This window comes from Ictalurus furcatus, chromosome 29 (genome assembly GCF_023375685.1).
Source record: "Ictalurus furcatus strain D&B chromosome 29, Billie_1.0, whole genome shotgun sequence".
NCBI classification, from domain to species: Eukaryota; Metazoa; Chordata; class Actinopteri; order Siluriformes; family Ictaluridae; genus Ictalurus; species Ictalurus furcatus.
The window spans coordinates 5,289,233-5,361,321 of record NC_071283.1 but is presented as its reverse complement, the minus strand read 5'-3'; the positions used below and the strand labels follow the sequence as shown (position 1 = coordinate 5,361,321).

The window sequence follows — 72,089 nt, the reverse complement described above, 5'->3', positions numbered from 1 at the left end:
TATTGGAAAGGGTTTAAATTATGTTTTTCATGCATGTTCAATGAACCATAAACAATTATTGCACAGGCACCTGTGGAACAGTCCTTAAGGCACTAACAGTTTACACGCGGTAACAGTTAAGGTACAGGTACAGGTAAGGTCACAGTTACAATAAGTTAGGACACTAAAGAGACCTTTCTACTGACTCTGAAAAACACCAGAAGAAAGATGTCTAGGATTCCTGCTCACCTGCGTGAACATGCCATAGACCTGCTGCAAGGAGGCATGAGGACTGCAGATGTGTTCAGAGCAATAAACTGCAATGTCTGTAATGTAAGACGACTAAGACAGTGCTACAGGGAGACAGGAAAGACAGCTGATTGTCCTCGCAGTGGAAAGTTACATGTAACCATGTGTCCCCAGATGTGATCAAGAACTTGCAAATGTCTTGGTGGAAGAGTGGAGTAATATCTCACGGCAAGAACTGACAAATATGATGCAGTCCATGAGGATGAGATGCACTGTAGTACTTAAAGCAGCTGGAGGAGACACCACATACTGACTGTTCCTTTTAATATTGACCCCCCCTTTGTTCAGGGACTCATTATTCCATTTCTGTTCGTCAACTGTCTGTGAAACTTGTTCAGTTTATATCTCAGATGTTGAATGTTTTTATGTTAATACAAATATTTCCACACATTAAGAAATTTGCTGGAAATAAAATCAGTTGAATGTGAGAGGACGTTTCTCTTTTTGCTGAGTGTATTTCTGGTGCAGTCCTTTTTCATATAGTGGATCCCATATTTTTATTTTCTAATTACAAAAGCTTGTGCATCTTCATTAGTGTTATTAATCCTTGTCTAATAAAAGTGCACATTGCTGGTCATTCACATTTGTGGTTGAGCATCTGGTTTCCTGCTTGTAAAAGGAGAAGACTGAATGTTCCAATGCATTACCATAATTACATTGAGTTGGGTGCTGCTATCTTTGCCTTAATGGGTTTTTATAATGCTCTGGAGCATAAAATTGTATAATCACAAAGTGATGTGTATGTTGGCTGTACATTTACTCTTATTGTAAATGTTTTTAATTTAAGTTAATTAGCTGTGCATACATTTTTAGCATAACGCTTCAAGGAAAGTGTTTGGTCAGTAATTTATTGGTGCTCTAAAGTACAAATTGTTTTAAATGATTAATTATATATATATATATATAATTTAATATTTGACTTTTTCTAGAATGTCAAGTTGTCATGGTTCTGTATTGTGAAAAACTTTTTTTTGTTTTATGACAATGCTATACAATATGTAATTAACGTTGTGTTTTTGTTTGTTTGTTTTGTTGTTGTTGTTTTTGTCCCCCCTCACTCAACTCAGGTTGTGTTTGGACCCACGTTCCTGGGAGGTGTGCCATTTCTTTCCAAGCTGCATGGTAACATAGGCTCTGGTATTGTGGGCTGCATCATGGAGCTTCAGGTCAACTCTAGAGAATTGCATATAATGGAAGAGGCTCATCGAGGCCAAAACATCCACAACTGTGATACACCAGTGTGTCAGCACCAACCATGCCAAAATGGTGGCAGATGCATCAGGTATGCATCCACTGTTCATCTGCTCCTTCGAATTGTCCCTGACCCTTCTTTAGACAATTAAACAGTGCAATTTGCACCATATGACAAAGTAGTGTCTCCACCTCACGCTCAAGCATCCTTTACTGCTAATTAATTGATAAAGGATCCAAAACTGTCAGGTGGTCATGAGGGTAAAAAAGATATGGCAGCAATGTGTACAAGCCCCAGCGGTAGCTGCTGCCTCTGTACTATTGAGCTGAATATATCCTAGGTTTGCCTCTTTGGAGGAGAGTTTTGTATATTTCATCAGAGCAATGACCTTCATGTTTAATTCATAATTCATGCCACATACATGAACCGTGCAAACTCTGTTTAAATGTAAGATATTCAGTAGCACATACTTAATTGAATAATGCTGTAAATAGTACTGGCTCATCAGCCGGCATATGAAAATAGATTTAAGGCTAAGGAGAATAAATGGCAGGAACATGGCTTTATCCAGTATCTCATATTTTTAAAGCAGAATAGCTGACTTTGGAAACATCTGTGCATTAGTCTTCTTCTTTTTGTAGATACATTAGTACATTAGTTTCTGACTCACTATTCCCATTAATCACTTTATAAAGAATCAAATGGCATCAGATTACTATTTCCGTTAAAAGCTTAATGCCCATGTACCTTCTCTGGAATAACAAAAGGGGGTGTGTGTGTGTGTGTGTGTGTGTGTGTGTGTGTGTGTGTGTGTGTGTGTGTGTATGTATGCGCATGATGTTAGCAGACAGACACGTGCTTGAGTAGAAAATGACTGTAATCACAGGCTTGATTGCATTACTGATGTATGCTAACAAAGGTGTGGATGTGTGACCGTGCTAACCTCAAGCAATCATTTGATTGTGGCCAATTTTTTGCGAATGCTTATAATTTTGTTCACTTTTGTAAAAAGCAAGTCTTTTTTGATGAACACATTATCAGATTTTAGTTGATACAAAAAGAGGATTTCAACATTTTATGATTTGGTGGGTTTTGCATCAGTACCAGATCCATTCAACATCACACAGACAGAGTAGATGATTAAAAACTATTATTAGATTCAATACAGTTGAGTTCAAACTGACATTAACGGTATAATTACTATAGAGGATGCTCTCTTTTAAACCCTTGAGGCTTTCAAAAGTGTTCTTTTTTTTTCTAAATAATGGCCAGTTCAAAGTGTTTTGGATGTTGTTGTTTTTGACAGCATGTATTTTCTTCACACATACTTGTTTCTATTTTATATTTTACTAGTGAACCTTCACTAATACAGTTCTGATGTGAATCACTTAAACTTGTAAGTTTTTCCCTATATGATGATGGGATTTTTAAAGGCTCTAAATGTAGACTATTTGACCAAATGTAGTCTGTTACAGTGTATCCTTTTGTGCTTTAACATGCCTTGGAGAGTTTTTTGTCAAAGCCAACAGTTCTTGGCTTATATGTTGCCTTCTAGCCTCACATCTAATAGCCCATTGAGAGACACCTGAAAAAGAGGGTCAAGCTCAAACGGAGAAGTCTGGCCTGCTGGGTTTGCATTTAAATAGTCTCATTTACATCCTACTCGCTCCCTCATTTTCCCAGCTTACTTCCAGTAGATTTGCTTTTTTTTTTTTTGTACCAACAGTTTTCTTAATACTTCCCTTTGATCCCATGTCTGTGCGCTTGCTTCATTTTGGTCAACTATCATGTATTCATCCCTCGGTCCAAATTGCAGCCTGGATTCACTGCATGAATTTACAACAGTATCTTTGTGAAAGAATTCTCAGTCTCCATTCAAAATCAGCCAATGAAGCAAAGGCTTTTGTACTTTGACTCATGTGTACAGCGCCTTCAGTAACACAGCTCCAAGACATTAAGACAGGTCTCCACGCATTGGCTTTAAAAGCAGAAAACTAGCTGTAAGGCTTATTTCTGACAGCAGATAACTGCCTTTGCATTCTGCTGCCCTAACTGTAATCCAAATAGCGCCAACCCACCAGTGAGTAGGAGGAACAATTTTCCTCCAAGCTCACAGCTGATGTTTGCAGCCTGCCATTTTTCAACAGATGGTTTGCAAATACTCTCCACCTCCCCTTCCCCCCCCCTCCCCCCGCCTTATCTCTTGTACCTCCTTCTAGACGCCCCATCCTCGTTTTGTCTCGCTCTTACAGTGGCATTGTTGTTATGCCCCCATAGCCGTACATCCCCCCCACACACACACACACACACACACACACATACAAGTACTAAAACCCTTCACATTCATCCATGCTCGGCAGTACTGCTGAATGATGACATTTTTATTGCCATGCCCGAGCTGCGCCTTTTTAATTCCTCCCACCAACATACAAGCCTGGCATTGATTCATGGACATGACTTCTTTGTGTGACGATGGTAAGACAGATCCATTTGCCGGTTAAGAAGAAGGGGAAGATGGGCCAAATGTGAACAGCTGTACATTATCCACTCAGTTCCTCTTTGTAGAGTAACACATCGGTCATCTTCACTGTCAGTTACAGCCCTAAAGTCTTTGGCCGATTTAACAGAGCAGGGAACCAAGTGCAGGATTCTGCCAAAGCAGGGAGTCTGTTAGTCAGCCATGTCCTTGGCCAGGGATAGGAAATATGTATTTGAGTAATAAGTAATATTAAATGTAAATGTGTCCAAATAAGCAACATAACAGTGTACCTAAAATGCATTAAAATAAAATAGTATATTTTGTATTCACAGAAAAATGTTTTGTAAAGGGGGCATGAGATCAGTATTTCAGTTTTAGCCAGTCCTTGTGTCAGTTTGCTAAACGTGAGATAGAGATAAGAGATAAAGCTTAAGATGGTAAGAACACACAGGAGAGATACAGGAAAAAGCAGATGAAAAATAAAATGCACAGCAAAAACAAGTAGTCCCGTTTCAATATTATTCAATTATGTACCTAGCAACAGTGAGGATATGAACACCCTGAGTAGCTCAGCAACACCTCTGCAATAAAGTTTAACACCTTCAGATAAGGAATGTAGATAACTGACTGTATTTGAAAGCAGTTTTTGAGCTTAGCCTCAGCCTGAAGTTTTCCTACTGTAGCAAGGTACCTTACATATTGGGTTTGGGCGCCAGAGAGTCTAAATAACCGTCACTTATAATTTGGACATCACTCAGCGGAAAAAAAAACTGTAGGCTACTCAAAATTCTAAAAAAGGAAGATTATTATTTCCAGTTCATGCAATAAACATAAGAAAATACAGATCTCTTTTTCATTCACAGCAACCGAAATAACCAAAATAAAAAGTTCCCATATGTGGGATTAATATGCGAAACAATAAGGAAATAAGCCTCTATTCATAAAAGAAAAATTGCACACACACAAAAGACAGTAAAAAAAGGTTAACCCCAAAATAATTCTTCTCCAAAACAAAAAAAGTTGTATACTTTAATAGCAGTGCTTCCATACTCCACTGATACTCCTGTGTCATGCTTGTGTATGGTGTATGCACCTCTCTACTGTATGCACACTCTTTATTTTTTGTTTTAGCTTGGCTGAATGCTGTTTAGTTTTAAACCACTGCATCTTGCTCTAAATCTCTACATTGGGAATTATGGATCTTTTAAGACAGTGACACTGGGGATTTTTGTGCCAATTATGGTATAATTTTTGTTGTTTGTTTCAGCCTCAAATTTGGTTTCACTACTCACTGGTGGTTACCGTAAACAGCTAATATCATCCAGGAAATCCTTAGAGACATTTAATGGAAAACAAAACACACAAGATCAAATTTATAACTGAAAAATAAAAAGCTCTACTACAATGATATATGAATAAGAAGATGGAAAGCAAAAGCATTGAAATAATAAAACACTAAAATTTTAATTTAATAGTAGTCATATTACCAATATACACTTGTTGAACACTTTATTAGGAACACCTGTACACCTACTCATTAATGCAGTCATCTAATCAACCAGTCATGTGGCAGTACATCAAGTCATGCAGATACTGGCCAGCAGCTTCAGTTAATGTTCACATCAACCATCAGAATGGCGAGAAATGTGATCTCAGTGATTTTGACTCTTACATGATTGTTGGTGGAGGATGGGCCGATTTTGCATATTTCTATAACTGCTGATCTCCTGGGATTTTCACACAGTCTCCATAGTTTACTCAGAATGGTGCAGTAAAGAAAAAATGTCCAGAAAGTAGCAGTTCTGCAATCAGAAACGCCTTGTTGTTGAGTGAGAATGGCCGGATATGCCAAAAATAATTTTCCCAATAAGTCATGGTTTGTCCATAGCTGTATCCCAAAGTCTTCTCAGTAGCACTGTACTGCAAAAGCTTGTCAGTATTTGATCACATAAAATTACATCATCTAACAAGACCACTGGTGAATTAACTACAGCAAATTATATTTTACACTAACAAAAGTTACTAGCTAAAATATATTTTACACTAGCTAAAGGGGAGAAAGGGATGGGCATCCAGGGGCAAAAGTTTGTGGACTGACCCTGACTGACCATCACACCCACATGTGCTTGTTCAACATCCATTTTTGCTGTCATAATAACCTCCACTCTTCTGGAAAGTATTTCCACTAGATTTTGGAGAATGTCTGTGGGGATTTGCCCATTCAGCCACAAGAGCATTAGTGAAGTCAGGTACTGAGTGTTGGGTAAGTATTCCTGGGGTGCAGTCGGTGTTCCACGTCTTTAAGGACCTCTCTTTGTGCACAGGGCATTGTCATGCTAGAATATGTTTGGGCCTCTTAGTTCCAGTGAAATGAAATCTTAATGCTACTGCATGCAAAGCCATTATACAGTTGTGTGATTCCACCTTTGTAGCAACAGTTTGGGGAAGAACCACATATGGGTGTGATGGTCAGGAGTCCATATACTTTTGGTCTGTGTTTGACCACCTGTTAATCCTACAGCAGCTACAGAATCTCATATCTCATCACATATCGTATAGTTTTATTTCTGCACTCAGAAACATTCTCCTATAAACAGTGTCAAAATGATCATCAAGAGGGTTGGGAGAATTCACTAGGGGGAGGTAACATTTCAGGCTGATTGCTGTAAGGTAATAAGATTGCATTTATGAAAGTGCCTTGCTGCAGCTGGCCCTCACTGCCTCTTGCATATAAACACAAACACACTCACAAAATATAAATGTTATAAACAAGTGTAGATTTGTGGTAAACCAGTCTCCCCTACGCGAATGGTACAGCCCTGGTTTGCCTTGAATCGCAATAAAGTTGCTAATGAGTCTCATAAAGTGGGAAGAGATTATTAAATTCTGTGCCAGGTGGTATTTTCTTTTGGGAAGCATTTGGTAGGAGAGATACAGGTTGGACAAAAAAAGTGTTGCTGAGAAGGCAAAAGATTTAAATAAAAAAAATTTAAAATGTAATAAAATAAAAAAAAAGATAATAAAAAAAAGTTACCTATGACCATTTCTGCGTTAATATATGTATGCTTGGGGTGAACTAAACTGTGATTTTTTGGTGTTCCCAGTGGTGATGAATGGGGATTTTGCAGTCTCATATTTATCAGTGCAAAAAGGAAATGGCAGCAGTGTATTTGCATGAGACTGAAATGATGTAAAAATGAATAAATGTAAAAAAATGTATTAATGTAAATTAATATTTCATGATGTATATTTCATGGGTGCCATTAATTTTGCTATACAAGTATGTGGGATTAAATATTATTTTTTTAAGGGGTCCTTCAATTTGTAAGGGGTCATGATATTTTAAGTCAGCTTCACTCACACATCCGTAACACATCATCCCAGTGATAAAGAAAGGGCATGCGAATGTAATGAATGTGAGAGTTATCTTATCTTTTGTCCCAAAAAAAAAAATGCCTCTCAGCCCTAATAATTTTATTGTGCAGTTATATTGAGCTGTTGATGGATATTAAAAAGATTTCAGCCCTCCCATCTAATATGATGACCAGTCATCACTGCCAACTTGGTAGTAATGAAGAGAACATGTGTAGAGGCATAGATTTATTCATTTATTTATTTAGTTAGTTATTTATTGGTAAGCTTTCTTTCAGTTGATATCCACTGCTGATTTATTCATGCAAATTCTATTTCTTTTCTTCCACTCCAAGAGCATAATAACTATTAGTTATGGCAGCTCATCATTTCTTCTTAGAAAGGTACATCTTGAGAAAGCATTTGACTCAATTAAGTGGTGACTCCAGGCACCATGTTTTTAAATTGTCACACATTATCAAGAAATAATAAACCTTGCCTCAAACCCAGAATCAAATGTTAAAGTGAAATTCCAGCTCTGTTGTACAGGCCCTGACGGCCTGTAATGCTTGTAATCGTTATAGGTTATTTTTCCAACTGGCATTCCTGGGTTAAAGTTCAATTTTATAAATATTTCAAAATTTACAGTGGGAAACATTTAAGCAAAGTTTAATAATTTAATGAATGGCTGTACAAAAATACTATACAGAGCCCTCCACCAATATTGGCACCCTTGGTAAATATGAGCAAGGAAAGCTGTGAAAAATTGTCTATATTGTTTAACCTTTTGATCTTTTGTTCAAAGAATTCACAAAAATTCTCTGCTTTCATGGATTATGAACAATTGCAAACACAACACAGGTTTATCCAAAAAAAAAAGTATTTGTTAAATATTGGTGTGCAGCAATTATTGGTACCCTTTTAGTCAATACTTTATACTACCTCCCTTTGTCAAGACAACAGCTCCACAATGATTGGCACCCCGTGAATTCATATGAGAAAAATATATTTGAAGTATATTCCCATTGATATTTAACTTTTCTTTAGTGCACCTGGGTGACTAAGGACAGAAATTGTTCAATCATGACTTCCTGTTTCACAGGGGTGTAAATATGAGGTAATTACATATAGGCCAAATTCCCTAGGGCATTCATAACAATGGGTAAGAGCAAGGAATATAGCTGTGATGTGCGGCAAAAGGTTGTTAACCTTCACAAAATGGGAAGTGGCTATAAGAATGTAGCAAAAGCATGATATAGAAAATGCCCATTACCACTATCAGGGCAATAATTAAGAAGTTCCAGTCAACTGGAAATATTATGAATCAACCTGGAATTGGGTGTGTGTCTATACTGTCTCAATGCACTGTGAAGAGGATGGTTCGAGTGGTAAGCATGCTAATTAAAACTGATCAAAATATAAGAGACAGAGTGGAAACAAGTACAGGTGTTCAGCTGCTTACATTTCTAATAAATTCCATGAAGTGAGAGGTACTGATGTGTTCATTCCATTCTTAGCACTTTGTCATTGTTTTGTTCTTTTTAAACCTCAGGAACATACCATGGATTTTTCTGAATATTTGGCTAGCAAAGAATTTCCTTTATGTTAATAATGAACCTTTTATTAACACCTGTAAACTCAGAAATGCTTCTGTGGTCAGATATTCTTTTTGCCTGCATGATGTTTTCTGACAGATGATGTTTTGCAGTATGCAGGATTTGGTTGATTGTGGGAAAGACGTAGCTATCCAGCATGGACTGTTTTTTTTCTTATACTTCTTGAGTGTTCATTGACTATCACTACTAATCCCTGTGGAATTGAATACATCAATACAAAACATTCTTCCACATGTTGCTTACATTGTACTGCTGTACATCATATAACAATATAACTGTATAACTTGTGTGAACAAACAAAATGACACAATGAGATCTGGGTATGATCTCATCATCATGATTTTCCCACAAGGAACAAGCAAATGAGAAAGACACACATAGACTAAACACTAGCCTCAAGCAAAGGTTAAATAAATAATAATAAAAAAAATCTAAATAATATATTCATAAGGGCTATTCCAGTGATAACAGTGTGAAACACTGATTTGCAAAGTGGCTCACTGCCTGCACAGCATGAACAAGATAGTATGAATATTTGGTCATGTGAACTTTTAGGGGGAATAGAGACCAATATTCAGAAGTAACAATTATTTAAATATTAGCACTTTGTCAGTATCATAGACATGAACTCAAATAGGCAGTGTATTGGGTGATATTAAACATTTCCAAAAAAAATACTCAATATGTTTTATATATCATTTTTATGCACTGGAGGATGATGGGACTGTCTGTAACAAAATGCTTTTATGATCAGTATCAGGCAAACTGATCAAATAATTTGTAGTTTTATTATTTTAACCCCAGTGGTATTCATTTTGAAAGTCAAGAACATGCAGGACTCTGAAACTAGCAATTATTTTTTAATATGTGCCATTTTTCATGTTGATGTTTGCTTGTGGTGGGAGTCTGAGAGGGAGGAAAAAAGACAGCAAGCTGTTGATGTTTATGAGCCTTGAAAGGGTCAGAGAGTATTTTCATGCTCAGCCAAACCATAGTCAGTGTCACTGCAGTCCAAAAAGGAAACATTTTGGACAGCCGGGTGTGCTGCGATGGCTGGCCATATTGTGGACATCTCTTGTATTAAAAACCCTGTGATAAATGTCCATTTCAAAAACCTTGTAGACATAGGGTATTCTTTTTTTATTATTGTTTTTAAAAATAATAATAATAATGATAATAGCATTTATTATCAAACAATTTACCAAATTATTCACACTTGTAAATATAATTAAAAATAAGTGCAAATAAATTGTCATCCTTGGCTCATATGCCCAGGAATACATGTAGAATACAAATGTCATCCATCAACATAGATCAGCAGTTAAAAATACCATTAAGCACAATCAGGGCCATAATAACAGAAATTACCAACATATTTTAGACCTCCTCTAAAATTACTGGACATCAGTGGATCTTTCAACAAGATAATGACCCTGACCATGCATCCACAACAATAAAGATAATTTCAGAAGACAAAATCAGTGTTTTGCAATGGCCCTCTTAGTCTCAGAATTTGATCTATGTGAAAAACCCAGGATAAGAATTGAAGAAAGAGGACCACATGCGCAAACCTACAGTAGCAATATAAAGAACCTTGAAATGTTCTGCATGGAAGAGTGGTCCAAGATTCTCTACTAGACTTATTTACAAGAAGAGGCGAGGTGCTTTATGAAGTATATATTGAATTGAAATGAATTGAATTCTTACAGACTTAAACAGATGCTATAAACACTCCGCTGAACATTTAGAAAATTCAACAGAACAGAACATCAGAATTAAACCGTATAACAGAATTAAGGCCACATTTAAAGAACCACTTGGTCGAAGTGAGCAGAGATACGACCGTTTTAGATTCTGTATGGTGGAGTGAACTGAGGAGTGGCTGAGCACTTAAATAGGTTGTTTATTGCCACAAAAAAGTGGCACCAGTTGTAGTTGAACAAAGGCTTTCTTTTTATACTAGGAAAAAGGGGCATCTCTAGGTGTTGGATGAAGTGGTTATGATCTGTATTAAAGCCTCTACACTACATGTACAATCCATCAAGCTCTTATCAAAAGTAAGAGCTTGGTGGCTAAAGTACTTAGAGTAGCTAACAGTGCTGACAAAATTACTTTTTAGTTAATCTGAGCTGTATGCGAGTTTTGTAGCCCCTAGCAAGGTACTGTTAGCTTGTTAGAGAGTGAGAAATGTTAATCTATGTACTGAAAGTAAATTTACATAGGAATATCATTAAATAATACACAGCAGATCATCCACTGCAAGAGCTGTGAAACGCACATCTTGATTATTGGTTAATTTCAAGCTGCTTGAAAGAAGAAAATTAGGCAAATATAAATAGTACTATTATTGATGTGATGAATATGGAATACATTAGCAAAGTGGCTACAACATTTGCAACAGTGCATCCATAACCAAGATAAAGTTGTCTCCTAATCAGTACTGATAATCATAGTCATTAAAAGATTGTTGTGGGTTTGCAGTAGGGTCCAGTAGACACAATTATCCCATCCTTCTGCAGCAATGTTTTGGCTAATTCTGCACTGTATGGTGCATTGTACTGTCTGGTAGGAAATGTTTAACAAACTGTTGGACTCAAACTTCAGCCTCTAATGTCTGAATTCTTTATAAGGTTATGCAAATAAATATTTGCTGTTCCTCTGGCAGGCACAGCATAACATTTAGCTGTTTTCTGTTCCACATTATCTGCTCTGTTACTCCTGAAGATCAGAATTTCAGCTTTAATTTCCTGATATTTACATATATACTGCCCTCCATTAATACTGGCACCCTTGGTAAATATGAGCAAAGACGGCTGTGAAAAATTGTCTTTATTGTTTAACCTTTTGATATTTTGTTTAAAAATTACACAAAAATTTTCTTTGTTAAATATAGGTGTGCAACAATTATCGGCACCCCTATGAATTCATATAAGTAAAATATATTTGAAGTACAATTTTTAGTACACCTGGGTGACAAGGAAATTGTTCAATCATGACTTCCTGTTTCACGGAGAATAAATATGAGGTAACACATAGGCCAAATTCCCTTAGTCATTCATAACAATGGGTAAGAACAAGGAATATAGCTGTGATGTGCGGCAAAAGGTTGTTGAGCTTCACAAAATGGGAAGTGGCTATAAGAAAATAGCACAAGCACTTCACTAATGCTCTTGTGGCTGAATGGATGAATTCTCACAGCCACTCTCTGAAATTTAGTGGAAAGCCTTCCCAGAAGACTGGAGATTATTATAAAAGTAAAGCGGGACTAAATCTGGATTCGGATGTTCAAAAAGCACATATGAGCGTTATGGTCAGACTTTTGCCACATAGTGTATGTAAATGTATACTTTAATATGTAATGCTGTTAGTGCTAATGAAGCCACAAGCACAAAAAAATTAAAATGTCCTGTCTTATATGTGGACTATATAGACTGGTATGTATTTTACTCAAGTCCAACAGTTAACTAGACCGTGTTGTCATAGTACGTTGAACACTTCCATTTACAAAAGTCAAAGATTACTCAGTGCGCAGAGATATTGGCCCTTTAACTATTCTTAAATCTGATATTTTCTACCTACATAATTCCATTAGTTTCAGATTTTGACATATTCAATATAAATAATGTAAACAAAGGTATCAAAAACCCAGAACATTTTATTTTGCATTTCATCTTCCAAGAAAACATTTGCCTTCATTCAGTAGGTCATTTAGCAGCAGACACCTGAGATTTTCTCCCCTTCTATCTGCATACATTTGAGCTAGGTGTGTGCTGTAGGGCAATCACTCAGAGTGACAGATGTGTTTGCATGTTGCCCATAATGCAGGGCACTAATCTCACAGTCTGCTGTGGCATTACCCCCTGCTGTTCCAAACGGCAGTGACAAACCGTGCACAGACCTTCCCTGGGAATATCCTAAAGAGCTCCTGTGTAGAAACTGTCATGAACCAGGTCACCCAATGAGTTACCGACAGCAAGGGAAAATTATCGACTATCTTGGCTGCTGTGAGCTGCAGGATCACTGTAAATCAGTGTGTGTGACTGATGTTTTCATGTGCCATGGTAATTTGGTGTGAATGCGTAGATGCAAATCAGTTTTGCTGAATCTTTTTCTGGACAAATTTCAGGCCAGGTTGAGAGGTTAAATGGTTTTACACTTGAGCAGGTGCCTCATTATTCAGCTTGTTATCGACGGCAGTAATATCGGGTCTAACCCAGACATTCTAATATTTTCTTATTCTTACTCTTTATTTTGCTTCATGTTAAAGCAATCACTTCGATTTTTTTGGGATTTGAAAACCAGTGAGAATATATAAATATTTCATTTCTTGAATTATGCTCTGGAGTGGCAAAATGTACCCTGCTACATTGCAGCTCAAAGCACATTATTAATTTATAGATTAAAAAATTCTCAAATGCTTCCTGTATCAGATATCATCTTGGAGCAGCATCTTGGACTCCAAGTCAGAATATTGCTTATCTTGTTAGCCCACCTTCCCCTTCTTGCCCAGATATGAAGCACAGGAATATTAATAGAGCCAGGCTGAGCCTGGGAGAAAAATCAGACCACTGTTAGTTTTCCAATCACTCAGTAACAGTGAATAAGATCTGGATCAACACCATACAACATTTTGTGTTGTATCTGAGATGAGCTTCTTTCTCTGGGGCTGTGCTGGTTATTTTAAATCTGTTCTATTTAATTTGTCTTACATTGCACAATCAATCTAGCAGCTTAAATCTCTGGCCAGATGTTTGGTAGCACATTCAATGAGAGCTGACGGGATTATCGAAGTACACATCAGTCTCATCTATTGATTGCAAAGCAGAGCCATGACGTAGCACATTGTGGTGGTTTTGTATTCTGTGCATCTTCATGCTTTTTTCTCTCTGTCTGTCCTCCTTCTATCTATTGCACTCCCTCCTACTTTTCTGTATTTTCTACACAAGCTACACTGAGCTGAATTAATGATGCAGCAAGAGAACATTTCGTTTGGATCCTAATGATCTCTTCCTGTTTCCTTCTTTTTTTGGTCTCTGTCTGTGTAGTGATGCAGAGACCTGGTTCTGTGTGTGTCCCCCACTCTACTCAGGCAAGCTATGTCAGTTCAGTGCCTGTGAACGCAACCCATGTGCCCACGGCGCCACCTGCGTTCCCAAGAGCCCGTTGGAGACAGTGTGTCTGTGCCCATATGGAAGGCAAGGCGTCCTGTGTGACAAGGGTAAGTTCTGAATCTGCTGGGGTAATGCTTGGATCTGGAGCTAACCCTAGTTTTTATGCCTCAGCCACTAGATAGTGGAGGAATTATGTTTTCGCGTTTGTCCATCTGAGATTCTCATTAACATGATATCTCAAGACCGAGTAGTTGTTTGTAGTATTTATATGGAATTATTATTGTAACCAGCATTTGAACTGATTAGATTTTGGAATTGATCTAAACTTACACATTCATGTTATGTTCATGAAGTCAAGATTAGATCTTTACAATCAGTCCATGCATCCATTCATTCATCCATTCAAGGTTCTCGATATCTTGATTCACAGTGTCTCAAGAACAAGTGGTTAAATATTTGGTTAAAAATTATAACCAGCATTGTAACCAGCAGATGAACTTATTAGTTTTTGGAATTGATACAAACAGGGTCAAGGTTACAGCAAGGTCAAATAAAATAAAATAGTTTTTCTTTGATAGCTTCCTTATTGTTTAAAGTATATTTTAAGGGTATCTGAGGCAAACAAATGTGTAACAAGAAGGACTATGCTTGCTGGCATCTTCAAAAGAGGTGGGAAGGTGGGAATACACCTGAGGTGGGAATACACCCTGGAGAGGGAAGCCAGTCCATCACAGGGCACTATATACACTATATAAACTCTTACACTACCTACCAGTCAACCTACTGCCATGTTTTTGGGAGGTGGAAGGATAATGGAGATCCTGGATGAACCCCATGAGGACATGGGAAGAACATACAGAGAAATGCCACACTTAACCTGAGCTCAGGATAGACCTGGAGAAATTGTTTCTGTGAGCAACATTGCCCACTGCACCACTGTGCCACCCTTCCAGTTATATTTCATTTTTGTAAATCAGAATGGAATGAGCAATTTTAACCAGGCTCGATGAGAAATTCTTTTCCTATATGAATTTGATTGCATCTTGTAAATCTGCCCACAGTTACCAACCAGTGTAAATTTTCTATTATCAATTATATTGATTGTCTTGTACAGATACCTCATGTTTTCACAGTTTCCTTTTTGTTCTTTCACCAATCAAGCTGGCAATTACAGAATGTGTTTGCTAGTATACAGATTCTATTCACCAATAGAAAACATATGGTCAATTTTTTTTTTTGTAAAAGTTACATCTAAGTCCATATTTAAACTTTTAGTTCACAATGGCTGATTTCTTCCTAAAATAAGACTAGACATCAGAGCACATAATACTATACACATTAATAGGACAATATTGTACAGGCTCTCTCCATCTATTAGATCTCTCTTGCAAGATGTAAAAGCTCTTATTTTGCTATAACTTAATTGGGAAGCAAGATTTAAAAGACGCTTTGGCACAGCACACCTAGCCACCATGCCAGACACCTCTCTCCATTAGACAGCATAATGCCTATGCCAGCTGGAGCGCAGTAATCTTCTTGTGTTACAAGGAGTGTGGGTGACATTTCAATTTAAAGCCCGGTACCATCAGTTAACATCAAAGTCTATATTGATCAGTAGCAGAGGCTGCTCAAGCTCTCATTGGTCCTCAAGCTTTCTTTGTTTTGCATTTACATGTTATTGCTTTACAGAAATACAACTTGAGACAGCCCAGAAGTTTAAGATACCTGCTTTTAATACTTTTTAGCATTTTAATAGATACAGTGGGGGAAATAGGTATTGGACGCGTCAACATTTTTTTCAGTAAATATATTTCCAATGAGGTTATTCACATGAAATTTTCACCAGACATCAGTATTAACTCAAGAAATCTGGAAATATAAAGAATTCACAACATTAAAGTCCATAAATAAAGCTATGTGTAATAAAGTGGAATGACACAGGAAAAAAGTATTGAACACGCTAAGAAAAATCAGTTCTCCAAGGCAAAGTAAGGCAAGGGACCAGCTGAAATCCGTAATTATAAGTAATTAAACCCCCCTATCTGTGCAAATTAACATCAGCTAGGTTTGTAAATTGATGGTCTATAAAAAGGCTTTTCATTACCAAGGTGTTACACAAGAAACATCTCATGATGGGTAAAAGCAAAGAGCTCTCCCAAGACCTTTGCAACCTTATTGTTGCAAAACATGTTGATGGAATCGGATACAGACGTCAAAACTTCTGAATCCTCCAGTAAGCACCATTGGGGCCATTATCCACAAGTGGATATCAGTCTGTCATCAACCGGCCATGCTCAGGAGCTCCTCGCAAGATTTCTGACCAGGGACTCAGAAGAATAGTCAGAAGAGTAGCCCAAGAGCCAAGGACGACTCGGAAAGAGCTCCAGAAACACTTGGAGGCAGCAAGTACCATCGTCACAGAGAAAACAATAGACAATGCACTCCACTGCTCACGCTCACCCCGCAAAACTCCATTACCAAAGAAAAGTCATGCCAAAGCTTGTTTAAAGTTTGCTATAACTCATTTGGACAAGCCTATGAAATACTGGGAGAGTATTTAACTTTTTGGCTGTCATACTACACACCATGTTTGGAGAAGAAATGACACTGCACATCACCCTTAAAACACTGTACCAACAGTGAAGTGTGGAGGTGGAAGCATCATGGTGTGAGGCTGTTTTTCATCACATGGTACTAAAAGACTTCATATAATTGAAGGAACGATGAATGGAGCCCTTTAGTGGGAGATGCTTGAAAAGAATCTGCTGCCATCCACCAGGATGATGAACATGAGACGGCAAAAAAAATCAAGGTGTTATAATGTCCCAGTCAATCACCTGACTTGAATCCAATTGACCAAGCTTTAAAGACAGTATGTTTAGAAGAATGGGCCAAAATCACACCTGAATAGTGTGGCCGATTAATTTCTTTCAATTTTCTTTCAATTTGTCATTGCAAACAAAGGCTTCTCTTATTAAATAAATTTCAGTTAGCGCGTTCAATACTTTTTTCCTGTGTCATTCTGCTTTATTACACATAACTTCATTTATGGACTTTAATGTTGTGAATTCTTTATATTTCCAGATTTCTTGAGTGAATACTGATGTCTGGTGAACATTTCATGTGAACTGTATGTGTGTGTATATATATATATATATATATATATATATATATATATATATATATATATATATATATATATATAAACTGTATATTTGGTGTTTCTGCTATCCAGTGCCATTTAATTGGTCAAGAATCATTTGCTGTAACAAATGATTCCAACATGTACATTCCAACATGTAAAATAAAAACAACCACAACCTTTATTATGCAATTTAAATTAATTAAAACATAAGGTAATGGTGGCAATTATGCAGTCCTATTATTAATTTCAGATATAACGTGTTATGAAATCTGTTTTATAATATTTTACATTCCATTTTATTTTCTCTTTTCCCCTCTCTCTTTCTCGCTCTTTAGTTCCTATAGCATTATAGCAGTTGTAAACAGTTGCTACCTCACCAGACTTTCATTTTTTATCTCTTGAAGTTAATAAGACAAAAAAATTTAGCTTGTCATGTTACCAAGAAACTGGAAATCTTTTGTCCTGAAGACGTGAAAACATACTGTTACTTTAAATAAATGTCTCATTACAGAAAGCTCCACCAAATCATAAAGTTGACATTTTTTCTTTGTTTAATTTAACAGCACATTTTAAAATCTGTTCATTATTAGATTATGGGGAGAGTCTGCAATACAAGTCCCTGTGAATGAGATGTTACTATAGAGACAGCAACATATTAGAAGAAGTGCATTAGTATGATCTGTAATTTGAATTGCATCTGGAATTACTGTCAGAGCCAGGCTGAGAATTAATAAACACATTTTGGCCAATTATATTTGAGAATTCAACAATGATCTGTTATAAAATCATGTAGCAGTCATAAATGTTTTTGATAGGACGTTTAAAGAGCATTTTAAATGTCAGCAATTTATTGGCATGATTACCAACAATGTCAATACATCTGTGGAACATTCATACCAACCAGTTTTATTTGTGAATCAATATATCGATTTGACATTAGTATAAATAAGTAAATACATGACAGAATTTCAGCTTGCTTAAAGAACAAATGTGAATATGGGTGGTATAAGAAACAAAACACTCAAAATATATAGTTATTTTTTGTAATTTGTAATGATCTCTCACAAATCTCTAACAAAGTTTATATCTGAAATAAAATTTTATGTCTCTGTAATTCCATCATGATTATTTTAGCAAATTATAAATGCAATGCAGTCATTGACTGAGCTGCACTAAAATGGTTGATTGTGGTATATTAAGAAAGAGCAGCAGGGGAGGCCACTATTTATGTACATTATGAAGTCTAGCTATAATGGTCATCTTTGCAGCTATCGGTGTTGCTCCATATCTTCTGGGCTTATATGGCCTCTGTCCATATGACCCTTTAATAAACTTGTCCATCCAGTTTAAAGGTCTACAGCTTCCCAGCCAGGATAAGTCATGTTTGTAGGTTAAACAAATCCCAAAACTCAGAGAGTCACTGGCAGAAATTCTCCCTTTCACATTAAAAAGTCAGTTAATCCAACAACATGTGCCAAGAACAGTTCCATTTGCCCAAAGCTTTGCTGGCTGGAAGCTATCTGCAATCATGCGACATCTGTTCAGGTTGTCCTTAGGTCAATGTAAAAAAAAAAAAAAAAAAGCAACCCAGCCACAAACATAATGGGCCATTTGCTTATTTGTTTTGCCATTCAAAATGTTAATAGATAAAGTGTCAGGCATTTTTTTCAGGTTTAAAAAGACATCTCAACAGATTTAATGATGAGCTTTTAATAAAACTAAAGCTAAAAGCTATGTATACCTGATGATGCTGCTTGGCTCATGAGTTAATCATGTAGAGAAAGATGTCCTAAAAAATGCACATCTGTTTTGTCTGAACACTGCGTATGCTGCAGTACATTTTCCCACACTGAAGAGACACTCTGCTGTATGTAAAAAATAATAATAAAAAAGCCTATAAGGATTCTTTTTGAAAGCAGGACAAATGTGGTAGAACTGGCATAGAGACCACCTTTTTTTTGCAGGGAGCTGGAATAAACTGGCGGTGTGTCGCTTGCAGAGCATGAGCAGAATTTTAATAGGCTCTTACTTCCTCATCGGCCCAGTCACTATCACTTGTTACCAGCATCCTTGTGAAGAGGAACATAACTGTGCCTGTGGCAGTATAGTGTGGGGTGATCATATGCACTGCTCATGTAGAGCTGCAGGGTTTGGTTTATTTTTCTCTGCATTTTTTTTTTTTTGACATACATGTTAAAACCCTTACATAAGGCAAAAAATGAACCAAGGTTCCTTTACTTGGTTTGTATATTATATCAAATTAGTGACGTGAGACATTGCAAGAGGTAGAAAGTAACAAACTACATACCCTCTTGTTACAGTACTTGGGTACATGTTTCACTATAATGGTACATTTTTTAAAAGTATAATTTATTCCATACATATTTATTAAATAAAATTTTCAACATTGCTACATTTATTTCTGATCACTGTTACAGAGCAATAAAATACATTTAACCCTGGAAGACCATTAAAAAGCAGTATGTGCAACTGTTAAATAATTTCAATTCTAGGTGCTTTAGTCAGCAGCAGCAATGTCTAAGACAGTGGAGCAACCCTGGCCCAATTTATCCAATATTTCAGTTTTAAATGCTTCAAAATGGAACCATGTGATGATGACTTGCAAATTATGTGAGCCAAACCACATTGGCTCTTTTGAAGTTTTAAAGTATGAAAAAGCTATATTATACTTAAGATGTGACGTTGATGTTCTGTACTGATAGCTTGTTGTTTTAAATATATCTAATGGTTAAATATATCTGAGAGCTTCTTCAGCATATAGGTAATGCTCAGGATAATGGGTAAGGTGTATCTTTGCTAGATAGCTAACTATGTTGCTAGAAACATGTATTAATTAACATAAGCTAACCCCAGTAGCATTTGGCTAAATTACCTAGCCAGCTACTGTAACTATACCTTTACTTATATACTGATAATCGAGGTGGTGTTCACTTCAGCACACCTCACTTGATTTGTACTCTTTCCACCACTGAAACTTTTATCTGCAGCCCTGAAGAGAAAATAAAGCATAAACTGAAACGTGTCTATCTTATATAACTCCAGTTACCTCTGTAGCAACTGCTCCATCCTACAGCTTTGTTAATATATGTGCTGAGTTTCCTCTGTCAGTTTGATACATAAAAGAACTGATGTTAATTGCCTATAGTGCATGAACCAGCCAGAGCTTTTCCCAACGGCTTAATTTGCTATAAATCACACCACAATTATGGCACTGTTCTTGTTCAATTCTTCAGAGATTTCCCTATGAAGGCCAGCTTTCTTTTAATTTCTAAATGGGAGCCCATTCTGCCACACCATGACAGTTTAGACATTTTTCTTGACACATTTTTATATTTTTTTATATTTTATAGTCGAGCTGTAGTTCTGTGGGTGGTTAGTGTGTTTCTTAAGGGATGTTTTTTTAATCAATCAGTTTTCTTATTTGCCATTGAGAATGTCAAATCTCGAATGTCCTTCAGCACATTTCTGCCTATTTCGAAGCTGGCACAGGACTTGAGTTTCACCTGAAGTAATTTAACACATGGTCTCATTAAGGACTTGTTTGAGCAGAAGAAAGCACAAATGAGCAGATGTGTGTGAGCCAGCGGGGGAGCAGCACACAGCACACACACCAAGGGTTTTTTTGGTGGGGGTTTTTTGTTTTGTTTTTTTAAACGGCAGCACCGCATCCACTCCTCCTCTTGATAGTGTCTTGGGCAATCATTAGACGCTGTGCAAATATAAAGCAATGATCTTCTATATGTGCAATTTCCAAAAGCATAAATAATTGAGAACAAAAAATAGAATGCCTGCATGCAGTCACTGTTAGGCAGAGTCTCATGCGTGCAAGGCATTAGGGGAGGGGGACTGGATGGAAAGAAAACACTCACTGATGGGAGAATTGCAGGCAAATGCAGATAACTTGAAGATGCAGCAAAACCACAAAGCTGTATGTTCAGACATAAATGAAATCACTTGAGAGCTTGCTTAGAATATGAAATGGATCTTTTCTCTCTTTTTTGGAGCATTTTTGACAGATTATTTAAAGACGTGGGATTATACTACATTTATTCGTGTTTCCTCACGTTTCAAAATAAAAAGGTTGTGAAACATCTGCTTGTATCCAAACACATGCCAATAATAAAAAAAGGGGGAAAATACAAATGTAAGGAGAAAAGCATAGCAATCTTTAACTAACAGCCATTCCTCTGTGGTGTTGGATAAAAACCCAAGTGCATGGTTAAAAATGCAGTGTGTGGATCAAGAGCATCATCTGGTGGCTCTTCTAGAGGCTGCGCTATACTGTGAAGTGTCAGATACATGTCTTTGATGGTATCCTAGAGAACTAGATAGATTTTAGATTGACTACTAATAAACTTGAGTTTATCACTGATTTGTTTTTACCCTCTCCACAGACATCAGAATTACTCGACCCAGATTTAGTGGTCTTGATGAGTTTGGATACTCGTCCTACATGGCGTACCCGCCTATTTCCAGAATGAGCTACTTCTATGAGTTCCGGCTGAAACTGACATTTTCCAATAACAGCACCGCTGTAAAGAATAACCTTATTCTCTTCTCTGGACAGAAAGGACAAGGTGAGAGAGGTTGTAGAACATATAAGAACACACATGGGAAATTAATATCTGCGCGTGTTTAGAAATTATTTCTGTCATGTATGTAATGCATCTGGGAATTGCTTATGCGTTTGGAAGTGTAGATACAGGCCTTAGAGGGAAGTTTGTTTCTTTTTTTTTTCAAACAAGTTTTCTATTAAGATTCTTTCTTCAAAACTAATACAATCCATTCAAGTCTACTCAGAGAGTAACACTGATATAAACTCTTCTCGTCTGTTCTCTTATTAGATCAGTTCAGTTTCAGAGAGATGATGTAGGTTAGGGTCTCAAGTAACTGTCATGCCTTTCCCAATTATTCCTGAGGTCAGCCACACCGACTGCTGAGTGACACGTCACCACTGGCGGGCCATTTAATCAAAAGGCAGACAGTCGAAGAGGAACGCGAGGAGGTCGTGAATCTTCCGTACTTTTGGCACCGCTTTCTCTGTATTACAGTTTAGGGTGATGCATCAGGGGAAAAGCAGAATAAGACAGCTGTATGAATAATGAAGCAATTGTCAGGGGAATGGCATGGTACAGTGGAGGACAGAAATCACAAAAGTGAGAGAGAAAGAGAGAGAGAGAGAGAGAGGGAGAGAAGATAAGACAGCAGCCATTCATCTGATAATTGGCATGATATATTGGCATGTTTGCTGCATGAGTTCTGCACAAAATGTAAAGGTGTGACTCTGTATCTGTTCAAAAGGTATCACTGGAGATGACTTCTTTGCCTTGGGGGTGAGAAGCAGACGAATCATCCATAAGTTCAACCTCGGTTCAGGGGTGGCTACCATCGTTAGTGACCCCTTAAACCAGAGGATCAAAATACACACTGTGCACTTTGGACGATCTCTTAGGACTGGATGGATAAAGGTGCTTTTACATTTTCTCAGTCACAGGCAGTGTACATGTCTATGCACACTGCATCACCGTTCCACTAAAATACACTGAACCATGGTGACTTCAAACATAATCTCATTCCTTTACATGCCCATAGTAAGTGGGTCTGAAATGTTAGGTAGGCTCATTTAGACTAAGCATTACATTTTACGTTTGAAGACATTATGTATGACTCACCCAAACCCAAATTTTTGCACTAATGATAAGTAGCAGACCATTTGTATTTTAGCCAGAGTAGACAGTTGTATTCTACAAAATCAAAGAGCTGACCTGGGTCAATGGCACCTCCATTAAGTATTGAAAAGAAAAATATACATTTCAGTCTCCGATAACCTTTTAGTGGTGTGTATGCAGGTTGATGGGCAAAGGAACAAGACTGGGTTGAGTCCTGGTAATCTGGCAGCTTTGACCACCTTTAGTCCACTCTACATGGGCGGCTACAGCGAACACATCCCTGAGATGCTTCCTTTAGGCACCAGATTCAATAATAGCTTTCAAGGTAAGGTAATTGGCTATACAGCTTCTTCTTAATTAAGCTAATTGATGTTCCAGTGTCTCTTTGTTTATTGAATCTGAGAAATCACAGCATAGAGTAATTCTTAAAGACATTTTATACTATTGAATGTTATAGGCTTGTAATGAACCTCATTTCAGTTTCATGATGCAGCTCAGGGGGTGAATTCAATTTGCAAAAATCTGCATAGGAATTTTGTTACTGAATATCAACCAAGCAGTTTTGTATTCCATTTAGGCTCCTTAATTGACCGAATGGAATAGAGCCCTATGTAAATTCACAAAGGGAATTACCTCTTCTTTTCCACGGTTTTAAAGAGGACTGAAGTGAAATAGGGTTTTAAGAGGAGGACTGATGAGTAGAAATACTTTAATGTATTGGTTATGACTGCAAAGCAGACTGAATATCAGTTGTGTTGTATTTCGGTTTAGTTTTAGAAGGTAAAATGAACATACATTCAACGGCTACTTCAATAGGAACATCTATATACCTGCTCGTTCATGGAAGTATTCATTCAGCCAATCATGTGGCAGCAGCTCAGTGCATAAAATCATTCAGATACAGGTCAAGAGCTTCAGTTAATCTTCACTGTTCACAGTAAACATTAGAATGGGGGAAGTGTGATCTCAATGACTTTCACTGTGACATGGTTGTTGGTGCCAGAGGGGCTGGTTTCACTACTGCTGAAACTGCTGGGATTTTCTCAAATTTTCACAAATAACAGTCTCTAGGGTTTACACTGATTGGGGGGGATTGTTCAGAATAGTTTGAGCTGGCAGGAAGGCTATGGTAACTCTAAGCACTCTTTACCACTGATGAGCAGAAAAGCATCTCAGAATGCACAACACATAGAACTTTGTGGCAGATGGGCTACAACAGCAGAAGACCACATCAGGTTCCACTCCTATCAACCAAGAATAGGAATGTGAGACTAAAGTGGGCAGAGGCTCAGTGAAACTGGGCAGGTGAAAATGGAAAAAATATCACCTGAACTGAAGCTCTTGATCTATAGCTTTATAATTTTATGCATTGTGCTGCTGCCACTTGATTGGCTGATTTGGATGACTGCATGAATGAGCAGGTGTCCAGGTGTTCCTAATAAAGTGGGCAGTGGGCACATTTATGTGGAGGATTAAAAATTAGGTTAGATTTGTTGCTTAAATGATAACTACATGGTTATAGAATTCTGGCTTTGGTGAGGTTTTTTTTTCTGAAGCAGTCTCACTTCTAGCAATCATTCATTATTCAGTGTGAAACACTGCGAAGTGCAGAGTGTGAGTCATCATATTAAAATGACTTTGATTCACTGGGTGCCTGAATTTCAATAAAATGCTTGTCACCTATTTAGATCTGCTAGCTTACTTGGCAGCTTAATATATTTCCTGTGCATGCAGGCACATTACAGATAACAAATCTCAAAAAGTCAACTGCCTTCTCCAGGCAATCCAGTTATATAAGTCCCTCTGTCTTAACCGGTCTCTAATTGCGATGGCTAGAGGTAAATTTGCAGCTAATGGACTCCTTGGACAGTTATTAGTGAGCGACGGTCCCCAAGGAAATGTCAACAAACACAATGCAACACTAATGAAGTGCCATCAGTATCTTCGGGGAAGTAAGTGTGAGTTGTGCGTGTCTGTTACATGTAGGGAATCAGCATATGTAATTAACAGCCAAGGTCTGACGCACAGACATCTATTAATAGGTTGAACAAATGAAGTACTAAAAGCTCATTTGTAATGATGTTCACTGCTGCATGCTCTTATGCAGTGGATGTTTCAGTGGAGGACAATGTTTATGTGTGTAGAGGTCTTTTTCTCTCTTTGTTCATCTCTCTAACCTACCTCTAACACAATGTCTCTCTAACACAAAAACAATCACTCGTTTAAACCATCTGCCTCTTGTCAAGTGCAAATATTTGCTGTTTTGCTACAGAGACCCAAGTTCATGGAAATGAATATTCATGAATGAAAGCAGCATTTTGTGAATTTCTCGAGCACAGGGATTATTAATTCAGTAGTCTTACTGTAGGTGCTGCTCACAGGCACGTATCTGACTGAGAGTTGATGCTGGCTCCCACCATAATCATTTTAACTATCAAAAGGAAGCACAACAACAACATTTTTAGACTATATGTTACATAAAATTTACATAAAAGAGACCTTATAAAAATGACTTTGGTGTGCATTTTGGGTTCATTTATTCACTCAGATAAAGGGAAATGCCAGTTTAGTGTTATAGATACAAACGTTTATAGAGTTATAGTTTGTGAACATTTGTACATGAGTTTTCTTTTGAATTTTCTCGCGTGATATCAGATTGAATTTTAAGTCCAGTAGGTGCACCTGAAATTCTTGTTTTCGGCATTGTAAATACATTCAGGAAAACTATGGAATGTTCAATGTCCAATGGAATGGCCAATACTAAATACATACAGGTACATACATGTATGTATGATGTGAATTAATCATGTCCCCTTATTAAGTCCTCAGAAAGATCGGAGGAGACAAATCTTAATCGGAGACGTCTCAAGGATCGCATATTATGTAGATAAAATTATGAACTACACTTATCAGCTTATCCTTTAAACCTTGTCCAGTTGCTTCAGTAAATATGTCATTGCATATATATTACAAATATAACCATTAACAAAAGGTAGGATAGTGGTGTGGCAGGTAGCATTGCTACCTTAACTCCCAGGAGCCTGGAGCCTGTAAAGATCTGTACAAATTCTCCATTCAAAAAGAGCAAGTGAGCTAAATACAAGGCAGTGATGCTAACAAGGTAATGAATGAATGCTAATTGATTCATGGCTAAAGGACACTACAGAGCCCTGTAGCATTCTGTGAAGAAGAAAGTTGAAACTCTACTATTCGTTAAAGTAGAAAGGACTATGAGGAGCTTATCCTCAGCTTTGGATGGCACAACACCTATGACCGTGGTTTAGCTACAACAAGAAATTAAAAAGTCATGATTGCTGTATGATGGCAGTATTTATCTCAACTACTGTGTCATACACCACAATGTGACCATGCTGGAAGATCTTGGTATGTGTGTCCACGTGCAGTAGGTGACATTCAGTTGTTTCACATTGCCTCTGGTGATTAAGAGGGGTGAAATAGAATTTTCATACAGGGAATTTCAATAAACTGAATGGGTCGTCCGGATATCGGGTTAAGCATCTACTGTACATAGTACAAGTATGAATACTGCCATGTATTGTATACGGCAATCATTTATTTTTATTTTTTAAATTTTTTAGTTTTCCTCATCAACCTGACTGCTTGTTTGTAAATATACTTCACAACAAACAAACAAGCAAATAACTTGGATATAATAAATAACTCCAATTACATTTTTGCACCAATTTTAAGTATACTAAAATGAGGCACAGTCACAGACCTACAATTAACATAAATTCTACATTGCAAACCCGAATATTTCATTTAACTCAAAAATTTTGATGAACCTAATTACCTCAAAAATTTTAAGTTGGTGAATCAATTTCTTTAAGCCAAATACACTTAAATATAACAAAAATTTAGCTCAAACTTGTAATATTTAAGTGTATTTGGCTTAAAGAAATTGATTTATCAACTTAAAATTTTTGAGGTAATTAGTTTCCTAAAATTTTTTGAGTTAAATGAACTTATCCAGTTTTACAGTGTATTTTGTTCAGTATTAAAGGTATTTTGTGTCCTGTAATATCTCTCAGGAGGGGAGGGTCTCTCTATGCCAACATTAGAGCTTAACACAACATAAGGTGCACTGTGAATAATAGCTGATTAGCTAGATTTGTGGTCTTCAACAGCTGGTGACCCAGAATGCTGAGTTTGCTGAATCTTCAGTTCGCTACTTTAATGATCATGGTGAATATGTTCTCAGGCTGGGATTCTGTTAGCTAACTGTAGGCCATTGTGTGTGTTTTCAGAACTACTAAAGCCTGCATGAACTGGGGCAATTAAGATCTACTCAATCTACAAGATAGAATTGACTCATATATGAATCGCACAAGTTCATGTCAGTTTTTTTTCAGTAGATGATTTTAACTGGGGTAAGCATTGCTGGTGTAGCATGTAAAACTTTAAGTTTGTTTCACTGGGTGAAAAAAATGTACATCAATATATTTAATAGAAATATGCTTCTTCTTCTCCTTCTTTATTTCTTCTTTACACGTGTAAAGATAGAAAAATCAAATATAGTCATGCGTAATGTGTTTTGTTTGAAAAGGTTGCATTTTTAATGTGCAATTCCGGACCAGGCATGATGGGAAGTTTCACACACTGGACAGGCCTGGAACTCAGCCTATATCTGCCCGCAGTGTGGGTCAGTGTGGGGTCTCTCCATGTAGTCTGCTTTCTTGTCACAACGGTGGCACCTGTATCGACTCTGGATCCTCCGTGTAGTAAGACTTCACTTCCACCAAAATACAAATCATATTTTGAGGATTTGCATTTGGCTCTCATGTTAGTGATTTGCCATCATTCAGCCAAAATGGACTGAATGTTGGGTATTGTGCAAAAGCCTTAGCCACACTATATCTTTTTAATATACAGTTTATGTTAAATGTGACAACAGAAGAGATTTCCAAACATTAATTTTCTAACTATTCTGAAGAACAAGTAGTTCTGCAACAGATGGTATGGCCTCCACAGGGCCCTGATGTCAACATAATTGAAGCTGTCTGGGAGCAAAGACAGCCAAAGTCTGTTTAAAAAAAAAAAAAAGAAAGACGGAAAAAAAACTGGCAGTTTCTCCAAGATGTTAAAAACAACCTAGCAGCTGATTTCCTTATAAAACATACAAGGCTTGATGCAGTTTTAAATGCTGCATCAATATTCAGGACATTTATTGATTAAATCTGACTGCTCATTTCACCCCTACAAATTTTCCTTCTTACATTTTTATTAAATATTTAAATAATCTATGTAAGTTCTGTATTTTGCACAGTACTGTATTTCTCCAGATTATTTTTTATTGGCTTCACTCTGTCTCTTTGGGTTTTTTTTTTTAAACATATTATGTTAATATTAAATGCGTTGTAAATTTGCTTTTTAAACCCTTTTTTAATTTATTCTCCTGGCACTTCAGTTGCCAATGCAGGTCTGGATGGAAAGGTGCTCTCTGCTCTGAGAGGGTGTCCTTCTGTGATTTGGAACATGTCCCACCTCCCTCATGTACCCGTGGTTCTACATGTGTTCCGCTTCCTGAAGGCTACAGCTGTCAGTGCCCCCTGGGCACCTACGGCGAGTTCTGCCAGGAAGGTTAGCTGCTGAAGTACATTGGGGAATGAACCTTTGTTATAACAGTTAATTACTGTGAAATTAATGTTCCTTCCGATCACTACAGAGAACAGCAATTATGAGACTTAGTTGTAAAGCTTGGGCTTATGCAAAAGCAGTAATGCATGCTAAATTTCAAAGTAGGTAATTTCTCTAGAACAAGTATTCAATCAAATAACCCTCTAATTTGTCAAGATGTGGTTTGACATTTTTAGTTTCAAAGGGAAAAGAAAGCCTATAAGATCACTGAGACAGACATACAAATTCATTCATTCATTCAATATTTACGTGTCACTGTGAAATCTGGAGCCTATCCCAGGAACCTTTTGATTATTACTGCTGATGAGTGGTTTCCATCTTGTGGTATAGCTGCTATATTTCTGCTCTGGAAATCTTCGTCGAACTGTGACACCATGATACCTTCACCCCTGCCATGTGGAGGTTGTTGGTCTTCAGTGTATAGCAAAAACAACAAATTCGGCCTTGCTGTTCCAATACTTTCAGAGAGGACTTTATATTGATTTTATGGAATGGGAAGCATTTTGATAAATGTCATAAACATAATGTTGATAGTAGAGATGCACCGATACTAAATTTCTCAGTCGATACCGATCATTCAGAGTGATATCGGCCGATAACGATAGTTCTGCCTTTTATACCTTCTTTTAAATGAATAATAATTAATTCCACAATTCTGAAGGAAATGCAAATAAAAACTTTATTCTCTCCATTTCAACAAGTTGTTTCACAGTAACTGGTCTCATAAACAGAAAACAATTACTCTAATTAACATTAACACATCAACTAAATTCTGAAGATTAAAGTAAGATTTGTTAACTTATTGAATGTTTTAATTCATATTAACATTGATTGAATTCTAAAAAAAAAAAACCTCCTGTTAGTCTCACATTCACTCACCACAAACAAAAGCATTTTTACTTCATCACTGAACATCAAACTGGTAATATATAATATAAACTTTTATATATATATATATATTAACATTAACTGGATATGAAATATACTACTCTACAAATATATTTTTCTGTGCAATATATACTACTTGTCATATATCAAGGCGGTAACTCTGGACTTCAGTTCCCATCAGACAATGCACTGTACTACAATATGTCACATGACCACCTGCACCTGAATCACGTTTCTGTTAACGAGCACACTTATATATAGCCATTGTTTGCACTGCTTCCCTGTCTTACGTTTGTCTTAGACTACCGTTGTCCATGTTACCGTGTTTTGGTCCTGTTAGTTTATGTTTAGTCCTTGCCACAGTGTTTTGCATTAGTCATAGTATGTTTTGTATTTTGTTGGTTTATATAATAAAAAGTTTAAAATCTGCGATTGCTTCCGCATCTACCTTTGAAACGTGACACTACTTTTTTGTCAACTCATCTTATTTAAATCTTTCAACGGTGTACTGGTGCTTTAATTCAGCGCGAGCAGCTTGAGCAGCAGGGGAAAATAAAATAACTCTACACCGAAACTCCCGCTTCACCTCTGCTCACTTCTGGTGTAAAATTTTAGCAGTGCGGAGCTTTTTATGCCCTCTTTTTATGGACAGGATATAATTTGGCCCTGATCATCAGATGTTATCGATGGCCAATAGTGTGAAAAATAGCCTTTATCGGTACCTCTCTAGATGTATCTCTAGATACATCGGTGCATCTCTAGTTGATAGCAAAATGTCCTATATATTGTAAAATTTCTGATTACTACTATTTTCCCTAAAGCTTTGTCCATCAGCGACCCATTCTTTGAAGCTAACCGGTCCTCCTGGATGGCTTTTCCCCTCATACATATGAGACACAGAACACACCTTCTGCTGCAGTTCAAGACGATTTCACTGGAGGGCATCCTGTTCTACACAGCACAGTATCTAAGTGCCCAAGCTGGTATGAAAAACTCTCTCCAGCTTGAGTCTTTTCAAATTAATAATGTGTTTATTCCTAAGTAAAATAATGCACAATATATTATTAACTACATTAGAGTTCTCCAGCTACAGGCCTAGACAGACACATTGTCAGTTTTTAGCCCCATCCTCTAAGACTCTGTCAAAAAAAAAAAAACGATTACAATGATAATTAGCCTTGATAATTAGCTGAAAGATTTGCTCAGCAGGGCACAGCTAAAAATGTAAAACAGTGTGTCTTTCTGGAACTAAACTAGAGATTCCTAGGAGGTGATACATGCAGGGCACAGATGATGGAAATGATGATACTGTACAATTGTTTCTCATGAAAACAAAGCAAATACAGAAATGTATGGTAGAGCACACAAACTTTTTCAATCAATAGATTTCACAGAATAGATTTATATTAGTGAAGAAAGATGTAATCAGGCTTGTGAAATGAAACCACAATATTGTTTTAGATTTTAATTATGAAGTTCTTGGTTGGTGATTTAAAACCAGAATAGGCAAATAGAACCTGTCACATAATTTACGTAATGGAGGTTTGGACGGATGCAAGTGCAGTTAAAGACGTTTATTAGAGAGAGAGGCAGGCAGACAAATCCAAAACGGTAATCAAAAGTTTGGTCTAATAACAGGCAAAAGGTCAGGCGATTGGCCTTATATACTGTGGTTGTGAGTGTGTGTGAGATTGGATGTAGGTGTGTGTGATTAGAATGAGTGTTCTGTGTGTGTGTGTGTGTGTGTGTGTGAGGTGAGTGTTCTGGGAATTACAGTCCATGGTGGCCATGTCTGTAGGCCGCCGTGCAGTATGAGTAATGTCACTGGGGGATGAGGTTGCCACATTGACCTCTGGCTGGAGCTCGGCAGGTGAGACCACCTCATAGGTCTCGAAACCCCCCCTCATGGAAGGTCACATCGTCAATCTCAGACTGGAATTTGGCGTGGAAGATCACTTCGTCGATCTCAGACTGGAACTTGGTGTGGAAGGTCACATCGTCGATCTCAGACTGGAACGTGGTGTGTGAGGTCGCTTCGTCGACCTCAGACAGGAACTTGGCATGGGAGGTCGTCTCTTCGACCTCGGGCAGGAACTTGGCTTGAGAGGTTGTCTCTTCCACCTCGGACAGGAACTTGACTTGAGAGGTCGTCTCTTTGACCTCGGAGAGGAACTTGGCTTGAAAGGTCGCCTCTTCGATCTTGGACTTGAATATGGCTTGGGAGGTCACCTCGTTGACCTCTAACTTGACTTTATGCTGTAGATCTGGGGGTGAGACCACTTCGTGGGTCTCAGATTGGAGCCCTGGAGGTGAGGTCACCTTGTTGACCTCCGACTGGGGCTCTGCAGTGGAAACTACCTCTTGGATCTCAGGCTGTAGCTCGGGACCAGAGGTCGCCACGTTGACCTCTGGCTGGAGCTCTGTATATGAGACCACCTCATGGGTCTCAAGCTGGAGCTCTGGGGAAGAGGTTGCTACATTGACCTCCAGCTGGAGCTCGGCAGGTGAGACCACCTCATGGGTCTCAGGTTCGAGTGCTGGAGATGAGACATCCTCATGGGTCTCATGCTGAGGCTCTGGGGAGGAGGTTGCCACATGGACCTCCAACTGGTGCTCTGGAGCTGAGACTACCTAGTGGGTTTCAGGTTGGAGCTCTGGAGCGGAGGTCGCCACGTTGACCTCCGGCAGAGGCTCTGGAGCTGAGACTACCTCGTGGGTCTCAGGTTGGAGCTCTGGAGATGAGGTTGCCACGTTGACCTCCAGCTAGAGCTCCGTAGGTGCTCTCTTGTGGAGCCATTTGTGAGCACGCCAGCTGCTCTTGAAACATCCCTGAGAGCAGAAATATGATCCATGGATCCCAAGTTTCCTGCATGTGGGACATTGTAGCTGGGCTTCTTTACAGCAGCCTCGGTCTTGCAGGTCTGTGTCACCACCACAACTGCCCTGTTGCCCGGGGGCCGAAGCTGAGCTGTAGAGACCCTCCTGTCGGCCAGCTCCCTCTCGTAATATGAGGTGAAAGTCTGAGAGGGTTCATCCGTTACACTGGGCCTTCCTAACATTTTTTCAAGATCAAGTTTGTGCTCTGAACACCTAAAAGTTTAACCAACTGGCTTACATGGCTAAGCTCACCGGCCCCCCTAGAAATCAGGAACTCTGCCCAACTTCAAGCTGGGCCAGTGAGTCGAGACAGCATGAATCCCAGCCACTGCTCCTCTCTGGGCTTGGGGTCCTCCAGGCTTATAAAATAAAACTGGCTTTGGAGTATATAACCTTCAGGACATACCTCAAAGCCATCGAAGGAAGCTGGTACTCCCAGGGGGTACCACTGGGGAAAATGCACAGAATCAAAGGCTGGTATAGAGATCCCAGCGTAATGCTCTCCTGCTGCTTCCATGTTGTAGGCAAAGTATTTTGTCACGTAATAAACGTAAAGGACACTAGGATGGATGCAAGTGCAGATATGAGCTTTACTTAAAGACAGGGGCAGGCAGACAAATCTAAAACGGTAATCAAAAGAGTGGTCTTATAACAGGCAAAAGGTCAGGCGATCGGCAGACGGGCATAAACAGGGCAAGGCTAGAATCAGAATCGAGAACTGAGAAACAAGGTCAGTGAACATGAAACAAAACGAGAAACAAGGAATAACCACTTGGTAAGGAGATAAACTCATGTAATACTTTGCAAAGTCATAGTTTTAGCACAGTCTCTTATATACTGTGGTTGTGAGTGTGTGTGAGATTGGATGCAGATGTATGTGATTAGAATGAGTGTTTTGTGTGTGTGTGTATGGGAAATGTTTTCACTGGATTGCTGTGATATCACAGAACCAAAATAAGCTAGGGTCTGAATAACTGTTACTTATAATAATTGTTACTACTTGACTGGTTTTTACCAGATTTGTTTTAAAAAATCACTATTTTGAACTGTTTTAATTGTACAGCAATGAACGTGTCAAACTGCACTTGCAACATCCAACATCCATACAAAGCCCACAAATTACATGTCAGCTTCAGTGCATTTTCACTGTTACACTGTTAATTAAGAAAGTGAATCAATTGGTGCAATAACTTTGCTAAATAATAAACCTGTGCAGATCATATTACACCATTTAATGACATACCAGTTCTTAAAATGCACTCGTGTGGATGAGCTGGCAGATCAGATGAAATCCCTGGAAGTGAAACTGAGACTGTGCAGCGTTGAGCTCCTTTTAGCTTAATTGAAGTGTAGAGGATGTGATGTCTACAACAGAATCTGGGAACCTTTTCTGCTATGCTCTCACCTCACTAGTGTCCGAAACTCAGTCTTGACCGGCCTCTTCAGGCAACCATTTTCTGCTGATCTGTCTGAAGTGTCCGCTGAAGTGTCAACAGTCCATTAAAGCAAATAAAGAAAAAAAGGCTTTTCTCTGAGGAGTCTTGTGCGGCTAACTAGAATTGGCTTTATCTAGTTTTAAATATTTTCAGATTAACAAAGTACATTTAGCTGCTTTCTTTACTTACGTAAGTTGGTTGACAGTATGGGGTCAGGTTTATCTCAGACTAGGAAAAGACAAAGAAAACACACCCTCAAATGGGAATTCCTTCTCAGGATGGTCTCCTTAACCCCAGGTTCAGCAACTGATGTAAAATCAACATGGCTGCTCACAGCATCCCTATAAACAAAGTAACACTTCTTATCTTCACATGAGTAATGATATATATATATATATATATATATATATATATATATATATATATATATATATATATATGTGTGTGTGTATATATATATATATATACACACACACACACACACACACACACACACACACACACACAAGTATTTGCTTTAGATGAACAACATACATACATATTCACTTGTTAAACCTGTAGCATTGACTATACAGTTCCCTCTTTTGAAAAAGAAAATATACATCACTCATCACAGTCAGCTGCGCTAGCTTGTTGCTAACAAAAGACTAACAGGGAGGCATCCATTTTTTTTCCCCCCTATTTTGTAGTTTGTGGTCAAAATCTACATAATTCCAACCCCAGACTTGAAATAAATTGAGATGTAACTGACCTCACACACAATGTTAAAACTGAAATATTTCCTTATATTTAACTTTATATACAGTATCCTATGATATTAAGATGTAAATGGTATTTATTTTTATGAATAGATAACAAACAGATGGAGGTATTGTGTCAAAGCATTGGAGCTTTAGAATATTACTTAAACGAGACAGAATGTGACAAATGTTGCAACTGACCTCACTCTCCAATATGTTTATGGTACATTGTGTGATTGAAAGAGTACACTGGATATTCTCCACTATGTTTTCTGGCACTGCTACAAAATGGCAGACTTAGAAAATGTGTGCACTATATAGTCAGTAGAACATAGTTTTGGACACAACGTCTGGCAATTTTTGTGCAACTTTGCTGTTAGGTTCTGATAACTGAAAGAAAAAAAACTTATTTTTACTGAACTAGGACTATATACACTAATAGAATAAACTCTCCAATCTCTGTTTCCTTCCAGGTGACTTCATCAGTCTGTCTTTGTCTGGAGGATTTGTACAGCTTCGCTACAATCTTGGTGACACAACAATTGTTCTACAGTCTCCAAACAGAGTGGACCTGATAGGTAACACATGGCATACAGTGAAAGCCGGGAGAGAGGGAAACCAAGGCTATCTGGTTCTGGATGAGCACAGTGTAATTCATAACTCTTCTAAGGGCATGACTACTCTGGATATCGCCACTGAAGTTTTCATTGGCGGTGTGTCTGTCATGAATTCTGTTTCCCCAGATGCAATGGAGAAAAAGCCAATCGGCTTCAGTGGGAGCATTCGCGAGGTCATCATTAATGGCCATGAGCTTGAGCTCACAGAGAGAGGGGCTCTACAAGGGGTGAACGTGAAGGATTGGGATGGGACACAGTGTGGGTACAAAGTGTGTAGGAATGGGGGTTACTGCCAAGCAGAGGGCCAATTTTCGTTTGTTTGCGTTTGCCCTGCAGAATGGACGGGTGCATACTGTGAGAAATCTATTTTTTGCATAGGTGATCTGTGCCAACATGGTTCTCTCTGCATTCCAAACATTACATCAGCCACATATTCCTGCATGTGTGGCCTCGGATGGCATGGGACATACTGCGATGTGCGAGTGTCCATGAGAACCATTCGCTTTGTTGGAAATTCATATTTAAAATATAGAGACCCGAAGTACAGCACAAGAGATCTGATGCACACGCAATTATCATTTAATCTCTCAGCGAGCTCAGAAGATGGACTGATTCTGTGGATGGGCCAGGCAGAGAGTGAAGATGATGATTATGTTGCTGTAGGACTTCAGGGCGGTCATCTAAAAATAGCCGTCAACCTTGGTGAGAAGATTGCAGTTCCTCTCGTTTCCCGAAACACAACCCTGTGCTGTGACGAATGGAAATACATATATATTACTCTAAATCACACTGTCATCCAAGCTTATGTTGATGAAAAGAAGGTTATTTTTGAAGATATTGACCCATTTGAGCACTATGTTTCCATTGATTATGGAGGTGTTTATTATTTCGGAGGCTTTGAACTGAACAGAGATGTAGGGTGGGTTACATCTGGTCTCTTTACAACAGGGTTTGTAGGAAGTATCAAAGATGTTCTTCTGTATCAGGACACAAGTATGATGCAGCTTCTAGAAAGGTCTGAGGGCTTTAATGTTTTTCAAGGAGAGGAAAAATAAATGTAGTGTTGCATATTAAGAAAATAATAGTAATATATATTCAGTGGCCACTTTATCTAGCAGAGCTTGTGGATTTTGTGGAGACCTGACCATCACACCATATGTGCTTTTTGAACATCCTATTCCAGATTTAGTCCCACTTTGTTGTTATAATAACCTCCACTCTTCTGGGAAGGCTTTGCACTAGATTTTGGAACATGGCTATGTGGGGATTTGGCCAGTCAGCCAAATGTGCATTAGTGAGGTGAGGCACTGATGTTTGGTAAGGAGGCCTGGGGCGCAGTGTGTTCCAATTCATCCCAAAGGTGTTCAGTGGGGTTGAGGTCAGGGCTCTGTGCAAGCCACTCAAGTTCTTCTCTCATGTCTCCATGGACCTTGCACAAGGGCACTGTCATGCTGGAACTTGTTTGGGTCTCTTAGTTTCAGTCAATGGAAATTGTAATGCTGCAGCATACAAAGACATCCTATACAATTGTTTGCTTTTCCCAAACATTGTTTGGGAAAGGCCCACATATGGTTGTGATGATTAGGTGTCCACATACTTTTAGCCATATAAATACCATGTAAGTTTATTTTGTAGATATAGTTTCTGACTGTAGCCCATCTGTTGCTATGTACAGTCTTGTCCACCACCCTTTATTCTGTTCATCATTAGAAAAAGAACACCATATACCACCACTGACCAGGTATAATTTTTCGTGGTAGCCAATTCTCAGTACTGACATGGTAGTGTGTGTCACACTCGTAGACTAGGAATGGATCAGATACAGCAGTGTTGCCAGATTTTTTTTTAAACGCCTCAGGGTCATGGTTGGTTTAAGAAAAGGGCCACCAACCAAAAGTATCCAGCCAACAGCAATGACCTTTAGGTTTAAACTGTACCCCTACAAGGTGACCAGCAATGTAGGTGTGTGTAACAAAGTGGCATTTATGATTAAACAGTGCTCAAAATACCTCAACAAAATTCATCATACTCATCATATTCATCATGTCAGAGTCATTGCTGTGCTAAGAATGATCAACCAAATAATACCTGGTCTGTAGTGGTCCCTTTCTACTGATTGACTAGGTGACAACTTGGGTAGGTAGACCTGATAAAAGAAGCAACATGTGTAGATACAAGGTGCAGCCAACTAGCAGCCAAGTGTATAGTATAAAGGTTTACTAAAAACATTGTTTATTTGCTTGTTTGTTAAAATGTATTGCTTTTAAGGTTAACCCATTCGTTTGGTTTATGTTGGTACTTCGAAGGGTTCACATGGTACTTGTGTTTTTTTTAGTTACTTTACTATCATATTCTGGCCACACACTCCAAATAAGAAAGTAATATTCATATCCTCTATCTATCTTCTGTCTCCTCCAGGGGGGTATTCCAGAAAGCAGGTTATGTGACTTACCTAGGTAAGTTTACTTTGAAGAGTTAATGGATAACCTCAACTTTTTGGTTCCAAAAATGGCGGTAACTTTCAGAGTATGTAAGTTGCCATAGCAACTTACTCACTGAACATAACCTGGTCCGGAGCAGGTTATGTTCCAGGGTTAGTTTGTTTCAGAGAGCTGACGGAACATAGCGTGCCCTTTTGAAGAAGAGCCAATGGATGAAGAAGCACGGATTATACGAAATCTTTTTCATACCCAGATGAATATTTGCAGGAGTGTTAACGTTTTTCGTGAGAATCGTTGATGTAACATTTTGAAACCTCACATCACCAACGTGACATTATGCATTGCCCTTCATTTTTTTGCCACAGGGAGTTTTCTGTATATAATGTGTGTGAAGGTGTGTAGGACCGTTCATACAGTACAGCCTTGCACTCAAACAATTCCTACACAATTTTGTGCAGTTCCCTGGCCATAAACCATGATGAACCATTGATGAAAATGGCAAGAGGAACCCCCAGTGAACCAAAGAGATTGCAGGGTGTTACAAGATGTGATCTGCCCACATCATTTCTAATTAAATGACTAATCCACAGAGTGAACAGTTGAGGTTCATTGTTTCTTTATTTTCTGTAATTGAAAAAGACATTTGAATTCATTGCTTTGCCATTCAAGAATAATTGAAAGAATAATAATAATCAGTAGGCAAATACTTTGTCCACCTTTTAACCAGTGCTTCAGCAATTCAGTTTCATGCCTGGCCCTTTTTATGTTCACCTTTTTTCCCTTCATTTGAAGTTGTAGAAGGTCCATCTCCATGTCACTTTTTCTTATTTGCCTTTGAAGATGAAACTTATTCTGCAACTTTGCAGGAAGACAGAATGATAATTCTGTATAATTCATATTATAAATGTCTGTAATACAAACACAGACCAAATATTTTTAATCAGGACAACTGCAAACAATTTTTTACACTGCCAAGATTCTGTGTGGAGATAGATGGACCCTCCTCTGTACAGGAATTGCAGGAATATGTGGCTGATGTAATGTTTTACAAGAATCTTCCTGTAAAGAGCTCCATTCATCGTTCCTTCAGTTGTATGAAGTCTGCCAGTACCATGTGATGAAAAACAGCCCCACACCATGATGCTTCCACCTCCAAACTTCACTGTTGGTATAGTGTTTTTAGGATGATGTGCAGTGCCATTTCTTCTCCAAACATGGTGTGTAGTATGACAGCAAAAAAGTTCCATTTTGCTCTCGTCTGACCAGACTACACTCTCCCAGTATTTCATAGGCTTGTCCAAATGAGTTGTAGCAAACTTTAAACAAGCTTCGACATGCTTTTTCTTCAGTAATGGAGTAATGGTGAGCATTAGCAGTGAAATGCATTGCCTGTTGTTTTCTCTGTGACGATGGCACCTGCTGCCTCCAAATGTTTCTGGAGCTCTTTCCAAGTGGTCCTTGGCTCTTGGGCTACTCTTCTTTTTTTGATCAAGGTTTCTTTATTAGCATTTTTCAAATTAAACATACAACACCAACCAAACAAATATAACAAACCCCCCACCCCCCTCACCCAGTGCCAGACATAGAACATACATATTACATATTATAAAGCCAGACCACCATAGAAAAGAAGAGAGCAAAATAAATAAAATTATAGATAATGATCACATAACTATACTGTCAGCATCGATGTCTCTGACAAAGAACAGAAAAGGTTGCCAGATTCTGTAAAATTTCCCAGTCGCTCCCCTGACAGTGTATCTAATCTTTTCCAACTTAAGATGACACATGACTTCCCTGACCCAATGACTATACACTGGTGGAGCAGGATCCTTCCATCTAAACAATATTAATCTCCTGGCCAGGAGAGTGCAGAAGGACATCATGTTGATCTCACACCAACTAAAAGGAGTATTCTCTGGGGTCACCCCAAACATCGCAGTAAGAGGGGACAGTACTACTCTTCTCAATATCTTAGTGAAAGTCTCAAATACAGATTGCCAGAATGTGTACAGCTTTGGCCATGTCCGGAACATTTGCAACAGAGTGGCTGGAGCCTGTCTGCATCGATCACATGTGGAATCTATGTCGGAATTAATCTTCGAGAGTCTAGCTTTGGACCAATACAGACGGTGAACAATTTTAAAATGGACAACTGCATGTCTGAGACATATGGAGGAGGAGAAAATCCCCTGGATTACTTTGCGCCAATCATTATCAGAAATTGATTCGCCTAAGTCCGTCTCCCATTTATTCTTAAGGAGATCTAGGGACACATGCATGCCGAGTAGGTCATAGATAACCCTTATTGTCTGCTTCCTGGCCAGTTTACATTTAAAAATTGAATCCAACAGCGAATTGGAAGAACACAATGGGAAGGTGCTGCTTGAATGAGACAAAAACACCATCAACATAGCGATCAGACAGTAAGACAGCCCCCTTTCTAGACCAAGTAACTAAAGTCTTATCCAACAAAGATGGGATAAACAGATGATTATTTGCAATTGGCCCCGTGAGTGACAAGTCCCCAAGAGAGAAAGATCTTCTAAACTGATTCCAAATTTTGATTGAGTGTACAACAACTGGATTAGAGGTAAAGCTAGACAGAGGTTGTGTGAATGGTAATTTAGCACACAGTAGGGCCGCCGGGGAGATGGACGCAATGGATGCCCCTTCCATAATTGTCCATCCAGGGGCTGCCGCACTCTCCCCCATCCAGAACAACTGCGATCTTATATTAGCTGCCCAGTAGTAGTACATGAAGTTTGGGAGTGCCATCCCTCCCTTCGCCCGAGGTCTCTGCAATATATGACTTTTGATCCGTGGTGGCTTTTTGTTCCAGATAAAGGCTGATATCTGATTGTTCAGTTTTGAATAGAAGGAATTTGTAAGAAACACTGGGAAACACTGGAAAACATATAAAAATTTAGGCAGCACATTCATCTTTATAGTATTGATTCTGCACCCCAGGGAGAGAGGCAGGGGTCCCACCGCTCAATATCTTGCTTCAGATTAGATAACAGGGGCTGATAATTAGCTAGGTATAGATCTTTATAACTATGTGTAACCCACACCCCGAGATACTTGCATTTTTTTAGACTAATTTTGAAAGGGAATGAGTCTAGAGGTACCTGGAGTGCCCCCTCACCAACAGGCATCAGTTCATTTTTTTGAATATTGACCTTATAGCCCGATATTCTGCCAAAAGCCTCGACTAGGACCATTAGTTTAGGGAGACTCTCAAGGGGCTGTGAAATGAACAATAGCATGTCATCCGCATACAAAGAAACTTTATGCTCTATCCCTGCACGCCAGGTCCCCCTAATGTCAGTATTCTGTCTTAGCGCCACAGCAAGTGGCACCATTACAATGGCAAATAGCAGTGGCAACAGAGGACATCCCTGTCTTGTACCCCGCTGGAGCTCGAAGTAGGTGGACAAATTATTATTAGTATGACCAGCAGTCCTCAGAGACGTATACAGAAGTTTGACCCATGATATGAACCTGGGACCAAATCCAAACCTCTCCAGCGCGCTGAAAAGATAGCCCCACTCCACCCGGTCAAATGGCTTTTCGGCGTCAAGTGAAAGCACTACTTCTGGGGTACCAGGTGGAGAGGGGCTATAGAGGATATTGAAAAGGTGTCTGATGTTGAAAAAAGAGTAACGATTCCTAATAAAACCTGTTTGGTCCGGCGATATAATGGATGGAAGAACCCCCTCCGAGAGAAGTTTTAGCAAGGATTTTAACATCGGTATTTAGTAAAGAAATTGGACGGTAAGAGCTGCACTCAAGAGGGCTCTTATCTTTCTTAAGGATTAAGGAGATAAGTGCTTCACGCATAGTAGATGGCAGGGCTCTTACAATAACAAAGGGGAGAATTGCCTTGAAAACTTTTTATAGAAATCGGTTGGATAAGCATCCGGTCCTGGGAACTTGCCCATCTGCATAGAGCCAATCATTAATGCTATCTCCCCGCCCGAGAGGTCCTCCTCCAACCTTGCGGCCTCCCCTGAATCTAAGGACGGAACATGCAGGGTCTTAAAAAAGTCTTCTTACAGAAGGGTCTACAGATAGGCCGGAGCTGTATAGTGACATATAAAAAACTTGAAAACTGGGGTTAATTTTATGACTATCTGTACATTTTGAGCCCTGCTCGTCATATATTTCAGAGATGGTCAGATTAGAAGTTCTCTCTATTAGGCTACTCTTCTGACTATTCTTCTGACTCCCTGGTCAGAAATCTTGCGAGGAGCTCCTGTGCGTGGGCGGTTGATGACAGAGTGATGTTGCTTCTACTTGCGGATAATGGCCCCAATGGTGCTTACTAGAGGATTCAGAACTTTTGAAATAAGTCTGTATCTGATTCCATCAATATGTTTCACAACAATAAGGTTGCGAAGGTCTTCAGAGAGCTCTTTGCTTTTAAACATCATGAGATGTTTCTTGTGTGACACCTTGGTAACAAAAAGCCTTTTTACAGACCATCAATTTACTAACCCAGCTGATATTAATTTGCACAGATAGGAGGTATAATTACTTAAGGATTTCTGCTGGTTCTTGCCTTGGAGAACTGCTTTTTCTTAGAGTGTTTAATACTTTTTTCCTGCGTCATTCCACTTTATTACACATAACTTTATTTATGGACATTCATGTTGTGAATTCTTTACATTTCCAGATTTCTTGAGTTAATACTGATGTCTGGTGAAATTTTCATGTGAAAAACCTCGTTGGAAATATATTTACTGAAAAAAATGTTGACGCGTTCAATACTAATTTCCCCCAATGTACATTTTACCAAGCCACTTATATCATGGGAGGTAGCTGACTGTGATGAACTGCCCCCTGGAACTGCCCCCTTAATTAAGGGACAGTGACAGCTCCTCAGCCAGAGTGAGTTAAGGTGCTGGTGGTCCCCCAGCCATTTTGTGAGCCTCTGCCTTCTTCCTGTGGCTATATAGAACAGAGAGAAAAGTTATTATAGAAGGTTGGGCCAATTAGTTAGGTTACAGTTTATGAAATATTCTTTTTTGTGTGTTTCATTTTGACTTGGCTCCAAGTTCTTCTGGGTCCAGAAGGATTACATCTGCTAAAATATAAAGACTATTATATTATTAGTACTATGTTCAATGTTCAGAAATTGACTGAGGGATAAAAGTAAACACACATCTATTGAATGTTACGGTACAGGTCTAATAGGAACAATGTTTAATTTAGCATCATAATGAAAGGAAACCTTTCAGATTTACTCTGATCCATTACTTTTTTCCAAGCCAACTCTCTGTCCAAAGCAGCAGTTACTTTTTATTTTTATTTTTATAAATGGCTTATATTCCTCAGAAGCATGCATTAAAACCTCTAACTCTGCTTCGCTGAAGTATGCAGCTCGCTTTATTTTTTTGCCCTGGGTTTCCATGGTGACTCCTCAAATCGGCGATCCATTGACAATGTCTTTATGTACTGGCCGTGCACGTGTATTAACGCTGAGTAACCAACTGGAGGTTGATTGAACTAACTCTTAACCAGTGTTCTGGAACCGACATACACCAAGTAAGCAAGGTTTGGGTTAACCCTGCTTTCTGGAATACCCTCAGGAGTGGGTCTGATATGATGCTTGTGGGCCAAAGAAAATCCACACTGATTAACATGGGAGTATATTGGATGCAGTGTGTGTACTTGATGTAAAGTTTTTCAGTTTTTAATTTTAAGTATTTCATTTGTAAAGTCAGAGACTTTGAAATATGTATGTACTTCATAGACCAGTTATTTCATATTCCAGTTGTTTAACTGTGTAGAGAAACAACATTAAAAACCTCTGTTCTGTCCATAACCTCCACTCAGTGGTGTTTTATTTGATAGAACCAAACAGAACTTAAATGCTATTCCCGTTTGCAGTTACATGACCAAGAAAAAATGTACTGGACAAAGATCTTCTATAAATACTTAATGTAATACATAACCTTTTGAGCAGTGTTCATCAGTGAAGGCAGGCTTGTACACAGATAGACCCAAGGGGTGCTTTCAGCTCCTGCTCTTTCGACCTCAGATTGTATGAGTGCTTTCTTGACTGGCGTATATCTGGCTCTCATATAAGAAGAGGAGTTGTCCAGCAACCAGTGTCATTGAGCAAGATCTGTTTCAGCAAAGCACAATTAGCTCAACCATGTCCTGGAAATGTCACCTTAACAATGATCTCTGCTTAGGGATTTTTCACAAAGACCAACTGTTACATATACAGACATGACCACACCACTGAAGTGTCCCATGGAGCTGGTACAATGTCTGCCTGATTATTTGTTAAAAGGATACTGTTTGAATAACTGAAGTTTTAATAGGGGATGTTTTAAACATGATGTTTAAAAGTGGAACAGTTTGGCCATTGGGAAGTTAAAAGCCAGTAAGAAAACTTCTACAATAGTCAAATTATATAGACTTCAATGAAAGGCAAGATGCACTGACAAATGCACTTGACCTCTCTGGATCAGTGTTACAAATATAAACATTAATCACAGATGTTTTACTGTCATGCTCAAAAGCCTACTACTACAATCCAAACTGCTGTTCTTTCATTATTATTCCTCATCTCTCTCTCTCTCTCTCTCACACACACACACACACACACACAGAATAAACGTGCTAACCAGGTGACAAATATAAACAATGTGTGTTTACTTGTGTATATTTACAATTTAACTGCATTCTTTTTATTTATTTAATGGTGCATTAATGGAGAGTCCCATTAATACTTGACCAGGATTTTTAATAAAGTTTGTTTTATTCATTTTTTAATCAACAATAAAAAGATTTTATGAACTGTACATAAACACAATGTGCAGCAAGCACGTCATCTCTACTGTTTGATAAAGCCAAAATGTACAGACACATTGTCATTCAATGCAAATAGAAAATGTTGAAGATATTTTAAAAATGCAGAGGAAATAATGTTTTCACTTCTTGGCATTAATTTTTAATTAATAACATGAAAACCTGGTTCTGACTGAGACTTCTGGTTCTGATATTAATTAAACTTTAAAACAAAGACATTTAAACCAAACTATGAACAACTAAAAATGTAAAATTACACTCATAAAAAGCTGTTTTTAAATGATATAAATAACTTCTTACTATGCAGTAAAATACAAAAAGAACATGTCTGGTCAATGTTTTTGAATGGGTGTATCTAGGTTGAGCATGAAGTTCATGAGTGACTGTCTCTCGAGTCTCGCCTGTGTTTTTCATGATCAGAGTCCCGTCTGTGTTTGTCCCTGTCTCTGTCCCTGTGGTGACTGCTGTGATGTCTCTCTTTCCTCCTCTCCCCATGCCTGTCCTCTCGCGAGTGTTTGCTCTTGTGTCTGTGCCTGCTCCGGCTTCGACTCCTGCTGCGACTCCTGCTCTTGCTTCGGCTTCGGCTCCGACTCCTAGCCTTGTGCCTCTCTCGCTCGTAGTGTTGGCTCTTGTGCCTGTACCTCCCATAATGTTCTCGGTCATCCTTTTTGAAGGGATCGGCCAAGGGTCTGGACTTCCGGTCCCACAGCTCAGAGCCCTGACCACTCTTGTTCAAGGGTGGCAGATTCAGCATGGAGGAATCAGGGAATATTGGGGTTGTATATGACTGTGGAGGCCCAGCAACTGCCTCCGGGACAGCCTGTGGAAAACAAGCCGGAGGAGGCACTGCCTGAGCCCAAGGTGGGGCATGCATTCGAGTTTGAGGATCATTCTGGGGGAACATCATTGGAAGAGGCAGAGGTGGAGGGTAGCTAAATGGCGGAGGGGCCTGCTGATGCATGGGTATAAATGGTGGAGGGTTAGACTGAGGTGGGTAGGTGGGCACTGGTCCAGGGTGGTAAGCATGGTCAACTGGTGCAGTGTGATAAGGAGGAAATGCAACTGGAGGAGGTCCATGACTTGCAGTATTGAAAGGAGTGGGGCTTAGAAGACGTTGTCTTGACTGCTTGAGACCTTCATTTTTTCCAGACAAGGAAATAGTGGTGATGGTCTGAATATCTTCAACAGCTTTAAACTCTGACAGTGGCTGTGCAGATTCTGTTGCTGATGATGGTTGTGAAGGTGCAGACTGGCTAACTGATGACTGGTCTGAAGGTGCATCCTGGGTGACTTCGAGTTGTGATACGTCTTTATTCAAAGACAACTGCTTTGCATCAACAGGTTCTGACGCATCAGTCTTTTTCAAAACGCCAGTTGTGGATAGTTTTAAAGTCTTTGTTTGAATTTCCACAGTTTTGTGTTTGGAAACATCTTCAGTGGTATCATTAGTGCTATCTATCAATGTAGCTGAAGCGGATACAGGAGACAGGTTTATGTCTTGACTAGGCTGTGTGCTTGGTGGTGTGGTATCCGTTTTTGTTTCAGTGCTGTTAGGTTCAGTATTAGGCTGAATTGTGGAAAGGCTAGAGAGGAAAGTTTCTGTAGATACATCTCCTGGTTTATCCTTTAGAGATAATACAACTCCACTTTGTGGTTCACCTTCTTTTTCTTTTCCTTGTGAACTCGTGATCTCTGCATTTGAACTGGATGGCTCTTGTTTCATCTCGACAGATTTTGGATCCTTCTTTTTGATGATGAAACGGTCCAGCCTGGGGGTCGTGGGTGTTTTAGGAGTGAGACGACCTGAGGTGTCACCATCAGAGCTAGATGTCTGACTGACTGCACTACTAATTGTGTTTTTTCCTTCATCATCTGCTGGTGTAGCCTTCTCAGATGTGGGCTGCTTTAGCACGCCTGGGAGGAAACGCAATGAGACATTTTCCTCATCCTCGATATCTAATCGAGGTTCAGTCACTGCAGACTTGCTAGGATTTGCACTGTCCTTATTCTGTATCCGTCCAAGACTGCTTATGAAGTCTTTTTCCTCATCTCGGGCCACCACAGCTTTCTGGACAGGGTCTACCTGAGGTTTGTTCTCCACCAAGAAACTTGGAGGTTCACTGGCCTCGCTTGGTAGGAGGACCCCAAAGTCCCTTTTGGGCCTCTGGCGAATGATTAGTCCCAGAAGAAGGTTTGGCCGGTTACTCTCTAACCCTGTTAGAAATTATTTTAAAAAATACTTAGTTTAGAATGGCATGTATGAGTGAATACAAGTCACTATTAGCTTTTATTTGGATGACGTGTGTCTCCACAAGAAGTACCAAGCATTTGGAAATACAAGTTTAAATTGTTATGCTGTATTAATCATTCCTGTTTTTCGATTAGTACCAAATTATTGCATTTCTGATGATTCTACTTTTAATATTTCAGGAGAGTTTGAGAGTCATCTCTGCAAAGTAAATCAAGTCTTACCTGGGCCATCAAACGGAACAATCTGATGTGGAATTTTTTCAGTGGAGCCAAGAGGGATGAGATACATGTCTTTAACTTGTTTGCGGTTGTTGGCGACAACACCGTATCGCCTGCGACTACTGAAATAGGCGTACAGCAAGGTGTACGAGATCTCATCTTCCTCTGTGACTGGGGTGAAGCGAATTACACATATTTCCTGAGGAATTAGAAACAACAGCAGACCATAAGCTGTGGCATTCATTTATTCTTATTAGCAAGTCATATACAGCAAGCAAGTCATGCTCACCTTTGTACCAGAGGCACGAATTTTTTCCACATAGTCCCAGACTGTTTGGGGAGAGATCCTTCCACCAACCTGGATTGTGTCTGGCAGATCCTGGGACATCAACATGAGGGAAATTAAAGCTTGCCTTAAATTCAAATGTCAAAATGATCAGGTTTCCATCTAATGACGCTTACTTCGGTAAGGTGGTCCAAAATTCCAGAGACTGGGTAAGCTTTCGTAAGGTACCGAGCTACAGATGGCATGTCTATATATCCGTTCCATAACATTTCTAAACCAGCCAGGAATGCAACTGTATCTTCTTTATTGCTCGCACTTTCCAACCTGTAAGGAAACAGTGCCTTAATTACATAATGAAAATTCCTGGAAGCCATGATAACATAAAACCTTCAGTGTTTTGTGCTAGGCAATTGCAGCACAAATTGCATGGCTACTTACGGCCATATGCATGTACACTACCGGCTAAAAGTTTAGACACACTCATTCTTTAAACTCATCAAAACTCTGGAGTAACACAAATGGAACTATGGGAATTATGTTGTGATAAAAAATCCAAAATAGATCAGCATAATTTAGTATTTTAGCATCTTCTAAATAGACCCCCTTTTTGCCTTGAATTTTCAGAAATGTATTCATTTCTCGAGGAATCACCCAAGATGCTTTTTAAACAGTATTAAAGGAGTTCCCACCTACGCTTGACACTTATTGGCTGCTTTTCAGAATATTTCACTCTGTCATTTGAAAAATATTTTTTTTGTAAAATGTTAGTTTTCTAATGAAAGAAATGAATATGTTGGCACAATTATATTTTTGCCTAATGTAAAAGTAAATGTACAGTGGAGAAAATCACGCAGTTGCTAGTGCACCTAGCAGCAGCTATAGTCTCTGGTGGTCTGTTTCAAGAGTTCATAAAAGAAACAAATTGCAGCACGACCAATCTAAACATCACCATTACTACTGTGATGTAATCCACTGCAAGGACCTTAAATATTAAGATTCAAATACAGAACATTCACAAGCTGAAGCTGTTTTACCTTGACTCAAAAGCAGGGAAGTTAAGAAGGCCTTCCTCCATTGCTCTCAGAGACAAGTCATCCACCAGGGCCAATGGAGCAACAGGTGGAGATGTGGGTGTGGGTTCATGGCCCTCTCCTTCTGTAACTGCGGACTGCCTTCTAATGACAGTCGAGGCCACTTTGACAGCCTTAGTGGTTGCCTCCTCCACTGGTGGAACCATTCGGCCTTGAAGTAAAAAAAAGCACTGAGATTAAATTCGAAAAAAATAAATGACGGTCATGATTTTTAAGGCTTAAACACGTTACCTGTGCAGATCTTGCAGTGAAGATCAAAAAGATGAGACTTGTGCAAGCTTGTTGTATCTTTAGCTTTCTTGGGGCTTTCTGCCTTTGATTCTGGTGTTTTTTCCTCACACACCTCGACAGCTTTAGGTGCAGGATCAGGCTGAAGGGAGAAGGGAGACATGTCTTACTATAACTTGGACATACGGCTTGACAGTTGCACACAGAAGCAGCTCATTCAGTCTTACCAAGGCCTCGGGAGCTTTTGCAGGTTCTTGGTTCTCAATTTCAATCTCCCCTTTGTGTGTGATTTTGGTGACTGGTCGTCTCTCCACTTCCCGTTGTTCTTTTTCGATCATTTCAATTGTCTGCAAATAGGATTAACAGTAAGAGACGGTTAATATAAAACAATGCTTAGGCATATTACAAATTTTCCAAATATTAGGCTGACTTTTAGTCCAAAATATCTATCTGTATTTGTGTGTTAATTACATGTCGATTCTCTCGTTGTCGCCAAGCAGCCAGTTCCTTGGAGGCTAGTTCTTCTGCACTCAAACGAACTAAATCTCTAGGAGGAATCTCCCCCTTGAGAACACGTTTGAATAACACCTGGAAGAGGTTGCGCATTTGTGTTTTACTCATTGCCAACTTCTGGGCACAAAATTACTTAAACATGTTTAAGAGTTTGTACAAGACTGGAAATCAGTTGGAAAGAATTAGAAATCTATTACTGTTGCAACACAGGGTCCAATATGAGGATGGAAAAAACTCTTACGTTATTCTTTGTGTCTCTGAGATTGAACATCAAGCTTCGGTATTTGTTCTTGTACTTGCCGTCGACACCTTGGAAGAGGGCAAAAAGCTCTTTTTCTGTACCTTTAGCCAATTCAGCTGGCTTCTCTTTTGAAATCTTCAAGTCTGATTCCTTCATCCTTTGAGCAAGTGGTTAATGAAAATAATTCATTCTATTAATAAGTGATTAAATAAGAGTACGTCATGATAAATTGTAAAGCCACACAGCAATGATTTAATACACGATCATGTGGTCATTCTTCAACAGATCATCTGAATTAAATTCCCAACATTGTCACTAAATCCTGATTACACCATTAGCCTAAATCCCAGTACAAGGTGTTGGTAAAAGGCGAGCGTGTTGGTACATTCCATACCTTTTCAGGAGAATCTCCTCTAGTGCGTCTCGGACACTCCTCCTGATTTGTCCAGTGGATGGTTTCTTTAAGCTTGGAAGAGAAATTTTAGCCTTCTTCACCTCATGCTTCACAGTTGACCCTGAGGAAACCAAACCAAACCAAAGTATTTAATGAACTTCAGATGATTACGAATGCATGTTTTTCATCTTATGCAAGGGAAATAAGAATCTTACCAGTTTTGAGCACTGAATCCACTGATGATCGTCTTTCTCCCGAGTCCTGGTTTAAAGTGACAGAGCAATTACACTGCTGTTTGTCATACCATATTGGCACACAAATCACCCACTCAAATACACAGAATGCCAAATTATGGTACAAAAAAATGGCTATTGAGCTGTGTGGTGCATACAAATACAAAGGTGGTCAATACAAAAATAGCTACGAACATAAGCAGAAGCAAAGGAATCCCTTAATGCCCTTATGGGGTTGAGCTTATAAAATATACATGGAAATATAAAGAAATTAACATACCCCTTAAAAGAAAGTATGAGAGTAACCTACATGCCACATGAGGGCAAAACCAGTGCAAATTAGGTTGGGGACATGATGATACGCCCAGTTTTGTCCCAAACACTTTCTGAAAGTCACTTTAAAATCTTTTATGAAATGGCTCATGGAAAAAATGAATCAAATGCTTTATAAAATTATCACTTAAGCCCTATTGATAATGTAAATTTTTTATCAGGGTGCATGCACAAATCAGGTTCTTACTTGCCGTCCCACAATCCCTTGGGCATTTTTCACGACTCCCCGCTGAAAACGAATACGTACGAAATATCACATACACGCAAATTCACATTCAGTGCGCAGGTACGGAATTTAATGTAAGTGAAGACACAATGCAAGCCATAGAAACAATACTTCCAATGAATCAATCATTCACATTCACTCAAGCTAAAACACAGGGCCATGGAGAAGGAGAACTGCTTCTCTCCGTTATAATCCATCAGCACTCTGTTCGTTCAGGTCTGCAGAGTCAGCTTACAAGCCGTCCGTGGAGCTTTGTGCGTCTCTGAAGCAGGATATTATTGCAAGCTATCTGGCTTAAACAGAGTTGAAGGCATCTCCATTACAATACCCGCCCTGCGACTCTCTTAAGTTGCACTGAAAATTTGGGGTTAGGTTTTTGGCTGGACTACTTTCAGGTACCACGAGGAAGGACATATATATAGGCATAGGATGAGTGTGTGCCAATTCAAACCGACAGCTCTGACTGAGAGTTAATTTTATTGGATTGTCAGGGTGGCTTACATCAGCTCAGGAACATCAAGTTGTAGCCTACATTCCTCCTCTGATTCAAAAATGCTTTTCATTATTAACCAAAAAATGTCCTGGCCAATCTAGCATTACATAAAAGTGCCAACTGGCTGAACAGTGCTGATGGCTCTATGCACAGTAATTTATTTCACTGACACTCAACACATTGACATTGTCTAATATTAGACCCTTGATGATTTAAAGTGTTATCTTATGCAAACAAGAAAACCATGGAGCGCCGGAGGCATCAGAATTTTTTAGAGAAGTCATTAGAATAGGAAGTAAACTTTCCCAGGTGTTGATCAGTTGTTGGACATTATACCCATGTGCATTTTCTAGGTTCTAACTGGACCATACTGGCTGTCCCATGCCTACAGACAAATGTAAAACCACATACTGTAGCAGATTAAGTCTGAACACCACCCGTAAGTCATTTTTTGTCAAAATCACTACTTGACACTATTTGAGTCAAAAGACCAAAAGCAAGTCTTACCTTCCTAAAGGGCCTGATTCCACCTGCCGTGACTGATGCTTCGGGTCCCTGTTTCTGATCTGGTGCTGAATTGTTGTCTGTATTCTCAGTATTGCCTTTCCCACCTTCATCGGCACAGCATTTAAGACAGACATACTCCTGGTCATCCTTTTCCATTTGTTGTACTGTAGCCAGGTCCAGTCCAATACAATCGCCATGGAACCAGTCATCACAGCGCCCACAGCCTACCATGAATCTGAAAATACACTTACTGTTACTCACAGCACGGTCCCGGGAAGTCATTTACTGCACGTCATATTAACTGTATGGCAGTAATGTTAACAGTATAGGTCTTGGAGTAACTCTGGCACATTTAGTGTTTTGCCTGCTTTAACACTCCCACATTCACTCAGGCCTGTTGGATTAGGTGTGTTAGAGCAGGGAAAACACGAAAATGTAGCGCTAGGGTACAGCTTTACACAGCTCATTCTTAGGTGTTCCGGGAGTATTTCTATAAAGGCCACCTTGGGGAAGGTGACAGTGATTCATTCAGGTAGTGAGCTTGTTATACAACACATTTTTAACAACCTAACATCTACCAAACCTAATCTGAAGTATCAGGTTGTTAATCTATGGGTGAAAAGGAATCTACCTGTTGCTGTGTGGTTTATTACATAATCCACATTGTTTGCTTGAATCCCATGCTGTCTCATTTTCAGAAGCAGGTGTAGGTTCCCCCTCTGCTGGCCCCTTCTTCACCACAGGAGCATTATCAGGGATGAACAGTTCAGGTTCATCTATAGAAATGCTTCTGCTGCTTCTGCTTCTCTGTCTCTGCAAAAGCTTTTCTGGTTTCTTGATTTTTGTTTTCTCCTGTTCTTCCTCTGCTGGGCCGTCCTTCACTGACTGACTCTGTTTGATCCCCGAGGGCGATTGATTTTGTGGTTTCTTTACTGAAGGAGGAGATTTATTCATAGCTACTTTAGCACCAGGACTGGAATCGGAGGACACCTTTCTATTTATTGTGGGAGAGCGTGGAACAGAGGGGCTGACATTGTGTTTCACCAGATCACAGACTTGCTCCTTTTGTGGTTTCAAGGCTTGTTTGGGCTTGAGAGATAGAGCTGGTTGTTTTAGGCCTATGCTATTTGGCTTGCCTTTGATGTGTTGCTGATTTTCTGCTGTAGCTTTTTGCACCTTTTTATCTTGTGGTTTGTGAAGCTTGGACCCCTTCTGCAGGACACCTGCTCTGCTAAGGTGCTTGTTTTTGGTTATACCCAGTGGTTGCTTGGGTTTCAGGAGCTTTTTATCAGCGATTTTCTCCGTTTTGACATTTTTTCTTTCTGATTTGTCATCACTCAGCTTTTCGGCATCGTTTTGGTCAATGGCTTTGGTGTCCGTGGTTACCTCTGTCGCACCGTTGGTATGTTGCACTTCATTCGGATTTACATATGGCCCTAAATCCATAGGAATTTCATTAGCTCCTTGTTCTATGACATTAAGCTCTTCAACAACCTCTGGGGCTGAATGCACATCAAATGTCTGTGCCTGTCCCGGATCCAACCCATTGCTTTCAGTGGTCATGGAATTGTCCTGGAAGCTCAGAGACTGAAGACTGCCTGTATTAAATGATCCAGAAGTGTGAGAAGGTCCAGGCAACAATTCAATTTTGTAGCCCCCTACTGTCACTGTTAAGCGCCTCAACACGACCACAGGTTTCATTGATGGGTCAACTTCATGGATGTTAAACCGACGGCTCAGCAATTCTTCCCGTTTTTCCATATGCATCTCTGTTACTGAGATGCTACTTGACCCTGGTTCTTCGTCATCCTTTACTTCGGATATCCGGCCAGTTTTTTTGCAAAGCGCTTCAGTGGAAACTCCTCTAAATGGACCTGGGCGCCTGGTCCGTCCACCTCGGCCTCGGCCTCTAGATGAAAAGGCTTAGAAAAGACATAAAAATAACTTTAATGGCAAGTCTGAAGCAGTTAATTATGTTTCATCACGAACACAATCCACCCTCTGATGTATCAAGATTACATATTGAAGAATGAGTGGCTCTAGATTAAAATTCACACCCAGCCATTATATTATTGCAAAAAAAGGAAGCACGGAAGCACGACAGTGATGCACAAGCAGAAACTTATGTTTATATCCAAAATGCTCCACTGTATGCAAGGGGCTGGGGAAATTGGTGCGAGTTGCTTAAACTGTTCACTTTAATTCAAGTTTATCGTATATTTGTAACACTCAGTTTGTGGATTATATTTGAAATTTAAAAAAAAAAATTAAAAATAAACATTTATTGAATGAATATTTTTTCCCCCCATTCGATTAATCAATTAATTGGAAGAAGAAGAAGAAATAATTGGCAGATTAATCGATTATGAAAATAATTGTTAGTTGCAGCCCTGCTTAAAAGGTTCAGTTTAATTCAAGTTTATTGTCATTATATGCTGTATTTGCATGCTTGCAGTGTAAAATTTGTCGTTTATTATAAGGGGAGCGATCTATTTGTAACGAGGTCACGTTGGACCTCACTCGCATTGTAGACACGGTGATAAACAGTGGGAGCGCGAGTATGATCTGTAATATCACATTAAAATGGTATGGTCAAAGTAAGCATCAGTAAAACAATAGGCCTAAGTTTTAGTCTGAGGTTTATATTTGTAACACTCAGTTTGTGGATTTTATTTTAAATAAAACAAAAAATGGTTTGAAAATGTGTGTTTCCAGCATCCAATTAATTGAAAAAATAATAATTAGTTGCAGCCCTAGTTTACACCATATTACAGTTTAAAAACAAACCCTATAAATTTTCTCCACCTTGAGCACAGCCAGAAATCCAGCTCATTGAGGAATGTGTTGTTATACATTTAAGCATCCTTTCAAAAGTGATGTATTGTTTATAGAGTTGTTACTGTGTCACAGTTTCACAGGTAGTTACAGTGTATGATGGCTGACTTTTTCAAAATAAAAGACTGAAATGAATTTCAGTTTATTACCATTTACCAGTTCATTGTTTTACCTAATCAAGTTCCTTTAATGTCCAGCTGTAACTCCCCAAAAATTTTGGCTGGATTTCACAACTCTGGACTCTAGCTAAATCATATTACTACTACCACTACCACCACCACTACTACTACCACCATGACGACAGAGTTGCACTGAAAACCTATTGGCTGTGTAATCTGCAACTGTTGTAAACATGTTACATTGATATGTCGGCTCCTGCTCCTAGCATTTTTATAACTATAATGCACAACCCTATCAAACGTACAGACAAACATCCCACTGCTGACCAAAACTAAACCAAACAACCATCTGCTTTTGCCTAAGCAGCACTGCACACTAGTTAAGACTTTGTTCCTCGCAGCCACTCTCTCTGCGACACTGTGACAAATACTGACACAGTAAGATATTTTATTTTGAGTCACTGAGAAAATATTCTAAGCAAGACGAACATTGAATGGACTTGACCTTTTTGTTTCCTTTTGTGTGTATGTGGTGGGGTTTTTTTTTTGTTATAAACCACATACAAGGTTTAATTTCCTTTCATCGTCACCATTTGGCTTGTGGGGTTTTTTTTCTCAAAAGGTGATGAAATTTTTAAAACTAGGGTATCATACAGTGAAAATTCCAAACCATAAAAACCTCTAATCATTAATTTTAGTACAAGTAGTTTTGAAGAATGCAAAAGCATGATCTTGGTAGTAAATGGTTAGAAAGCCAGAATGATAACGCTCATGCTCTCGCTCTCTCTCATTCATACCGGTTTGTTTCCGCTGTAGTTGAGTGGTGCCTTTCCTCCTGCCTCGGGGAAACTTGGCCGGAGTCTCGTCCCCATCAGCACATGTCTGGCTGAAGCCTGAAGAATTCATGTCATGGTCTGAAACAATAAGAAAAGTCAAAAAGAGAGTTTAAAACCTTTTCATGTCCCTAGTCCCTGCTAGTTTTTTGGGTTTTTTATATATATACACATTATATATATATACACATTATATATATATATATATATATATATATATATATATATATACACATTATATATATATATATATATATATATATATATATATATATATATATATATATATATACACATTATATATATATATATGTGTGTGTGTGTGTTAATGTTTAGAAGTATGTCTTTGCACCTAATGAGCTGGAGAGCTGAAGGTTAGCATCGTCATTTTCTAAGAGATGAAACTGTGCGCTGGCAGATCCAAACATTGGATCCTTGTCACTGAGCATGTTCTTGAGTGAGTCTCCTGGTAGGCTGTGGCTCGATGCAAACTCATCACTTGCTTCACATTCCAGGTTCTGGCCGAGGAGCAGGGAGTCTTCCAACTGATCACTGGGAATTAAATGGTTAAACGTGCCAACTATATCCATGAATGCTTCCACTGTCACGTCTGCTCTAGAAGAATATAGATAGAGGAAAAAAAAGACATTTTATTATATTACTGTGAATTAACCACAGCCTGGTCAGATGATGCAGGGGTGGACAAATGAAAATCAATTCATTAGTTAGACCAGCAGGCATGTGGAAGCTCCGGTATGATGCCCAGGGCCATGTTTTGGTTGCCTGGAAACCTTATTCACTAGGCTAAATAGTGGCAGCGAACGCAATTTAATAACATACAGCCTGGACACAAAATATGCTTATATATCCTGGGCTGCTGATTTGTTCAATGGCCAAGTCATTATCAAACCATCTCCGAGATGTACCCGACGTACATAACATGCATATATAATTATGCACGTAGGTGAAAAATGGGCCACATCCAGGTCATTAACAGGTTATATCGCCAGAGCAACAGGCTCATAAGTGGAATATTATATATTTTCATACGACACTGCCGTGGATACACCCTGGATGGGACAGCTATCCATCACAGAAGTGTTTGCAGATGTTCTCCAGCTTCCTCATGAATCTGAGCGGGATACACTTTTTACTGACAATGAATGGAGAGATAACGATCATTCTTAGATAACTGCTTTAAAGTGATGGAGAAGTGCAAGAGTTTTGTTCTAAGACCTAAAAAAAATATCACTGACACTCCATATAGTGACCTTCTGTATTTAATAGAGGACCCTGAATACATGACCATACTGCTGCTCATTGATCAGCCCCAATACAGGCTCTTACTTACTTTCCTCTGACCCCCTGTAAATTCTGACCTGCCGTCATATATCTAAGAGAAATAATTGTTGTTTTTTTAATAAGTAAAGAAGAATCATTAAAGTCACAGCAAACAGTCACTTTGTTTGAATTATCACAAACAAATGTGTTTTATCAGCATTCCATAGGTCCACCCTTATTCCGGCAAGTCCCGCCTCCTGCGCTAGGATTGGTTAGAAGTTCATGCCCGTAAACACGCCGCAGACTGGACTGTATGAGGATGAAACACAAGCCAATCGTAATCCAAGAGGCGGAATATTATCAGCCAATCCTAGGGCATGAATTCGGACCAGTCGGAATGCAGGTAGGAAAAAACGCAAATACGAACTAGCACGCTATGTTAGGCCTGACTAGCCGAGTGTTAGAGAGCTAGCTAACATACACCGACTATACTCTGCAATGCTGACAGGTTTTGAAGTAATTACACCTCTAGTGCCTACAATGTCCAGTATGTCTATTGGAAGTACTTATAAAATGCACCAGCAAATCGCATGCTCAGTAGCAGGTTAGCTTCAAACCACCACACGACACGGGCCGTGTTTGGAGCTAAGCTAAACCAGCTAAGCAGTGTGTGTTCATAAACAAGTGACCTCGCGTTTATAACAGCTGCCGCTCATTAGAGCTGCTCTTAACGGGTCATGCTCCAACATCATGCATAAACGTTACAAACTCACTTTACGGCTCAGCGACTTCATTCGCCTGAGATTTGGGGAAACGCGCTGCCAGCTGTGTGCTACAAACATGAACTTGTAAACTCCGTTGCTAGTGCGCAAGCTGGAGCTAAACAAGGCCGTGTGCGCGGTGTTAAAGCTTTAACGTTAACGCCCACCTCGCGCCTCAGCACTGGACCAGGAACTTAACGAGGTTCGTTTAAAAACAAACACCATTACCTTACTGTCGAAAAGCCAGGGCATGTTTTAAGTGGTCAGTAATTTCACTCACACTATGCTCCGCTGTCTACATTCCCACTTGAGATTTAGGAGTAAGTAGCCTGCACTTCCCCTTCCCCTGCAAGACAACACAGTCAACTGCAATGCATCTTCTGTCCGGTAGAGGGCTTTCAGTGGGGGGACAGGCTTTCAGCACACCGCCCTCTACCGGCGTAGGCGTGGAAATAAGAGAGAAGTCAAGTCAGCTTTATTCAGTCCGTACATGATTTCGTGGAGTGTTTATTTTGTTCGATTTTTTATTTACTGGTTAGCACGTTCGCCTCACACCTCCAGGATTGGGGGTTCGATTCCCGCCGTGGTCCTGTGTGTACGGAGTTTGCATGTTCTCCCCGTGCTGCGGGGGTTTCCTCCCCAAACACTTCTCTCCTTTTTCCCATAGCATCTCCACTGCTAAAGCCATATACTACCAAGAGAAGATTGGCAGTTCTTCCAACACCCATACTCTCTTCAAAACCTTTTCTTCACTTCTCTGTCCCCCTCCTCCCCCTTCCCCTACCTCTCTCACTGCAGATGACTTTGCCACTTTCTTTTCCAACAAGGTTACATCAATCAGGAACCAGTTCTCAACCCCAGCCATGCATAGACCGGCTCCTCCTCCATGTAACTCTCAACTGTCCTCCTTCTCTCCTCACTCAGTGACCGAGGTCTCAAAACTCCTCCTCTCTAGCCATCCCACAACCTGTCTTCTTGACCCTATCCCTTCTCACCTTCTTCTGTCCATCTCTCCCACACTATTACCTGCACTGACACACATCTTTAACGCATCCGTCTCTACTGGCACATACCCTACCTCATTTAAGCAGGCCCGGGTTACCCCAGTGCTTAAAAAAAACGTCACTTAAACCTGCTGTGGTTGACAACTACAGACCTGTTTCCCTCCTCCCTTTTCTTTCCAAAAACCTTGAAAGAGCTGTTTTCAATCAACTCTCCATTTTTCTCACGCAGAACAACCTCCTGGACACCAAGCAGTCTGGCTTCAAAAGCAGTCACTCCACGGAGACTGCTCTGCTTTCCATCACTGAAGCCTTACGACTAGCAAGATCAACCTCAAGATCATCTATACTCATCCTACTCGACCTCTCTGCTGCTTTCGACACTGAATCATCAGATCCTCCTGTCAATTCTCTCCAGCCAAGGCATCAACGGAACGGCTCTGCGCAGGGTGGAATCCTATCTCTCAGACAGATCCTTCAAGGTATTGTGGACGGGAGGTATTTCTGAAACTCGGCAACTCACAACTGTGGTTCCTCGGGGGTCAGTTCTGGGTCCACCTGTCTTTCCTATTTATACTACATCTCTGGGGCAGGTGATTGAGTCTCATGGCTTCTCATATCATTGCTATGCTGATGACACCCGGCTCTATTTGTCCTTCCAGCCTGATGATCCATCTGTCTCTGCACGAATCTTTGCTTGCCTGTCTGATATCTCGGACTGGATGAGGGAAAACCACCTTAAGCTCAACTTGGCAAAATCTTCTCGTCATCCCAGCCTGCCCCTCAATCAACCACAACCTCACTGTACAGCTCAGCTCAACCACACTCAAGCCAACCAGGACAGCCAGGAACCTTGGGGTGACTTTTGATGACAACTTGACCTTTACAGACCACATTTCAACAACTGCACGGTCCTGTAGGTTCATTCAGTACAACATCAAGAGAATCAGACCCTATCTCACCGAACAGGCTACACAACTACTAGTCCAGGCTCTTGTCATATCATAACTGGATTACAGCAATGCACTACTCTTGGGCCTCCCAGCCAGCTCCAACAAACCCCTCCAGATGATTCAGAATGCAGCAGCACGCCTTGTCTTCAATCAGCCCAAAAGGACTTATGTCATCCCCCTCCACTGGCTTCCTGTGGCTGCTTGTATTAAATTCAAGGCCTAGAAGCTCACGTACAAGACCTTGTCTGGAACAGCACCCCCCTACCTCAACACTCTCCTTGAAGTTTATGTTCCCTCAGGCAATCTGCGATTGATTAACGACCAACGCTAAGTAGTGCCTACTATTGGAATGAACTTCCAACCTCAATCTGGACCACAGAATCTGTCACTATCTTCAAAAAACAGCTAAAGACCCACCTCTTCTGTGAGCATGTAACTAACTTCGAAAACGCCAACCTCACATTATCCTTTAAAAAATAAATAAATAAAAAACTTACTATGGCACTTATACCTCTACTCTGTACACTTTGCTTTTCTAGAACTCAATTAAAAAATCTTGTACGGTAGCATTATTTGTTCTCCGCTTGATATATCGCCTTGCTTATATTTCCTCATTTGTAAGTTGCTTTGGATAAAAGCGTCTGCTAAGTGAATAAATGTATGTAAAATGTAAAAAGCAAAGATACTTTTATTAATGAGAACGAATAACTGGCTGTAGAATAATCTCTAAAATAATCATACAGTTGGCAAGTAACTAATTCAATGTGCCACATATTTCATCTGTTGTTCCCTCAAGCAATGAAATAATGCAAATGGAAACTGTCCTCAGAGAACTAAGAATGAACACAACATTAGGAATAAATACCTGAATTTGGAAACAAACTCCAAAAAAATCACAAAATTGGGAACGTTAGCTCGCTTACTATCAAACACGGCTAATTTTAGCATTTACAAACAATGATTAGCATTCACCCTGCAGTTCTCAGCTTGTTTCTCACTGAAGCTAAGCAGGATTGAGCCTGGCCAATACCTGGATGGGAGACCTCCTTGGGGGGTGGGTCAGTAGAGGGTGCTCACCCAGTGGTGTGTGTGGGTCCTAATGCCCCAGTATAGTGACAGGGGCAGTGGGGATTTTGTCCCCATCACTTAAATCAAAATTACATTAGGAAGGCATGTCTTTAAAGATGATACGGACAAGAGGAATGATTACAATGACCAGTAATGACTCAATGTAAACACGGGCATGTGGGCATTCTATTAAGATAGACTATAAAAATGTAAAGCTGTTCTTTAACATACAGACAACAGCATTTTAACTGCATTTATAATCTAATAAAAATCTCATTGGTCAGACTGACAATACAAAAAATGAGTTGAGTGGCCATACACACAGAGATAATAAATTTGCAACATAAAAAGAAAAGCTGGTCCTGGATTCCAGACACAGGGCTTAAATCATTAATCCGTCCCTCCAGGATTTTGCGATTGCAGAAATTAACGCAAAATCAAGCAAACTCTGCAATATTCAGAGGAGCTTGTGATTTAAAAAAAAAATTACAGCAGATTTTCCAAGGATTTGTGCCAAGACACACCATGTAACACAGCCCTCTTCGAGTCACGTGCATCGAACATGAGTACATCTAAAAGGACTCATTTACCATCAAACATCACTGTGAAACACAGTGCAAAACAATTATGTGCGATTGCAATTTAGCCAATTCAAGTAGTTTTCCGCAAAAAAAGCACAAAAACGTTGCAAATTGCATCGCACATTTTTTTAAAGTCACAGCAAAATCAGGGTTTTTTTTGCTGCAAAAATCACAAAAACTGCACAAAATCATGTAGAGACTGATTAAATAAATGTGTTTCACATCTACATTTTAATGCCTATTCATTGACATTTCAAAGCTTTGACTATATGAAGCTCGACGTGAGTATTCTGGGGAGATATCTTCTGCAAAAGTCTGTTCTAAGATTCTTAACTTCCATTTTCACCCTCTTGTTCATCATCACGATCCAACACAGCCTGTATATGTTACATTGAACACAAGGTTAGAAGAGGCTCAACAGCACCTATTACAGTACGCAGAGTTCAATCACAACGTCACTGATATTGTTGTATTATTCGAAGCAATAAAATAACCTGTGTGGATTACAAGGTATTTTGTATATGTTGTATGTTGATAACTGGGGTTTATTTAAACCTAGGGTATTTCCCATTAATGTGTGAATTTATGGGTCATGCTAACTTTGCACTCTTCACCTCTGTTGCAGAGATTTAGAGAAACGAGAAGTCACACAAAACAGCATGCGAACAGCAGGGCAAATAGATCAAGCTCCCAAGATAGCAAGTATCAGTATCATATTAGGGGGCATAGGGGTAAGGGCGGTGGCTGATACTCATAAATTAAGCATTCTGGTGGCATTTTAGTGTATGGATTTTTAGAAAAACATAATTAATTAGCGAAAAGTAAAGATAAAATGTTCTTAACCACAAGTTTGCATGTTCTCCCCGTGCTGCGGGGGTTTCCTCCGGCTACTCCGGTTTCCTCCCCCAGTCCAAAGACATGCATGGTAGGCTGATTGGCATGTCCAAAGTGTCCGTAGTGTATGAATGGGTGTGTGAGTGTGTATGTGATTGTGTGCCCTGCGATGGATTTGCACCCTGTCCACTGGTGTACCCTGCCTCATGCCCGATGCTCCCTGGGATAGGCTCCAGGTTTCCCCGTGACCCTGAAAAGGATTAAGCGGTATAGAAGATGGATGGATGGATGGATGGAAGTTTATGCAGCGTTTTGGGGCCCCTTGGTAGCTCGGGGCCCAAGGCAAATGCAAACATTTGCCAAAACGTAAGTCCGCCCCTGCTGGCTAGTCACGCCTTCTAAGGGTTCCAACCAACCAGAGATTGTCTTAGAGCTGGGTGTAAGCCAAATGCTCCGCCCATGATGTTACTCAGTCCGTTGTCACTGCAGATGAGTGGTTCCATGCCTTTTCATGATGTGTGGATTAAACTTTGTCCAAAATAGTAACATGTACATATAATGACATCCTATCTGAATTTCTTTACTTTCATCTATCAGAAAATGAACACATACATACCACACACAACATATGTTAAGTACATTATTAATAGTAAAAACAATAATCCTACTAGTACTACTATACTAATACATGCTAAATAAATGAAACAATTAATAGTAACTTAGTGGCTATAAGCACAATAAATCCCAAAGGAAGCATAGCAGAAAATAGGTGATTGCAGTTGTTTTACGGTTGTTTCTGTGGAGTGCCCTGATTGTGGAATGTGCTGATTCAACAAGGGAAGGTGCCCCCCCCCCTTCTTCCTGCACTTATCACTTTATGGGTGAAGGACCTTGGGTTTTATCTGCTGGGTAAGCAATCTGGTTTTGGTGAGTGTAAGAGAAGGGCTTGTTTCTCAACCCACTTGTGGCATTCTGAGGGGTTGAGTTATGATTTTACTGCAACATTCGGCAAGGTGGCCACTCTGACAAAAGCCGCTAGCGTTTACTAATGGTGGGTTTGTCTGTCCACTCTGGAATTGTTAGCACCCGTCTCGACAGCGTCTTTGTATTATGGTTTGAGTGTTCGTGGGCTGTTTAAATGCAATGCCTTATCTTTTCTTGTTATCATCTCTGCTGCCTGGTTCAATCCTACACAGTTATGCAGAGTACAAAAGTGATTAAGCCTATATAGTTTATACAAGTATGTATCAATAAACATGAATACAAAATAATTTTCTCAGTTTGATTACAATGCTAATTCAGACAGTGATCACCCCTAGGTACACCTGTTCTCCAGAAGTCACTGGACAAGGAACATCTGTCTACTCTCTCAGTCCCTTGCTCTGTTCCTGTGAATAGATAGCTTCATACATAGCAGTTAGTTATCGCATGTATGCTCTTAGTTCCAACTGCAATTACTTCAGCGGTGGTCCTCTCAGATATGGCACAGACAGGGGTCGACCCGTAAGCATTTCATGCGGTGTTAGATGCATATTTCTGTTAGTCTGCATGCGATAGCTCATTACTGCAAGAGGTATTGCATCTACTTAATTGTATATTGTCCTAAATGAATGAGTGTTATGAGAATGAATAAAGTGAATCCCTGAAGAGTTTAGGGCTGTGTTTGGCATTTTCATCCACTCAGTTTAGGAGCCTATACGCTTTGGGCATAAATCAACTGTTTTGCTTGAATGGAAATCTATATTTTTATAAATAAATAATGACTGTAATGTGCACAGAAATACATTTCTAAGCTTTTGGGTTACACAAGCTGCATGAAGCTAAAATGAAATGACTCTAACTAACTCTAAATAACTTTATTATAATATTTACCACACATAAACTTTTACATTCACTCTAAATCATTTAAGGTAGAAATCAAAATGGATTTCAGTGGTGAATGAACTGCAGCTGTTATAGTCTGTTATCGTGTTTATGTGACAGTTGATTCATTTAATATTATTTTCTCTGTTCTTTTTTTTTAAATTGTCATATTTTGACAAATTTTACAATAGATTTGTCCATTTTATCCGTTAATTTGCATGTTTATAATCAGAAGAGGAAACATTTGTTTGACATGGTCTTGATTAACTAAATTTAGGCTATTGATCAAAATATATACATACATATATATATATATATATATATATATATATATATTTGTGTGTGTGTGTGTGTGTGTGTGTGTGTGTATGTGTGTGTGTGTGTATATATATATATATATATATTTGTGTGTGTGTGTGTATATATATATATATATATATATATATATATATATATATATATATATATATATATATAATTTATTTATTTGTCTATTGATTTGAACATCTGTTAAAGCAAGGCACTACAAGTGAAAAGTGAATAGTTTTTAAAAAAAAAAAAACCTAATTAATCTTGTACAGATGATTACTGATATAGACAATGATGTAGTGTGTAGGGAAACAGGGGGCTCCACGTGGGTTAAATGTGGGTTAGTGTGGAACAGCAGCAGGGTGATATGGAGGCTCCTGCATGGGCTGGACATGGGCAGTTATAACACCAATAATGTCTACAACTGATATGTTTAATAATCTTACATATAACCATGTTTTTTAATTACTTTATTAACTATAGCTTAAAAAATAAAAAATATTTAAAGAGTTAAAGTGCAAAATTGGGCATCGTCTGTGTGTGTGTGTGTGTGTGTGAGAGGCATACTCTAGAGCTTTCCTCCGAGTGTGTTACGTGTGTGATGCAGCATGAGCAGCAGTTCCAAAAGGTGAGTTTGTCTTCACATGTCTGGGAGGAAGCACATGTTAGCCTTCACCCTCCCCGGCTGTAGCTGTGTATGATATAAGAGAGCGTTTGAAAAAAAAATTATGCTTTTGAATTTTACAAATGCTCTACCTAGTAGCACAAACTACTTTACAGCTACCCACTAGCTAGAAAGACAATGCTATCAGTCTAAAATGCCAGCTATTTAGTCTTGTATTTAACGGGTGTGAAATTGTAAAGCATCAGTATCAATTGTAGTTTGGTGTAGTTTGAAAACTACGGCTCTTTTTAAAGCTTTTTAATGGCTATCATGTGGCACGTGTTGGTTGGTGCGACCAAGAACTATCAGTTATTTCCCAAGTGCAGAGGATTCCTGTTCTGGTAATGGTGGAGGCTCTTCGTGAAAGAAGGTGACCACACGACAACGTGAAAATTCACTACCACCAAAGAAAAGGATGAAGTTAAAAAGGCGATGTGATGCCTTGAAAAAGGCATTTTAAATAACTTTTGCACTCAGTCGTCAATAAATAATTTTGAGTGAATTCGACATTAATCTGGAATTTAGTAACCTAGCATAATTTTTAAGAGCCTCTGGGACACCACGTTGAAGCAAGCACATTTGGGGCTGCCATTTTGTGGTGTTCATAGGTACATATGGTAGTCAGCAAAAAAATTTTAAATGAAACCTTCACAAATTTCAAAATGAGTCAATGCAGGTAGCCATTGTCAGTCATTCAACAAAGGTAGATGGGAAAGTTTCAACTTATTTTTTTATCTGTGTATAAAGTCTGACAATGGCTACCAACTTTCAAGATTTTTAAATCAGATTTTGAAGTTTTGTTGGCCAACCTTATCTAGACTACATTAACCACAGCAGCGATTTGGAACTGCAATACAGTGCACTTAGGCTGTACTTCTAGTATTTTCTCCATAATATCAGCACAATTGTTGTATTTAACAATAGACACCATGGTTGAGAAGTCAGGGTACATGGACTAGAACATGCAGACTGAGAACCTGTTCAGTATGAGGAATAAAGGATGTTACAAAAAAAAAAGTCATAGCTTTTGAAACCGATGATAACTTAAATTCTCATATTTTCATCTTTTATTCCACTGGAAATCAGACTATACAGCTCCTCCTCTTTCTGCATGTAGGGATTCTCTAAAACATAAAACACACACCGAAATGCTGCCCTGTTGTTGAGTTCTTTTATGAGTCATTTTGTACATGTACAGTTATAAAGATTTTTTTTATTATTATTTTGAATTTGTATGTCCGCGACCCTGAAGAAGGAGTAAGCGGTAGAAGATGGATGGATGGATGGATGTCAGTTGTGTTGTCTTTTCCGCTTCTCACAACTCAAGAACATGCTTCTTTTGACCACTAGATGACAGCAGATATTTTTCATACGTCTCACACTGAAGAGGGAAAAATCTGTTTAAATCTGTTTTTTTGAGCAGATACTACACCTACATGACAGATGATGGACCTTGTGTGTGTGTGTGTGTGTGTGTGTGTGTGTGTATGGGGGGAGAGAAAATGAGGGAGAGATCAATTTTCCTATCCCATACTGTAAACAGTAACAGCACCATACTAAGTTTAAACAACTATCATGACGTCACATGGCAAGTTTCGGCCCAAACCTAAGGAAAATCTTCAAAAATTGCGAGCTCCTGCTAATACTGCGTGTTTCCTTGATTTTGCATTAATTTCCATTAACATGGACAATAATAATCCGATATTAACCCGATTAAGACAACACTCTAATTAAGAAAACATCATAATTTCTGATGACCTTAATCTGACTAAAGTCATACTCGAAGTAAACACAAATGGAATTAAGACGTGTGGAGTATTCCTGTTTTATTTGCATTATCGACATGCATTACAGACATGTACACACGTTAATCACACCGTTAACGTCGTGTGGGAGTTTTCACCGCATCTTGCGACAGGACACGTACACACACAGCAGCGCTCACTACTGTATAGTAGGTGAAATACATGTATGTACATGCATCGGACGCAGCCCACGACTTCATGCAGTCGTCTATTTGCATGTATAACATGACAAATAATTAACTGCTTTAATGCAAATTAAAAATGAAAAAGCCCAAACTGTATACGGTACCATAACGAAGACAAACTGTACATTGATACGTGAAATTCTGGAGTCAATGTCAGACAGCGTGGCGTGGGAACGTAATGACGTGTGCCGTTAATCGATTTCTGTTCTATAACATGTAAAACAGGAACATGAAAGGAATATTCTAAAAGCAACTGTCCATAATTTGTACACTAGTGTCTACAAACATTAATGGGTTAACTTTGATGTGTCAGATTTATATAATTTTGCTCACAGCTGATTAGTCCAATTTGGGGTTCAGTTCTCTTACCCAGAATAAAACCTGCAGTAAAATAGGCAGAGTTGTAGCTGGCTGCTCAAGTTGCTCGCCACTCAAGCACCTTAATAACTGTTGATCATTTCGGAAGAGTTGTGGAAGACATTTCCAAGAAAGGTATCAGTTTACACAGAAAGAAATGCGCAGCGCTGATTAATTCGGTGATAGGACCAGTAGTGCATGAAGACCTTCAGGCAGATATAAGACGTGGACTACACTTTTTTTTTATTGCAAGAAAAGGAAACAGCACTGCATTGAAATACAATAAAACAAAAGAAAAAGGAAGAGAGATAGAGAAAAAAACAATAGCACCTCAATCAGTAAAAAAAAAAATGATCATAATTCATCAGAAACTTGTTATTCTTATTGTTATCAATGAGTTTAAGAGATTTTACAATAAGAGAAATCTCAGCAAGAAAGACATAAAATCAGCAAAATTGAGCCATTAATTCAACAGAAAAGCTGGATCCCAAATCAATCCCTACCTACATTTATCACGTCACACCTGCTACCATGGAGCCATTTGGGTGGGACTCAGTCATGAAAGACAGGATGCCATGGTGGGATTTTCTGCTTGGATGGCAGTTGCACTACACCTAGATGAACAGGAGGGGGCAGTATGACCTCGAGTAGACCACAATCTAATGAGTAAAGTTTGAACTGCTTTTTGCTTCATAGAGAATCGTATTGAGTTAATATAATGTTCCGTTTCTTCCTTGAAAGATATAACACAGGGTTGTTGTTGTTTTGTTGTTGTTGTTGTTGTTGTTTTACAGGAAAACTTATATTTGTGAATATGGAATTTTGCCATCAAATTCACCACAGTTTCAGGACAACTGTCACAAAAAGTGCAAATCAAATCAAGATCACCTTTAAACTTAACACAGTAATGTTTCACTGGGTAAATCCTGTCTATCATTTTAAATGATAGCTCTTTGCCTTCGTTTGAAGTTAAATATTGAGCAGATATAAGCCAGAGCTTTTCCCAAACAATATTGTCTGTCAGATGATTCCAATATGAGTAAATATGAGGCAAAGACAGTTTCTATGAAATAACGCTCTTATGGTGGATCTGTTTTAAGGTGAAAAACAAATATTACCTACATAAGAACTTATTAAAGTAGCTGGGGATCATTGATGAATGTTAATTCTTTTCTTATGTCTAAACAGCATATAGACATTAAAAGATATTGCACCAAAATTTTTTGCATAGTCCCCTGGTGTTACAGGAATCTTATAATGTGCCAAAAACTCATTAGAAGTGAAAAGAAAACCATTTACATTAAATAACCGATGCACCGATATGATGCCAGTCTTATTTTCAGCTCGTTGCTCAGAGCAACAGTCCGCGCTGACACCGTGACCACGTGACTCGTTGCCGCGGGCAACGCTAGGGAGCGTCATGAGAGTTCGAAGTTCTAAATTCTTACTCAGCTATTCTTACAGCACTACTCACTAAAACCCAGTGACTTTCTCCTACAACTGTCGCCCATCAGCACTTAAAAACAATGCTGAACAAAGATGAACAGGAAGATCAGGAGCAGCAGAGAAGAAAGAAGTTGTGAGAGAGCTCCATAAGAACATCTCTGGGAAAATGCAGCAAGTGAAACCCTCCTTTTGTAACAACAGAGAAACCAATTTGCAAGGGCATGTCCTTGCCAGGTATCTCTACCACCAAGATGCATCCAGATGTCCGGAGATTATCCGGCTTCTGAACGAGGATCTGGAATTAGCCGAGGTAACATTGCGCATATATGCCAGGTACTTTAAGTTTAGATTCATGTCTCTGATCGAGGCTCTCGGATCGTTCCTTAAAGTGCTTTGGACAGAGGATGAACCTCAGATTCAGCATCAACTTATTACTCACTTCAGTTATAGGTACCTTCAGTGTACTAGACAGCCGCTCAATTTACACGCTGATTTGTACTACATGAGCTGGGCCATAATCAAACTGAATGCTGATCTTAATGGCAATCACAAAGGGAGGAAAAGGACTTGTGAAGAATTCATAGCGGACCTGAAAAGAGTGAATTGCTTCTCACAGTGTAATCTGGAAGAATGGAAGGATGTTTATGAATCAATTAAAAGAAAGCCGCTAAAAATGTTCAGAGTAATAGCTAGATGTGAGGCTGCAGACAAAAAGGAAACGGAAAAAGCAACAAAGCAGAGAGAAGTTGCATCTGGAGTAACAGAAGAGGGAGAAGTTGCATCTGGAGTAACAGAAGATGGAGAAGTTGCATCCGGAGTAACAGAAGATGGAGAAGTTGCATCCGGAGTAACAGAAGAGGGAGAAGTTGCATCCGGAGTACCAGAAGATGGAGAAGTTGCATCCGGAGTAACAGAAGAGAGAGAAGTTGCATCTGTAGTAACAGAAGATGGAGAAGTTGCATCTGGAGTAACAGAAGAGGGAGAAGTTGCATCTGGAGTAACAGAAGAGGGAGAAGTTGCATCTGGAGTAACAGAAGATGGAGAAGTTGCATCTGGAGTAACAGAAGAGGGAGAAGTTGCATCTGGAGTAACAGAAGAGGGAGAAGTTGCATCTGGAGTAACAGAAGAGGGAGAAGTTGCATCTGGAGTAACAGAAGATGGAGAAGTTGCATCTGGAGTAACAGAAGATGGAGAAGTTGCATCTGGAGTAACAGAAGAGAGAGAAGTTCCCTCCAGAGCAACAGAAGATGAAGATCAAATGCAGGAAGTGAACCTATTTCAGAAATGGGGAAAAAAAACAGAGGAAGCAGAAATCCTTGGCAGGCACCTCTTCTACCGGAAGAAGTTCAGATGTCCGGAGAATATTCAGCTGATGAGTGAGGATCTGAAATTCGCCGATGCAACAGTGAAAGCGTACGTCTCACACTTTAGGCCTTTGCCTTGTCTGGACAAGGATTTCCGATGGTTCCTCAGTGTGTTTTGGCCAGAAGATGAACCTGAGCTTCAGCATCTACTTGTAAAGCACTTTACTCGTCTGTTCCTTACATGTACTGAACTGTCGCTCGAGTTCCAGCCTGTAATGTATTACCTGTGCTGGAGCATGATCATACTGAATGCTGATCTTAATGGTGGTCACAATGGGAGGAAAATGACTCGTGAAGAATTTATAGCGCACCTGAGTAGTGCGACTAACTTTCGGCTTTCTCTTAAAATCATGAGGGGAATCTATGAATCGATCAAAACGCAGCCACTAACATTCTTCACAGTGAGAACTAGATGTCAGTCTGCGAAACCAAAGGATTCCGGCTCTAACTCATCATTTGGGACTGAAAACAACCCTACCACTACTGTCTACAAAAAAGGAAATCTCATCTGCAAAAGAGTTAAGGACGAGAATGGTAGAAAAACCAAAATAGGCCAGAGAGCATGGAAACCATTTACTGCAGTTCTAAAAGGCATGGTCCTGCATCTACAACAAGACACAGACAAGAGGAATGCCATTAGACTGGATCATGCCTTGGCATACCCTATAGATTACAAAAAGAGGCCTCATGCGCTGTGCCTCAGGACCGCAGACGCCAGACTCTTCTACTTCCAGGCCGAGAGAGAAGTAGAGCAGGCATCATGGGTTGCGATCATTAACCGCATCGCTGCCCGTTACTCTTCTCCTCCACTCACTTCAGCTTCACATGACATCAACGCATATTGTCCTCAGCTCCTACCTTCATACCCCACCGCTCGGACTTTAGAGCAGCAGCTTCAGTTCCACAAGGACCAGTTAAAGAGGGTTTCGGTGGAGGAGGTGCAGGAGATGCAGCGCTACCTAACGTATGTGAAAGCGTTACAGGAGCTTGTTGCAGAAAAGGCTTCAGCGACTCAACATAAAGGATAATTGCACACTGTTGTCTTCGACAAAGAGGATAACAACAATCTACATAAACATGTGAAATATTATTGCTTACAAAAATAAATAAAGATCATTCAAATGATACAATGATGGCTCTGATACAGTTCTTTGCATGTCTAATACAGTATAGTTACTATAGGTGCTTCCGGTAAAATTGGTATCCCTTCTTCCTTTTCATCTTCATTATGGAATGAATGTGTCCTTATAAAATAAACATCATCATGCAGTGAATGTGTCATTGTGGAATAAAAGTTTCATTACGAAGTGAAAAAAATATTGTAAAATAAATGTGGCGTTATTCAATTAAATTTCAATTCAATTTTATTTGTGGAGCAAATTTTATAATGGACATTGTCTCAAAGCAGCTTTACAGAAATATATAAAAGTGTGAAGAATTTATCCCTATTGAGCGAGATGTTAAGAGGAAGAAACCTTGAGAGGAACCAGACTCAGAGGGGAACCCGTCCTCATCTGGGTAACGACGGACAGTGTGAAAGTAAAGGAAAGTTCATTATGGCTTTATATGAAGTCTGTTTGATGAACTAGTCCATTGTTCAAAGGAGACCCGAGTGCAAAACTGCATGTTGTAATTGCAGTCCTTAGGCCTTAGAAGTAACCGTACTCCCAGTAACCACAGTGAGTGTGTCCATCTGGAATTGGAGTAGATGAGATCTCCAGCCAGAGGTAGGGCATCCGAACAGATCAGGCAGGTCCAGAGAGCAGAAAGGAACAGGATCTCTAGCATCTCCATAAACTTGTATGTAATTTTATATACACGCTTTAGTTTTTAAACTTAATTAGAACTCTAAAGCAAAAAGTGTTCAGAGCGCCTTTCTTACATCAAGTGAATCACTTGGCCAAAAAAGTTTTGAAAATGTACTTCTGTTAGCAGACTCGAAATATCACCTGATAAATGTTTAAAATATGGATTTCTTCCTTTGAATATGTAAATATTACAAACTGAATTCATTTGGATAAAAGAAAAAAACCCACCTGCACTAAACGTGTTCTACTGCACAAGTGTGATTTGGGATTGGGCTCAAAGAGGGAACAGTGAATTTGACTGTGTGTGTGTGTGTGTGTGTGTGTGTGTGTGTGTGTGTGTGTGTGTGTGTGTGTAATCATATAATGCTGTTAATGTAATGCAAGGGCAAAATCTTCTTGTTTTCCCCTCTGTTTAGAACAAACTGAGGAAAATAAGACACAAAACAGTTTTTTTCAAATCATGAGAAATTTATTCAACTTTATTCCGTATACAAGGATCAAACTTAAAAAGATCAAAATGGTTTTATTCAAAAGCATGCCGCCATAAACACGGACACAAAACTTCCCAAACCTTGGTTGTTGTTTCTTCAGCGTTGCTCGACACCTAAAGGAGGAGATCTTTGACCCTGGCCAGATCGGACCGGCCTGTCTTGA

The 72,089-nt window shown here is 39.2% G+C and overlaps 4 protein-coding genes and 1 long non-coding RNA gene across 9 annotated transcripts in view; 3 read left to right on the top strand and 2 right to left on the bottom strand.

Annotated features, from left to right (window-relative positions):
• Window positions 1-1,810, top strand: part of LOC128604367 (protein eyes shut homolog) — a 14,649-nt gene extending 12,839 nt beyond the window's left edge. The window contains exon 3 of the mRNA XM_053619466.1: window positions 1,356-1,810. Within this exon, the coding sequence (XP_053475441.1) occupies window positions 1,356-1,631 (276 nt within the window). The 3' untranslated portion in view covers window positions 1,632-1,810. The remainder of the gene's footprint in view (window positions 1-1,355) is intronic.
• Window positions 1,811-12,884: 11,074 nt separating this feature from the next.
• On the top strand, window positions 12,885-23,292 carry LOC128604014 (protein eyes shut homolog). The gene is made up of 5 exons (XM_053618787.1): window positions 12,885-12,948; window positions 14,016-14,144; window positions 21,598-21,780; window positions 22,505-22,671; window positions 23,053-23,292. The coding sequence occupies exons 1-5, from the start codon at window positions 12,885-12,887 to the stop codon at window positions 23,227-23,229; spliced, it is 720 nt and encodes a 239-aa protein (XP_053474762.1). The 3' UTR covers window positions 23,230-23,292.
• Window positions 23,293-28,219: 4,927 nt separating this feature from the next.
• LOC128604366 (protein eyes shut homolog) lies at window positions 28,220-37,495 on the top strand. The gene is made up of 3 exons (XM_053619465.1): window positions 28,220-28,473; window positions 30,240-30,401; window positions 34,945-37,495. The coding sequence occupies exons 2-3, from the start codon at window positions 30,287-30,289 to the stop codon at window positions 36,141-36,143; spliced, it is 1,314 nt and encodes a 437-aa protein (XP_053475440.1). The 5' UTR covers window positions 28,220-28,473; window positions 30,240-30,286; the 3' UTR covers window positions 36,144-37,495.
• Window positions 37,496-43,543: 6,048 nt separating this feature from the next.
• On the bottom strand, window positions 43,544-58,476 carry phf3 (PHD finger protein 3). 5 transcript variants are annotated; one of them, XM_053619376.1, is made up of 16 exons: window positions 57,426-58,476; window positions 55,508-55,770; window positions 55,120-55,236; window positions 52,000-53,290; window positions 51,369-51,603; window positions 49,792-49,837; window positions 49,577-49,697; window positions 49,183-49,339; window positions 48,900-49,016; window positions 48,656-48,775; window positions 48,432-48,570; window positions 48,144-48,351; window positions 47,286-47,433; window positions 47,113-47,202; window positions 46,827-47,022; window positions 43,544-46,568 (listed from the first exon to the last, which is right to left on the bottom strand). In XM_053619376.1, the coding sequence occupies exons 2-16, from the start codon at window positions 55,743-55,745 to the stop codon at window positions 44,728-44,730; spliced, it is 5,064 nt and encodes a 1,687-aa protein (XP_053475351.1). In that variant the 5' UTR covers window positions 55,746-55,770; window positions 57,426-58,476; the 3' UTR covers window positions 43,544-44,727. The 5 variants fall into 5 exon arrangements, with proteins under 5 accessions (XP_053475351.1, XP_053475350.1, XP_053475349.1 ...); XM_053619375.1 differs by having other exon boundaries at window positions 55,508-55,765; XM_053619374.1 differs by having other exon boundaries at window positions 55,508-55,765; window positions 57,478-58,476.
• Window positions 58,477-64,021: 5,545 nt separating this feature from the next.
• Window positions 64,022-68,128, bottom strand: LOC128604467 (uncharacterized). The gene is made up of 3 exons (XR_008385184.1): window positions 68,117-68,128; window positions 66,586-67,907; window positions 64,022-64,497 (listed from the first exon to the last, which is right to left on the bottom strand). It is a non-coding gene; the product is annotated as an uncharacterized LOC128604467 (long non-coding RNA).
• Between the last annotated feature and the right edge of the window lie 3,961 nt (window positions 68,129-72,089).

What these genes read in the sequence shown, in the direction of transcription:
- LOC128604366 (XM_053619465.1), top strand. Translation starts at nt 30,287, where the DNA reads ATGGCTTTTCCCCTCATACATATGAGACACAGAACACACCTTCTGCTG. An exon ending in GTATCTAAGTGCCCAAGCTG is followed by an intron (nt 30,402 to 34,944) that starts GTATGAAAAACT and finishes GTTTCCTTCCAG; the next exon opens with GTGACTTCATCAGTCTGTCT.
- phf3 (XM_053619376.1), bottom strand. Translation starts at nt 55,745, where the DNA reads ATGGATATAGTTGGCACGTTTAACCATTTAATTCCCAGTGATCAGTTG. An exon ending in GACAACGAGAGAATCGACAT is followed by an intron (nt 48,776 to 48,899) that starts GTAATTAACACA and finishes TCCTATTTGCAG; the next exon opens with ACAATTGAAATGATCGAAAA. An exon ending in TTCGTGCCTCTGGTACAAAG is followed by an intron (nt 47,023 to 47,112) that starts GTGAGCATGACT and finishes CTAATTCCTCAG; the next exon opens with GAAATATGTGTAATTCGCTT.
- LOC128604014 (XM_053618787.1), top strand. Translation starts at nt 12,885, where the DNA reads ATGAGTTACCGACAGCAAGGGAAAATTATCGACTATCTTGGCTGCTGT. An exon ending in CTGTGAGCTGCAGGATCACT is followed by an intron (nt 12,949 to 14,015) that starts GTAAATCAGTGT and finishes CACTCTACTCAG; the next exon opens with GCAAGCTATGTCAGTTCAGT. An exon ending in CTCTGGACAGAAAGGACAAG is followed by an intron (nt 21,781 to 22,504) that starts GTGAGAGAGGTT and finishes TCTGTTCAAAAG; the next exon opens with GTATCACTGGAGATGACTTC.